General features: G+C 40.0%; 2 protein-coding genes across 2 annotated transcripts; both read right to left on the bottom strand.

Moving 5' to 3' along the window:
• Positions 1 to 32,215: 32,215 nt before the first annotated feature.
• Positions 32,216 to 36,461, bottom strand: LOC100376359 (UDP-glucuronosyltransferase 2C1-like). The gene is made up of 4 exons (XM_078008098.2): positions 35,742 to 36,461; positions 34,067 to 34,286; positions 33,214 to 33,436; positions 32,216 to 32,685 (listed from the first exon to the last, which is right to left on the bottom strand). The coding sequence occupies exons 1-4, from the start codon at positions 36,459 to 36,461 to the stop codon at positions 32,403 to 32,405; spliced, it is 1,446 nt and encodes a 481-aa protein (XP_077864224.2). The 3' UTR covers positions 32,216 to 32,402.
• An 8,878-nt stretch (positions 36,462 to 45,339) lies between these two features.
• Positions 45,340 to 46,983, bottom strand: LOC100366740 (uncharacterized). The gene has a single exon (XM_006812094.2). It carries the CDS (start codon positions 46,981 to 46,983, stop codon positions 45,340 to 45,342), a length of 1,644 nt encoding a protein of 547 aa, XP_006812157.2.
• Between the last annotated feature and the right edge of the window lie 24,755 nt (positions 46,984 to 71,738).

The raw sequence follows: 71,738 nt of genomic DNA, 5'->3' as shown, positions 1-71,738 counted from the left end.
GACGGCAAAGTAGTGGCAAAGTACGGAAAGGTAATGGCAAAGTACAGAAAAGTAGTGGCAATTTACGGCAAAGTACTGAAAAGTACGGCAAAGTAGTAGCAAAGTACAGCGAAGTAATGGCAAAGTACGGCAAATTAGTGGCAAAGTACGACAAAGTACTGAAAAGTACGGCAAAGTAGTGGCAAAGTACAGCAAAGTAGTGGCAAAGTACGGCAAAGTAGTGGAAAAGTACGGCAAAGTAGTGGCAAAGTACTGTAAAGTAGTGGCAAAGTACAGCAAGGAAGTGACAAAGTACGGCAAAGTAGTGGCAAAGGACGGCAAGTTAGTGACAAAGCAGGGCAAAGTAGTGCAAAGTAGTGGCAAAGTACGGCAATGTAGTGGCAAAGTACAGCAAAGTAGTGGCAAAGGACGGCAAAGTAGTGGCAAAGTACGGCAAAGTAGTGTCAAAGTACGGCAAAGTAATGGCAAATTACGGCAAAATACTGAAAAGTATGGCAAAGTACTGGCAATGTAAGGCAAAGTAGTGGCAAAGTACAGCAAAGTAGTGGCAAAGTAGTGGTAAGAACGGCAAAGTAGTGACAAAGTACGGAAAAGTAGTGGCAATGTACTGCAAAGTAGTGGCAAAGTGCAGCAAAGTACAGAAAAGTAGTGACAAACTATGGCAAATGTAGTTGCAAAGTACGGCAAAGTAGTGGCAAAGTACAGCAAAGTAGAGGCAAAGTACGGAAAAGCAGTGGCAAAGTAGTTGCAAAGTACGGCAAAGTTGTGGCAAAGTACGGCAAAGTAATGGAAAAGTACGGCAAAGTAGTGGCAAAGTACTGCAAAGTAGTGGCAAAGTACAGCAAGGTAGTGGCAAAGCACGGCAAAGTAGTGGCAAAGTACGGCAATGTAGTGGCAAAGTACAGCAAAGTAGTGGCAAAGGACGGCAAAGTAGTGGCAAAGTACGGCAATGTAGTGGCAAAGTACAGCAAAGTAGTTGCAAAGGACGGCAAAGTAGTGGCAAAGTACGGCAAAGTAGTGGTAACGTACGGCAACGTAGTGGCAAAGTACGGCAAAGTAGTGGCAAACTTGTGGTAAGTACATCAAATTAGTGTCAACGTACGGCAAAGTAGTGGCAAAGTTCGGCAAAGTACTGAAAAGTACGGCAAAGTAGTAGGAAAGTACGGCAAAGTAGTGGCAAAGTATGGCAAAGTACTGCAAAGTAGTGGCAAAGTACAGCAAGGAAGTGGCAAAGTACGGCAAAGTAGTGGCAAAGTACGGCAAGTTAGTGACAAAGCAGGGCAAAGTAGTGCAAAGTAGTGGCAAAGTACGGCAATGTAGTGGCAAAGTACAGCAAAGTAGTGGCAAAGGACGGCAAAGTAGTGGCAAAGTACGGCAAAGTAGTGTCAAAGTACGGCAAAGTAATGGCAAATTACGGCAAAATACTGAAAAGTATGGCAAAGTACAGGCAATGTAAGGCAAAGTAGTGGCAAAGTACAGCAAAGTAGTGGCAAAGTAGTGGTAAGAACGGCAAAGTAGTGACAAAGTACGGAAAAGTAGTGGCAATGTACTGCAAAGTAGTGGCAAAGTGCAGCAAAGTACGGAAAAGTAGTGACAAAGTACGGCAAATGTAGTTGCAAAGTACGGCAAAGTAGTGGCAAAGTACAGCAAAGTAGAGGCAAAGTACGGAAAAGCAGTGGCAAAGTAGTTGCAAAGTACGGCAAAGTTGTGGCAAAGTACGGCAAAGTAATGGAAAAGTACGGCAAAGTAGTGGCAAAGTACTGCAAAGTAGTGGCAAAGTACAGCAAGGTAGTGGCAAAGCACGGCAAAGTAGTGGCAAAGTACGGCAATGTAGTGGCAAAGTACAGCAAAGTAGTGGCAAAGGACGGCAAAGTAGTGGCAAAGTACGGCAATGTAGTGGCAAAGTACAGCAAAGTAGTTGCAAAGGACGGCAAAATAGTGGCAAAGTACGGCAAAGTAGTGGTAACGTACGGCAACGTAGTGGCAAAGTACGGCAAAGTAGTGGCAAAGTTGTGGTAAGTACATCAAATTAGTGTCAACGTACGGCAAAGTAGTGGCAAAGTTCGGCAAAGTACTGAAAAGTACGGCAAAGTAGTAGGAAAGTACGGCAAAGTAGTGGCAAAGTATGGCAAAGTACTGCAAAGTAGTGGCAAAGTACAGCAAGGAAGTGGCAAAGTACGGCAAAGTAGTGGCAAAGTACGGCAAATTAGTCGCAAAGTACGGCAAAGTAGTCGCAAAGTACTGCAAAGCAGTGGCAAAGGACGGCAAAGTAGTGGCAAAGTAGTTGCAAAGTACGACGAAGTACTGAAAAGTATGGCAAAGTAGTGGCAAAGTAGTGGCAAAGTACAGCAAAGTAGTGGCAAAGTACGGCAAAGTAGTGGAAAAGTACGGCAAAGTAGTGGCAAAGTACCACAAAGTAGTGGCAAAGTACAGCAAGGAAGTGGCAAAGTACGGCAAAGTAGTGGCAAAGTACGGCAAGTTAGTGGCAAAGCGCGGCAAAGTAGTGCAAAGTAGTGGCAAAGTACGGCAATGTAGTGGCAAAGTACAGCAAAGTAGTGGCAAAGGATGGCAAAGTAGTGGCAAAGTACGGCAAAGTAGTGACAAAGTACGGCAAAGTAATGGCAAATTACGGCAAAATACTGAAAAGTACGGCAAAGTACTGGCAATGTAAGGCAAAGTAGTGGCAAAGTAGTGGCAAAGTAGTTGCAAAGTAGTGGCAAAGTAGTTGCAAAGTACGGCAAAGTAGAAGCAAAGTACGGCAAAGTAATGGAAAAGTACGGCAAAGTAGTGGCAAAGTACTGCAAAGTAGTGGCAAAGTACAGCAAAGTACGGAAAAGTAGTGACAAAGTAGTTGCAAAGTACGGCAAAGTAGAAGCAAAGTACGGCAAAGTAATGGAAAAGTACGGCAAAGTAGTGGCAAAGTACTGCAAAGTAGTGGCAAAGTACAGCAAGGAAGTGGCAAAGTACGGCAAAGTAGTGGCAAAGTACGGCAAATAAGTGGCAAAGTACGGCAAAGTAGTCGCAAAGTACTGCAAAGCAGTGGCAAAGGACGGCAAAGTAGTGGCAAAGTACGGAAATGTATTGGCAAAGTACGGAAAAGTAGTGGCAATTTACGGCAAAGTAGTTGCAAAGTACAGCAAATTAATGGCAAAGTAGTGGTAAGAACGGCAAAGTAGTGACAAAGTACGGAAAAGTAGTGGCAATGTACTGCAAAGTAGTGGAAAAGTACAGCAAAGTAGCGGCAAAGTACGGAAAAGTAGTGACAAAGTACGGCAAATGTAGTTGCAAAGTACGGCAAAGTAGTGGCAAAGTACAGCAAAGTAGAGGCAGAGTACGGAAAAGTAGTGGCAAAGTAGTTGCAAAGTATGGCAAAGTAGTGGCAAAGTACGGCAAAGTAATGGAAAAGTACGGCAAAGTAGTGGCAAAGTACTGCAAAGTAGTGGCAAAGTACAGCAAAGTAGTGGCAAAGTAGTGGCAAAGTACGACAATGTAGTGGCAAAGTAGTTGCAAAGTACGGCAAAGTATGTCAAAGTAGTGGCAAAGTAGTGGCAAAGTACGGCAATGTAGTGGCAAAGTACAGCAAAGTAGTTGCAAAGGACGGCAAATTATTGGAAAAGTACGGCAAAGTAGTAGCAAAGTACTGCAAAGTAGTGGCAAAGTACGGCAAAGTAGTGGCAAAGTACGGCAAATTAGTGGCAAAGTACGGCAAAGTAGTCACAAAGTACTGCAAAGCAGTGGCAAAATACGGCAAAGTAGTGGCAAAGTACGGAAATGTAATGGCAAAGTACGGAAAAGTAGTGGCAATTTACGGCAAAGTAGTTGCAAAGTAGGGCAAAGTACTGAAAAGTACGGCAAAGTAGTAGCAAAGTACAGCGAAGTAATGGCAAAGTATGGCAAAGTAGTGGCAAAGTACGGCAATGTAGTGTCAAAGTACGGCAATGTAATGGAAAAGTACGGCAAAGTAGTGGCAAAGTACTGCAAAGTCGTGGCAAAGTACAGTAGGTAGTGGCAAAGCAGAGCAAAGTAGTGGCAAAGTACGGCAATGTAGTGGCAAAGTACAGCAAAGTAGTGGCAAAGGACGGCAAAGCAGTGGCAAAGTAGTGGCAAAGTACGGCAATGTAGTGGCAAAGTACAGCAAAGTCGTTGCAAAGGAGGGCAAAGTAGTGGCAACGTACGGCAAAGTAGTGGCAAAGTACGGCAAAGTAGTGGAAAAGTACGGCAAAGTAGTGGCAAAGTACTGCAAAGTAGTGGCAAAGTACAGCAAGGAAGTGGCAAAGTACGACAAAGTAGTGGCAAAGTACGGCAAATTAGTGGCAAATTACGGCAAAGTAGTCGCAAAGTACTGCAAAGCAGTGGCAAAGGACGGCAAAGTAGTGGCAAAGTACAGCAAATTAGTGGCAAAGTAGTGGTAAAAACGGCAAAGTACTGACAAAGTACGGAAAAGTAGTGGCAATGTACTGCAAAGTAGTGGAAAAGTACAGCAAAGTAGCGGCAAAGTACGGAAAAGTAGTGACAAAGTACGGCAAATGTAGTTGCAAAGTACGGCAAAGTAGTGGCAAAGTACAGCAAAGTAGAGGCAGAGTACGGAAAAGTAGTGGCAAAGTAGTTGCAAAGTACGGCAAAGTAATGGCAAAGTACGGCAAAGTAATGGAAAAGTACGGCAAAGTAGTGGCAAAGTACTGCAAAGTAGTGGCAAAGTACAGCAAGGTAGTGGCAAAGCACGGCAAAGTAGTGGCAAAGTATGGCAATGTAGTGGCAAAGTACAGCAAAGTAGTGGCAAAGGACGGCAAAGTAGTGGCAAAGTAGTGGCAAAGTACGGCAATGTAGTGGCAAAGTAGTTGCAAAGTACGGCAAAGTACGGCAAAGTAGTGGCAAAGTAGTGGCAAAGTACGGCAATGTAGTGGCAAAGTACAGCAAAGTAGTTGCAAAGGACGGCAAAGTAGTGGCAACGTACGGTAAAGTAGTGGCAAAGTACGGCAAAGTATTGGAAAAGTACGGCAAAGTAGTGGCAAAGTACTGCAAAGTAGTGGCAAAGTACAGCAAAGAAGTGGCAAAGTACGGCAAAGTAGTGGCAAAGTACGGCAAATTAGTGGCAAAGTACGGCAAAGTAGTCGCAAAGTACTGCAAAGCAGTGGCAAAATACGGCAAAGTAGTGGCAAAGTACGGAAATGTAATGGCAAAGTACGGAAAAGTAGTGGCAATTTACGGCAAAGTAGTTGCAAAGTAGGGCAAAGTACTGAAAAGTACGGCAAAGTAGTAGCAAAGTACAGCGAAGTAATGGCAAAGTACGGCAAAGTAGTGGCAAAGTACGGCAATGTAGTGTCAAAGTACGGCAAAGTAGTGGCAAAGTACAACAAAGTACTGAAAAGTACGGCAAAGTAGTGGCAAAGTACGGCAATGTAATGGAAAAGTACGGCAAAGTAGTGGCAAAGTACTGCAAAGTCGTGGCAAAGTACAGTAGGTAGTGGCAAAGCAGGGCAAAGTAGTGGCAAAGTACAGCAATGTAGTGGCAAAGTACAGCAAAGTAGTGGCAAAGGACGGCAAAGTAGTGGCAAAGTAGTGGCAAAGTACGGCAATGTAGTGGCAACGTACGGCAAAGTAGTGGCAAAGTACGGCAAAGTAGTGGAAAAGTACGGCAAAGTAGTGGCAAAGTACTGCAAAGTAGTGGCAAAGTACAGCAAGGAAGTGGCAAAGCACGACAAAGTAGTGGCAAATTACGGCAAATTAGTGGCAAAGTACGGCAAAGTAGTCGCAAAGTACTGCAAAGCAGTGGCAAAGGACGGCAAAGTAGTGGCAAAATACGGAAATGTAATGGCAAAGTACGGAAAAGTAGTAGCAATTTACGGCAAAGTAGATGCAAAGGAGGACAAAGTACTGAAAAGTACGGCAAAGTAGTAGCAAAGTACAGCGAAGTAAAGGCAAAGTACGACAAAGTACTGAAAAGTACGGTAAAGTAGTGGCAAAGTACTGCAAAGTCGTGGAAAGTACAGCAAGGTAGTGGCAAAGCAGGGCAAAGTAGTGGCAAAGTACGGCAATGTAGTGGCAAAGTAGAGCAAAGTAGTGGCAAAGGACGGCAAAGTAGTGGCAAAGTAGTGGAAAAGTACAGCGAAGTAGTTGCAAAGGACGGCAAAGTAGTGGCAATGTACGGCAAAGTAGTGGCAAAGTACGGCAAAGTAGTGGAAAAGTACGGCAAAGTAATGGCAAAGTACGAAAGGTAGTGGCAAATTACAGCAAAGTAGTGGCAAAGTACGGCAAAGTAATGGCAAAGTATGGCAAAGTACTGCAAAGTAGTGGCAAACTACAGCAACGTAGTGGCAAAGTACGGTAATGTAGTGGCAAAGTACAGCAATGTAGTGGCAAAGTACAGCAAGGAAGTGGCAAAGTTCGGCAAAGTAGTGGCAAAGTGCGGCAAATTAGTGGCAAAGTACGGCAAAGTAGTCGCAAAGTACTGCAAAGCAGTGGCAAAGGACGGCAAAGTAGTGGCAAAGGACGGAAATGTAATGGCAAAGTACGGAACAGTAGTGGCAATTTACGGCAAAGTAGTTGCAAAGTAGGGCACAGTACTGAAAAGTACGGCAAAGTAGTAGCAAAGTACAGCGAAGGAATGGCAAAGTACGGCAATGTAGTGTCAAAGTACAGCAAAGTAGTGGCAAAGTACGACAAAGTACTGAAAAGTACGGCAAAGTAGTGGCAAAGTACAGCAAAGTAGTGGCAAAGTACGGCAAAGTAGTGGAAAAGTACGGCAAAGTAGTGGCAAAGTACTGCAAAGTAGTGGCAAAGTACAGCAAGGAAGTGGCAAAGTATGGCAAAGTAGTGGCAAAGTACGGCAAGTTAGTGGCAAAGCACGGCAAAGTAGTGGCAAAGTACGGCAATGTAGTGGCAAAGTACAGCAATGTAGTGGCAAAGGACGGCAAAGTAGTGGCAAAGTACGGCAAAGTAGTGACAAAGTACGGCAAAGTAATGGCAAATTACGGCAAAATACTGAAAAGTACGGCAAAGTACTGGCAATGTAAGGCAAAGTACTGGCAAAGTACAGCAAAGTACGGAAAAGTAGTGACAAAGTACGGCAAATTTAGTTGCAAAGAACGGCAAAGTAGTGGCAAAGTACAGCAAAGTAGAGGCAAAGTACGGAAAAGTAGTTGCAAAGTAGTTGCAAAGTACGGCAAAGTAGAGGCAAAGTACGGCAAAGTAATGGAAAAGTACGGCAAAGTAGTGGCAAAGTACTGCAAAGTAGTGGCAAAGTACAGCAAGGTAGTGGCAAAGCACGGCAAAGTAGTGGCAAAGTACGGCAATGTAGTGGCAAAGTACAGCGAAGTAGTGGCAAAGGACGGCAAATTAGTGGCAAAGTACGGCAATGTAGTGGCAAAGAACAGCAAAGTAGTTGCAAAGGACGGCAAAGTAGTGGCAAAGTACGGCAAAGTAGTGGCAACGTACGGCAACGTAGTGGCAAGGTACGGCAAAGTGGTGGCAAAATTGTGGTAAGTACGACAAAGTAGTGTCAAAGTACGGCAAAGTAGTGGCAAAGTACGACAAAGTACTGAAAAGTACGGCAAAGTAGTGGCAAAGTAGTGGCAAAGTACAGCAAAGTAGTGGCAAAGTATGGCAAAGTAGTGGAAAAGTACGGCAAAGTAGTGGCAAAGTACTGCAAAGTAGTGGCAAAGTACAGCAACGTAGAGGCAAAGTACGGAAAAGTAGTGGCAAAGTACAGCAAAGTAGAGGCAAAGTACGGAAAAGTAGTGGCAATGTAGTTGTAAAGTACGGCAAAGTAGTGGCAAAGTACGGTAAAGTAATGGAAAAGTACGGCAAAGTAGTGGCAAAGTACTCCAAAGTAGTGGCAAAGTACAGCAAGGTAGTGGAAAAGCACGACAAAGTAGTGGCAAAGTACGGCAATGTAGTGGCAAAGTACAGCAAAGTAGTGGCAAAGGACGGCAAAGTAGTGGCAAAGTAGTGGCAAAGTACGGCAATGTAGTGGCAAAGTACAGCAAAGTAGTTGCAAAGGACGGCAAAGTACGGCAAAGTACTGAAAAGTACGGCAAAGTAGTGGCAACGTACGGCAAAGTAGTGGCAAAGTACGGCAAAGTAGTGGAAAAGTACGGCAAAGTAGTGGCAAAGTACCGCAAAGTAGTGGCAAAGTACAGCAAGGAAGTGGCAAAGTACGGCAAAGTAGTGGCAAAGTACGGCAAAGTAGTCGCAAAGTACGGCAAAGTAGTCGCAAAGTACTGCAAAGCAGTGGCAAAGGACGGCAAAGTAGTGGCAAAGTACGGAAAGGTAATGGCAAAGTACAGAAAAGTAGTGGCAATTTACGGCAAAGTACTGAAAAGTACGGCAAAGTAGTAGCAAAGTACAGCGAAGTAATGGCAAAGTACGGCAAATTAGTGGCAAAGTACGACAAAGTACTGAAAAGTACGGCAAAGTAGTGGCAAAGTACAGCAAAGTAGTGGCAAAGTACGGCAAAGTAGTGGAAAAGTACGGCAAAGTAGTGGCAAAGTACTGTAAAGTAGTGGCAAAGTACAGCAAGGAAGTGGCAAAGTACGGCAAAGTAGTGGCAAAGGACGGCAAGTTAGTGACAAAGCAGGGCAAAGTAGTGCAAAGTAGTGGCAAAGTACGGCAATGTAGTGGCAAAGTACAGCAAAGTAGTGGCAAAGGACGGCAAAGTAGTGGCAAAGTACGGCAAAGTAGTGTCAAAGTACGGCAAAGTAATGGCAAATTACGGCAAAATACTGAAAAGTATGGCAAAGTACTGGCAATGTAAGGCAAAGTAGTGGCAAAGTACAGCAAAGTAGTGGCAAAGTAGTGGTAAGAACGGCAAAGTAGTGACAAAGTACGGAAAAGTAGTGGCAATGTACTGCAAAGTAGTGGCAAAGTGCAGCAAAGTACGGAAAAGTAGTGACAAACTATGGCAAATGTAGTTGCAAAGTACGGCAAAGTAGTGGCAAAGTACAGCAAAGTAGAGGCAAAGTACGGAAAAGCAGTGGCAAAGTAGTTGCAAAGTACGGCAAAGTTGTGGCAAAGTACGGCAAAGTAATGGAAAAGTACGGCAAAGTAGTGGCAAAGTACTGCAAAGTAGTGGCAAAGTACAGCAAGGTAGTGGCAAAGCACGGCAAAGTAGTGGCAAAGTACGGCAATGTAGTGGCAAAGTACAGCAAAGTAGTGGCAAAGGACGGCAAAGTAGTGGCAAAGTACGGCAATGTAGTGGCAAAGTACAGCAAAGTAGTTGCAAAGGACGGCAAAGTAGTGGCAAAGTACGGCAAAGTAGTGGTAACGTACGGCAACGTAGTGGCAAAGTACGGCAAAGTAGTGGCAAACTTGTGGTAAGTACATCAAATTAGTGTCAACGTACGGCAAAGTAGTGGCAAAGTTCGGCAAAGTACTGAAAAGTACGGCAAAGTAGTAGGAAAGTACGGCAAAGTAGTGGCAAAGTATGGCAAAGTACTGCAAAGTAGTGGCAAAGTACAGCAAGGAAGTGGCAAAGTACGGCAAAGTAGTGGCAAAGTACGGCAAGTTAGTGACAAAGCAGGGCAAAGTAGTGCAAAGTAGTGGCAAAGTACGGCAATGTAGTGGCAAAGTACAGCAAAGTAGTGGCAAAGGACGGCAAAGTAGTGGCAAAGTACGGCAAAGTAGTGTCAAAGTACGGCAAAGTAATGGCAAATTACGGCAAAATACTGAAAAGTATGGCAAAGTACAGGCAATGTAAGGCAAAGTAGTGGCAAAGTACAGCAAAGTAGTGGCAAAGTAGTGGTAAGAACGGCAAAGTAGTGACAAAGTACGGAAAAGTAGTGGCAATGTACTGCAAAGTAGTGGCAAAGTGCAGCAAAGTACGGAAAAGTAGTGACAAAGTACGGCAAATGTAGTTGCAAAGTACGGCAAAGTAGTGGCAAAGTACAGCAAAGTAGAGGCAAAGTACGGAAAAGCAGTGGCAAAGTAGTTGCAAAGTACGGCAAAGTTGTGGCAAAGTACGGCAAAGTAATGGAAAAGTACGGCAAAGTAGTGGCAAAGTACTGCAAAGTAGTGGCAAAGTACAGCAAGGTAGTGGCAAAGCACGGCAAAGTAGTGGCAAAGTACGGCAATGTAGTGGCAAAGTACAGCAAAGTAGTGGCAAAGGACGGCAAAGTAGTGGCAAAGTACGGCAATGTAGTGGCAAAGTACAGCAAAGTAGTTGCAAAGGACGGCAAAATAGTGGCAAAGTACGGCAAAGTAGTGGTAACGTACGGCAACGTAGTGGCAAAGTACGGCAAAGTAGTGGCAAAGTTGTGGTAAGTACATCAAATTAGTGTCAACGTACGGCAAAGTAGTGGCAAAGTTCGGCAAAGTACTGAAAAGTAAGGCAAAGTAGTAGGAAAGTACGGCAAAGTAGTGGCAAAGTATGGCAAAGTACTGCAAAGTAGTGGCAAAGTACAGCAAGGAAGTGGCAAAGTACGGCAAAGTAGTGGCAAAGTACGGCAAATTAGTCGCAAAGTACGGCAAAGTAGTCGCAAAGTACTGCAAAGCAGTGGCAAAGGACGGCAAAGTAGTGGCAAAGTAGTTGCAAAGTACGACGAAGTACTGAAAAGTATGGCAAAGTAGTGGCAAAGTAGTGGCAAAGTACAGCAAAGTAGTGGCAAAGTACGGCAAAGTAGTGGAAAAGTACGGCAAAGTAGTGGCAAAGTACCACAAAGTAGTGGCAAAGTACAGCAAGGAAGTGGCAAAGTACGGCAAAGTAGTGGCAAAGTACGGCAAGTTAGTGGCAAAGCGCGGCAAAGTAGTGCAAAGTAGTGGCAAAGTACGGCAATGTAGTGGCAAAGTACAGCAAAGTAGTGGCAAAGGATGGCAAAGTAGTGGCAAAGTACGGCAAAGTAGTGACAAAGTACGGCAAAGTAATGGCAAATTACGGCAAAATACTGAAAAGTACGGCAAAGTACTGGCAATGTAAGGCAAAGTAGTGGCAAAGTAGTGGCAAAGTAGTTGCAAAGTAGTGGCAAAGTAGTTGCAAAGTACGGCAAAGTAGAAGCAAAGTACGGCAAAGTAATGGAAAAGTACGGCAAAGTAGTGGCAAAGTACTGCAAAGTAGTGGCAAAGTACAGCAAAGTACGGAAAAGTAGTGACAAAGTAGTTGCAAAGTACGGCAAAGTAGAAGCAAAGTACGGCAAAGTAATGGAAAAGTACGGCAAAGTAGTGGCAAAGTACTGCAAAGTAGTGGCAAAGTACAGCAAGGTAGTGGCAAAGCACGGTAAAGTAGTGGCAAAGTACGGCAATGTAGTGGCAAAGTACAGCAAAGTAGTGGCAAAGGACGGCAAAGTAGTGGCAAAGTACGGCAAAGTAGTGTCAAAGTACGGCAAAGTAATGGCAAATTACGGCAAAATACTGAAAAGTACGGCAAAGTACTGGCAATGTAAGGCAAAGTAGTGGCAAAGTACAGCAAAGTAGTGGCAAAGTCCGGCAAAGTAGTGGAAAAGTACGGCAAAGTAGTGGCAAAGTACCACAAAGTAGTGGCAAAGTACAGCAAGGAAGTGGCAAAGTACGGCAAAGTAGTGGCAAAGTACGGCAAGTTAGTGGCAAAGCGCGGCAAAGTAGTGCAAAGTAGTGGCAAAGTACGGCAATGTAGTGGCAAAGTACAGCAAAGTAGTGGCAAAGGACGGCAAAGTAGTGGCAAAGTACGGCAAAGTAGTGACAAAGTACGGCAAAGTAATGGCAAATTACGGCAAAATACTGAAAAGTAGGGCAAAGTAATGGCAATGTAAGGCAAAGTAGTGGCAAAGTAGTGGCAAAGTAGTGGCAAAGTACTTGCAAAGTACGGCAAAGTAGAAGCAAAGTACGGCAAAGTAATGGAAAAGTACGGCAAAGTAGTGGCAAAGTACTGCAAAGTAGTGGCAAAGTACAGCAAAGTACGGAAAAGTAGTGACAAAGTAGTTGCAAAGTACGGCAAAGTAGAAGCAAAGTACGGCAAAGTAATGGAAAAGTACGGCAAAGTAGTGGCAAAGTACTGCAAAGTAGTGGCAAAATACAGCAAGGTAGTGGCAAAGCACGGTAAAGTAGTGGCAAAGTACGGCAATGTAGTGGCAAAGTACAGCAAAGTAGTGGCAAAGGACGGCAAAGTAGTGGCAAAGTACGGCAAAGTAGTGGCAAAGTACGGCAAAGTAATGGCAAATTACGGCAAAATACTGAAAAGTACGGCAAAGTACTGGCAATGTAAGGCAAAGTAGTGGCAAAGTACAGCAAAGTAGTGGCAAAGTAGTGGTAAGAACGGCAAAGTAGTGACAAAGTACGGAAAAGTAGTGGCAATGTACTGCAAAGTAGTGGCAAAGTGCAGCAAAGTACGGAAAAGTAGTGACAAAGTATGGCAAATGTAGTTGCAAAGTACGGCAAAGTAGTGGCAAAGTACAGCAAAGTAGAGGCAAAGTACGGAAAAGCAGTGGCAAAGTAGTTGCAAAGTACGGCAAAGTTGTGGCAAAGTACGGCAAAGTAATGGAAAAGTACGGCAAAGTAGTGGCAAAGTACTGCAAAGTACTGGCAAAGTACAGCAAGGTAGTGGCAAAGCACGGCAGTGTAGTGGCAAAGTACGGCAATGTAGTGGCAAAGTACAGCAAAGTAGTTGCAAAGGACGGCAAAGTAGTGGCAAAGTACGGCAAAGTAGTTGCAAAGGACGGCAAAGTAGTGGCAAAGTACGGCAAAGTAGTGGCAACGTACGGCAACGTAGTGGCAAAGTACGGCAGTGTAGTGGCAAAGTTGTGGTAAGTACGGCAAAGTAGAGTCAACGTACGGCAAAGTAGTGGCAAAGTTCGGCAAAGTACTGAAAAGTACGGCAAAGTAGTAGCAAAGTAGTGGCAAAGTACGGCAAAGTAGTGGCAAAGTACGGCAATGTAGTGGCAAAGTACAGCAAAGTAGTGGCAAAGGACGGCAAAGTAGTGGCAAAGTAGTGGCAAAGTACGACAATGTAGTGGCAAAGTAGAGCAAAGTAGTTGCAAAGGACGCAAAGTACGGCAAAGTACTAAAAAGTACGGCAAAGTAGTGGCAACGTACGGCAAAGTAGTGGCAAAGTACGGCAAAGTAGTGGAAAAGTACGGCAAAGTAGTGGCAAAGTACTGCAAAGTAGTGGCAAAGTACAGCAAGGAAGTGGCAAAGTACGGCAAAGTAGTGGCAAAGTACGGCAAATTAGTCGCAAAGTACGGCAAAGTAGTCGCAAAGTACTGCAAAGCAGTGGCAAAGGACGGCAAAGTAGTCGCAAAGTAGTTGCAAAGTACGACGAAGTACTGAAAAGTATGGCAAAGTAGTGGCAAAGTAGTGGCAAAGTACAGCAAAGTAGTGGCAAAGTACGGCAATGTAGTGGAAAAGTACGGCAAAGTAGTGGCAAAGTACAGCAAGGTAGTGGCAAAGCACGGTAAAGTAGTGGCAAAGTACGGCAATGTAGTGGCAAAGTACAGCAAAGTAGTGGCAAAGGACGGCAAAGTAGTGGCAAAGTACGGCAAAGTAGTGGCAAAGTACGGCAAAGTAATGGCAAATTGCGGCAAAATACTGAAAAGTACGGCAAAGTACTGGCAATGTAAGGCAAAGTAGTGGCAAAGTACAGCAAAGTAGTGGCAAAGTAGTGGTAAGAACGGCAAAGTAGTGACAAAGTACGGAAAAGTAGTGGCAATGTACTGCAAAGTAGTGGCAAAGTGCAGCAAAGTACGGAAAAGTAGTGACAAAGTACGGCAAATGTAGTTGCAAAGTACGGCAAAGTAGTGGCAAAGTACAGCAAAGTAGAGGCAAAGTACGGAAAAGCAGTGGCAAAGTAGTTGCAAAGTACGGCAAAGTTGTGGCAAAGTACGGCAAAGTAATGGAAAAGTACGGCAAAGTAGTGGCAAAGTACTGCAAAGTACTGGCAAAGTACAGCAAGGTAGTGGCAAAGCACGGCAAAGTAGTGGCAAAGTACGGCAATGTAGTGGCAAAGTACAGCAAAGTAGTGGCAAAGGACGGCAAAGTAGTGGCAAAGTACGGCAATGTAGTGGTAAATTACAGCAAAGTAGTTGCAAAGGACGGCAAAGTAGTGGCAAAGTACGGCAAAGTAGTTGCAAAGGACGGCAAAGTAGTGGCAAAGTACGGCAAAGTAGTGGCAACGTACGGCAACGTAGTGGCAAAGTACGGCAGTGTAGTGGCAAAGTTGTGGTAAGTACGGCAAAGTAGAGTCAACGTACGGCAAAGTAGTGGCAAAGTTCGGCAAAGTACTGAAAATACGGCAAAGTAGTAGCAAAGTAGTGGCAAAGTACGGCAAAGTAGTGGCAAAGTACGGCAATGTAGTGGCAAAGTACAGCAAAGTAGTGGCAAAGGACGGCAAAGTAGTGGCAAAGTAGTGGCAAAGTACGACAATGTAGTGGCAAAGTAGAGCAAAGTAGTTGCAAAGGACGCAAAGTACGGCAAAGTACTAAAAAGTACGGCAAAGTAGTGGCAACGTACGGCAAATTAGTGGCAAAGTACGGCAAAGTAGTGGAAAAGTACGGCAAAGTAGTGGCAAAGTACTGCAAAGTAGTGGCAAAGTATAGCAAGGAAGTGGCAAAGTACGGCAAAGTAGTGGCAAAGTACGGCAAATTAGTCGCAAAGTACGGCAAAGTAGTCGCAAAGTACTGCAAAGCAGTGGCAAAGGACGGCAAAGTAGTGGCAAAGTAGTTGCAAAGTACGACGAAGTACTGAAAAGTATGGCAAAGTAGTGGCAAAGTAGTGGCAAAGTACAGCAAAGTAGTGGCAAAGTACGGCAATGTAGTGGAAAAGTACGGCAAAGTAGTGGCAAAGTACTGCAAAGTAGTGGCAAAGTACAGCAAGGAAGTGGCAAAGTACGGCAAAGTAGTGGCAAAGTACGGCAAGTTAGTGGCAAAGCGCGGCAAAGTAGTGCAAAGTAGTGGCAAAGTACGGCAATGTAGTGGCAAAGTACAGCAAAGTAGTGGCAAAGGACGGCAAAGTAGTGGCAAAGTACGGCAAAGTAGTGACAAAGTACGGCAAAGTAATGGCAAATTACGGCAAAATACTGAAAAGTACGGCAAAGTACTGGCAATGTAAGGCAAAGTAGTGGCAAAGTAGTGGCAAAGTAGTGGTAAGAACGGCAAAGTAGTGACAAAGTACGGAAAAGTAGTGGCAATGTACTGCAAAGTAGTGGCAAAGTACAGCAAAGTACGGAAAAGTAGTGACAAAGTAGTTGCAAAGTACGGCAAAGTAGAAGCAAAGTACGGCAAAGTAATGGAAAAGTACGGCAAAGTAGTGGCAAAGTACTGCAAAGTAGTGGCAAAGTACAGCAAGGTAGTGGCAAAGCACGGTAAAGTAGTGGCAAAGTACGGCAACGTAGTGGCAAAGTACAGCAAAGTAGTGGCAAAGGACGGCAAAGTAGTGGCAAAGTACGGCAATGTAGTGGCAAAGTACAGCAAAGTAGTTGCAAAGGACGGCAAAGTAGTGGCAAAGTACGGCAAAGTAGTGGCAACGTACGGCAACGTAGTGGCAAAGTACGGCAAAGTAGTGGCAAAGTTGTGGTAAGTACGGCAAAGTAGAGTCAACGTACGGCAAAGTAGTGGCAAAGTTCGGCAAAGTACTGAAAAGTACGGCAAAGTAGTAGCAAAGTAGTGGCAAAGTACGGCAAAGTAGTGGCAAAGTACGGCAATGTGGTGGCAAAGTACAGCAAAGTAGTGGCAAAGGACGGCAAAGTAGTGGCAAAGTAGTGGCAAAGTACGACAATGTAGTGTCAAAGTAGAGCAAAGTAGTTGCAAAGGACGCAAAGTACGGCAAAGTACTAAAAAGTACGGCAAAGTAGTGGCAACGTACGGCAAAGTAGTGGCAAAGTACGGCAAAGTAGTGGAAAAGTACGGCAAAGTAGTGGCAAAGTACTGCAAAGTAGTGGCAAAGTACAGCAAGGAAGTGGCAAAGTACGGCAAAGTAGTGGCAAAGTACGGCAAATTAGTCGCAAAGTACGGCAAAGTGGTCGCAAAGTACTGCAAAGCAGTGGCAAAGGACGGCAAAGTAGTGGCAAAGTAGTTGCAAAGTACGACGAAGTACTGAAAAGTATGGCAAAGTAGTGGCAAAGTAGTGGCAAAGTACAGCAAAGTAGTGGCAAAGTACGGCAAAGTAGTGGAAAAGTACGGCAAAGTAGTGGCAAAGTACTGCAAAGTAGTGGCAAAGTACAGCAAGGAAGTGGCAAAGGACGGTAAAGTAGTGGCAAAGTACTGCAAAGTAGTGTCAAAGTACGGCAAAGTAATGGCAAATTACGGCAAAATACTGAAAAGTACGGCAAAGTACTGGCAATGTAAGGCAAATTAGTGGCAAAGTACTGCAAAGTAGTGGCAAAGTAGTGGTAAGAACGGCAAAGTAGTGACAAAGTATGGAAAAGTAGTGGCAATGTACTGCAAAGTAGTGGCAAAGTACAGCAATGTAGTGGCAAAGTACAGCAAAGTAGTTGCAAAGGACGGCAAAGTACGGCAAAGTACTGAAAAGTACGGCAAAGTAGTGGCAACGTACGGCAAAGTAGTGGCAAAGTACGGCAATGTAGTGGAAAAGTACAGCAAAGTAGTTGCAAAGGACGGCAAAGTACGGCAAAGTACTGAAAAGTACGGCTAAGTAGTGGCAACGTACGGCAAAGTAGTGGCAAACTACGGCAAAGTAGTGGAAAAGTACGGCAAAGTAGTGACAAAGTACAGCAAGGAAGTGGCAAAGTACGGCAAAGTAGTGGCAAAGTACGGCAAATTAGTCGCAAAGTACGGCAAAGTAGTGGCAAAGTACGGAAATGTAATGGCAAAGTACGGAAAAGTAGTGGCAATTTACGGCAAAGTACTGTAAAGTACGGCAAAGTAGTAGCAAAGTACAGCGAAGTAATGGCAAAGTACAGCAAAGTAGTGGCAAAGTACGGCAATGTAGTGTCAAAGTACGGCAAAGTAGTGGCAAAGTACGGCAATGTAGTGTCAAAGTACGGCAAAGTAGTGGCAAAGTAGTGGCAAAGTACAGCAAAGTAGTGGCAAAGTACGGCAAAGTAGTGGAAAAGTACGGCAAAGTAGTGGCAAAGTACTGTAAAGTAGTGGCAAAGTACAGCAAGGACGTGGCAAAGTACGGCAAAGTAGTGGCAAAGTACGGCAAATTAGTGGCAAAGTACGGCAAAGTGGTCGCAAAGTACTGCAAAGCAGTGGCAAAGGACGGCAAAGTAGTGGCAAAGTACGGAAATGTAATGGCAAAGTAAGGAAAAGTAGTAGCAATTTACGGCAAAGTAGTTGCAAAGTAGGGCAAAGTACTGAAAAGTACGGCAAAGTAGTAGCAAAGTACAGCGAAGTAATGGCAAAGTACGGCAAAGTAGTGGCAAAGTACGGCAATGTAGTGTCAAAGTACGGCAAAGTAGTGGCAAAGTACGACAAAGTACTGAAAAGCACGGCAAAGTAGTGGCAAAGTAGTGGCAAAGTACAGCAAAGTAGTGGCAAAGTACGGCAAAGTAGTGGAAAAGTACGGCAAAGTAGTGGCAAAGTACTGCAAAGTAGTGGCAAAGTACAGCAAGGAAGTGGCAAAGTACGGCAAAGTAGTGGCTAAGTACGGCAAGTTAGTGGCAAAGCAAGGCAAAGTAGTGCAAAGTAGTGGCAAAGTACGGCAATGTAGTGGCAAAGTACAGCAAAGTAGTGGCAAAGGACGGCAAAGTAGTGGCAAAGTACGGCAAAGTTGTGTCAAAGTACGGCAAAGTAATGGCAAATTACGGCAAAATACTGAAAAGTACGGCAAAGTACTGGCAATGTAAGGCAAAGTAGTGGCAAAGTACAGCAAAGAAGTGGCAAAGTAGTGGTAAGAACGGCAAAGTAGTGACAAAGTACGGAAAAGTAGTGGCAATGTACTGCAAAGTAGTGGCAAAGTAGAGCAAAGTACGGAAAAGTAGTGACAAAGTACGGCAAATGTAGTTGCAAAGTACGGCAAAGTAGTGGCAAAGTACAGCAAGGTAGAGGCAAAGTACGGAAAAGTAGTGGCAAAGAACGGCAATGTAGTGGCAAAGTACAGCAAAGTAGTTGCAAAGGACGGCAAAGTAGTGGCAAAGTAGTGGCAACGTACGGCAACGTAGTGGCAAAGTACGGCAAAGTAGTGGCAAAGTTGTGGTAAGTACAGCAAAGTAGAGTCAACGTACGGCAAGTAGTGGCAAAGTTCGGCAAAGTACTGAAAAGTACGGCAAAGTAGTGGCAAAGTACAGCAAGGTAGAGGCAAAGTACGGAAAAGTAGTGGCAAAGTACGGCAAAGTAGTGGCAAAGTACAGCAAAGTAGAGGCAAAGTACGGAAAAGTAGTTGCAAAGTACGGCAAAGTAGTGGCAAAGTACGGTAAAGTAATGGAAAAGTACGGCAAAGTAGTGGCAAAGTATTGCAAAGTAGTGGCAAAGTACAGCAAGGTAGTGGCAAAGCATGGCAAAGTAGTGGCAAAGTACGGCAATGTCGTGGCAAAGTACAGCAAAGTAGTGGCAAAGTAGTGGTAAAGTACGGCAATGTAGTGGCAAAGTACAGCAAAGTAGTTGCAAAGGACGGCAAAGTACGGCAAAGTACTGAAAAGTACGGCAAAGTAGTGGCAACGTACGGCAAAGTAGTGGCAAAGTACGGTAAAGTAGTGGAAAAGTACGGCAAAGTAGTGGCAAAGTACTGCAAAGTAGTGGCAAAGTACAGCAAGGAAGTGGCAAAGTACGGCAAAGTAGTGGCAAAGTACGGCAAATTAGTCGCAAAGTACGGCAAAGTAGTCGCAAAGTACTGTAAAGCAGTGGCAAAGAACGGCAAAGTAGTGGCAAAGTTCGGAAATGTAATGGCAAAGTACGGAAAAGTAGTGACAATTTACGGCAAAGTAGTTGCAAAGTAGGGCAAAGTACTGAAAAGTACGGCAAACTAGTGGCAAAGTAGTGGCAAAGTAGTGGCAAAGTACAGCAAAGTAGTGGCAAAGTACGGCAAAGTAATGGAAAAGTACGGCAAAGTAGTGGCAAAGTACTGCAAAGTAGTGGCAAAGTACGGCAAATTAGTTGGAAGGTACGGTAAAGTACTGAAAAGTACGGCAAAGTAGTGGCAAAGTACGGCAAAGTCGTGGCAAAGTAGCACAAAGAAGTGACAAAGTAGTGGCAAAGTAGTGGCAAAGTACTGTAAAGTACTGAAAAGTACGGCCACGTAGTGGCAAAGTACGGCAAAATGGAGGCAAAGTACATCAAAGTAGTGGCAAATTACGGATAAGTAGTGGCAAAGTACAACAATGTAGTAGCAAAGGACGGCAAAGTAGTGGCAAAGTATGGCAAAGAAGTGCCAAAGTAGTGGTAAGTACGGCAAAATAGTGGCAAAGTACGGCAAAGTAGTGGCAAAGGACGGCAAAGTAGTGGCAAAATACGGAAAAGTAATGGCAAAGTACGGCAAAGTAGTGGCAATGTACGGCAAAGTAGTGGCAAAGTACAGCAAAGTACGGAAAAGTAGTGACAAAGTAGTTGCAAAGTACGGCAAATAGAAGCAAAGTACGGCAAAGTAATGGAAAAGTACGGCAAAGTAGTGGCAAAGTACTGCAAAGTAGTGGCAAAGTACTGCAAAGTAGTGGCAAAGTACAGCAAGGTAGTGGCAAAGCACGGTAAAGTAGTGGCAAAGTACGGCAATGTAGTGGCAAAGTACAGCAAAGTAGTGGCAAAGGACGGCAAAGTAGTGGCAAAGTACGGCAAAGTAGTGGCAACGTACGGCAACGTAGTGGCAAAGTACGGCAAAGTAGTGGCAAAGTTGTGGTAAGTACGGCAAAGTACAGTCAACGTACGGCAAAGTAGTGGCAAAGTTCGGCAAAGTACTGAAAAGTACGGCAAAGTAGTAGCAAAGTAGTGGCAAAGTACGGCAAAGTACGGCAATGTAGTGGCAAAGTACAGCAAAGTAGTGGCAAAGGACGGCAAAGTAGTGGCAAATTAGTGGCAAAGTACGACAATGTAGTGGCAAAGTAGAGCAAAGTAGTTGCAAAGGACGCAAAGTACGGCAAAGTACTAAAAAGTACGGCAAAGTAGTGGCAACGTACGGAAAAGTAGTGGCAAAGTACGGCAAAGTAGTGGAAAAGTACGGCAAAGTAGTAGCAAAGTACTGCAAAGTAGTGGCAAAGTACTGCAAGGAAGTGGCAAAGTACGGCAAAGTAGTGGCAAAGTACGGCAAATTAGTCGCAAAGTATGGCAAAGTGGTCGCAAAGTACTGCAAAGCAGTGGCAAAGGACGGCAAAGTAGTGGCAAAGTAGTTGCAAAGTACGACGAAGTACTGAAAAGTATGGCAAAGTAGTGGCAAAGTAGTGGCAAAGTACAGCAAAGTAGTGGCAAAGTACGGCAAAGTAGTGGAAAAGTACGGCAAAGTAGTGGCAAAGTACTGCAAAGTAGTGGCTAAGTAGCGCAAGGAAGTGGCAAAGGACGGCAAAGTAGTGGCAAAGTACTGCAAAGTAGTGTCAAAGTACGGCAAAGTAATGGCAAATTACGGCAAAATACTGAAAAGTACGGCAAAGTACTGACAATGTAAGGCAAAGTAGTGGCAAAGTACTGCAAAGTAGTGGCAAAGTAGTGGTAAGAACGGCAAAGTAGAGACAAAGTATGGAAAAGTAGTGGCAATGTACTGCAAAGTAGTGGCAAAGTACAGCAATGTAGTGGCAAAGTACAGCAAAGTAGTTGCAAAGGACGGCAAAGTACGGCAAAGTACTGAAAAGTACGGCAAAGTAGTGGCAACGTACGGCAAAGTAGTGGCAAAGTACGGCAATGTAGTGGCAAAGTACAGCAAAGTAGTTGCAAAGGACGGCAAAGTACGGCAAAGTACTGAAAAGTACGGCAAAGTAGTGGCAACGTACGGCAAAGTAATGGCAAAGTACGGCAAAGTAGTGGAAAAGTACGGCAAAGTAGTAGCAAAGTACTGCAAAGTAGTGGCAAAGTACTGCAAGGAAGTGGCAAAGTACGGCAAAGTAGTGGCAAAGTACGGCAAATTAGTCGCAAAGTACGGCAAAGTGGTCGCAAAGTACTGCAAAGCAGTGGCAAAGGACGGCAAAGTAGTGGCAAAGTAGTTGCAAAGTACGACGAAGTACTGAAAAGTATGGCAAAGTAGTGGCAAAGTAGTGGCAAAGTACAGCAAAGTAGTGGCAAAGTACGGCAAAGTAGTGGAAAAGTACGGCAAAGTAGTGGCAAAGTACTGCAAAGTAGTGGCTAAGTAGCGCAAGGAAGTGGCAAAGGACGGCAAAGTAGTGGCAAAGTACTGCAAAGTAGTGTCAAAGTACGGCAAAGTAATGGCAAATTACGGCAAAATACTGAAAAGTACGGCAAAGTACTGGCAATGTAAGGCAAAGTAGTGGCAAAGTACTGCAAAGTAGTGGCAAAGTAGTGGTAAGAACGGCAAAGTAGAGACAAAGTATGGAAAAGTAGTGGCAATGTACTGCAAAGTAGTGGCAAAGTACAGCAATGTAGTGGCAAAGTACAGCAAAGTAGTTGCAAAGGACGGCAAAGTACGGCAAAGTACTGAAAAGTACGGCAAAGTAGTGGCAACGTACGGCAAAGTAGTGGCAAAGTACGGCAATGTAGTGGCAAAGTACAGCAAAGTAGTTGCAAAGGACGGCAAAGTACGGCAAAGTACTGAAAAGTACGGCAAAGTAGTGGCAACGTACGGCAAAGTAATGGCAAAGTACGGCAAAGTAGTGGAAAAGTACGGCAAAGTAGTGACAAAGTACAGCAAGGAAGTGGCAAAGTACGGCAAAGTAGTGGCAAAGTACGGCAAATTAGTCGCAAAGTACGGCAAAGTAGTCGCAAAGTACTGCAAAGCAGTGGCAAGAGACGGCAAAGTAGTGGCAAAGTACGGAAATGTAATGGCAAAGTACGGAAAAGTAGTGGCAATTTACGGCAAAGTACTGTAAAGTACGGCAAAGTAGTAGCAAAGTACAGCGAAGTAATGGCAAAGTACAGCAAAGTAGTGGCAAAGTACGGCAATGTAGTGTCAAAGTACGGCAAAGTAGTGGCAAAGTACGGCAATGTAGTGTCAAAGTACGGCAAAGTAGTGGCAAAGTAGTGGCAAAGTACAGCAAAGTAGTGGCAAAGTACGGCAAAGTAGTGGAAAAGTACGGCAAAGTAGTGGCAAAGTACTGTAAAGTAGTGGCAAAGTACAGCAAGGACGTGGCAAAGTACGGCAAAGTAGTGGCAAAGGACGGCAAATTAGTGGCAAAGTACGGCAAAGTGGTCGCAAAGTACTGCAAAGCAGTGGCAAAGGACGGCAAAGTAGTGGCAAAGTACGGAAATGTAATGGCAAAGTAAGGAAAAGTAGTAGCAATTTACGGCAAAGTAGTTGCAAAGTAGGGCAAAGTACTGAAAAGTACGGCAAAGTAGTAGCAAAGTACAGCGAAGTAATGGCAAAGTACGGCAAAGTAGTGGCAAAGTACGGCAATGTAGTGTCAAAGTACGGCAAAGTAGTGGCAAAGTACGACAAAGTACTGAAAAGTACGGCAAAGTAGTGGCAAAGTAGTGGCAAAGTACAGCAAAGTAGTGGCAAAGTACGGCAAAGTAGTGGAAAAGTACGGCAATGTAGTGTCAAAGTACGGCAAAGTAGTGGCAAAGTACGACTAAGTACTGAAAAGTACGGCAAAGTAGTGGCAAAGTAGTGGCAAAGTACAGCAAAGTAGTGGCAAATTACGGCAAATTAGTCGCAAAGTACGGCAAAGTAGTCGCAAAGTACTGCAAAGCAGTGGCAAGAGACGGCAAAGTAGTGGCAAAGTACGGAAATGTAATGGCAAAGTACGGAAAAGTAGTGGCAATATACGGCAAAGTACTGTAAAGTACGGCAAAGTAGTAGCAAAGTACAGCGAGGTAATGGCAAAGTACAGCAAAGTAGTGGCAAAGTACGGCAATGTAGTGTCAAAGTACGGCAAAGTAGTGGCAAAGTACGGCAATGTAGTGTCAAAGTACGGCAAAGTAGTGGCAAAGTACGACAAAGTACTGAAAAGTACGGCAAAGTAGTGGCAAAGTAGTGGCAAAGTACAGCAAAGTAGTGGCAAAGTACGGCAAAGTACTGAAAAGTACGGCAAAGTAGTGGCAAAGTAGTGGCAAAGTACAGCAAAGTAGTGGCAAATTACGGCAAATTAGTCGCAAAGTACGGCAAAGTTGTCGCAAAGTACTGCAAAGCAGTGGCAAGAGACGGCAAAGTAGTGGCAAAGTACGGAAATGTAATGGCAAAGTACGGAAAAGTAGTGGCAATTTACGGCAAAGTACTGTAAAGTACGGCAAAGTAGTAGCAAAGTACAGCGAAGTAATGGCAAAGTACAGCAAAGTAGTGGCAAAGTACGGCAATGTAGTGTCAAAGTACGGCAAAGTAGTGGCAAAGTACGGCAATGTAGTGTCAAAGTACGGCAAAGTAGTGGCAAAGTAGTGGCAAAGTACAGCAAAGTAGTGGCAAAGTACGGCAAAGTAGTGGAAAAGTACGGCAAAGTAGTGGCAAAGTACTGTAAAGTAGTGGCAAAGTACAGCAAGGACGTGGCAAAGTACGGCAAAGTAGTGGCAAAGTACGGCAAATTAGTGGCAAAGTACGGCAAAGTGGTCGCAAAGTACTGCAAAGCAGTGGCAAAGGACGGCAAAGTAGTGGCAAAGTACGGAAATGTAATGGCAAAGTAAGGAAAAGTAGTAGCAATTTACGGCAAAGTAGTTGCAAAGTAGGGCAAAGTACTGAAAAGTACGGCAAAGTAGTAGCAAAGTACAGCGAAGTAATGGCAAAGTACGGCAAAGTAGTGGCAAAGTACGGCAATGTAGTGTCAAAGTACGGCAAAGTAGTGGCAAAGTACGACAAAATACTGAAAAGTACGGCAAAGTAGTGGCAAAGTACTGGCAAAGTACAGCAAAGTAGTGGCAAAGTACGGCAAAGTAGTGGAAAAGTACGGCAAAGTAGTGGCAAAGTACTGCAAAGTAGTGGCAAAGTACAACAAGGAAGTGGCAAAGTACGGCAAAGTAGTGGCAAAGTACGGCAAGTTAGTGGCAATGCAGGGCAAAGTAGTGCAAAGTAGTGGCAAAGTACGGCAATGTAGTGGCAAAGTACAGCAAAGTAGTGGCAAAGGACGGCAAAGTAGTGGCAAAGTACGGCAAAGTAGTGTCAAAGTACGGCAAAGTAATGGCAAATTACGGCAAAATACTGAAAAGTACGGCAAAGTACTGGCAATGTAAGGCAAAGTAGTGGCAAAGTACAGCAAAGAAGTGGCAAAGTAGTGGTAAGAACGGCAAAGTAGTGACAAAGTACGGAAAAGTAGTGGCAATGTACTGCAAAGTAGTGGCAAAGTAGAGCAAAGTACGGAAAAGTAGTGACAAAGTACGGCAAATGTAGTTGCAAAGTACGGCAAAGTAGTGGCAAAGTACAGCAAGGTAGAGGCAAAGTACGGAAAAGTAGTGGCAAAGAACGGCAATGTAGTGGCAAAGTACAGCAAAGTAGTTACAAAGGACGGCAAAGTAGTGGCAAAGTAGTGGCAACGTACGGCAACGTAGTGGCAAAGTACGGCAAAGTAGTGGCAAAGTTGTGGTAAGTACAGCAAAGTAGAGTCAACGTACGGCAAAGTAGTGGCAAAGTTCGGCAAAGTACTGAAAAGTACGGCAAAGTAGTGGCAAAGTACAGCAAGGTAGAGGCAAAGTACGGAAAAGTAGTGGCAAAGTACAGCAAAGTAATGGAAAAGTACGGCAAAAAAGTGGCAAAGTACTGCAAAGTAGTGGCAAAGTACGGCAAATTAGTTGGAAGGTACGGTAAAGTACTGAAAAGTACGGCAAAGTAGTGGCAAAGTACGGCAAAGTCGTGGCAAAGTAGCACAAAGAAGTGACAAAGTAGTGGCAAAGTAGTGGCAAAGTACGGCAAAGTAATGGCAAAGTACGGCAAATTAGTGGCAAAGTACGGCAAAGTAGTGGCAAAGTACTGTAAAGTACTGAAAAGTACGGCCACGTAGTGGCAAAGTACGGCAAAATGGAGGCAAAGTACATCAAAGTAGTGGCAAATTACGGATAAGTAGTGGCAAAGTACAACAATGTAGTAGCAAAGGACGGCAAAGTAGTGGCAAAGTACGGCAAAGAAGTGCCAAAGTAGTGGTAAGTACGGCAAAATAGTGGCAAAGTACGGCAAAGTAGTGGCAAAGGACGGCAAAGTAGTGGCAAAATACGGAAAAGTAATGGCAAAGTACGGCAAAGTAGTGGCAATGTACGGCAAAGTAGTGTCAAAGTATGGCAAAATAGCGGCAACGTGCGGCAAAGTACTGAAAAGTATGGCAAAGTAGTGGCAAAGTGCGGCAAAGTAGTGGCAAAGTAGTGGTAAGTACGGCAAAGTAGTGGCAAAGTACAAGAAAATAGTGGCAAAGTACGGCAAAGTAGTGGCAAATTACGGCAAAGTAGTGGCAAAGTACGGCAAAGTAGTGGCAAAGTACGTCAAAGTAGTGGCAAAGTACGGCAAAGTAGTCGCAAAGTACTGCAAAGTAGTGAAAAAGACGGCAAAGTAGTGGTAAAGTACTGCAAAGCAGTGGCAAAGGACGGCAAAGTAGTGGCAAAGTACGGAAATGTAATGGCAAAGTACGGAAAAGTAGTGGCAATTTACGGCTAAGTAGTTGCAAAGTAGTGCAAAGTACTGAAAAGTACGGCAAAGTAGTAGCAAAGTACAGCGAAGTAATGGCAAAGTACGGCAAAGTAGTGGCAAAGTACGGCAATGTAGTGTCAAAGTACGGCAAAGCAGTGGCAAAGTACGACAAAGTACTGAAAAGTACGGCAAAGTAGTGGCAAAGTAGTGGCAAAGTACAGCAAAGTAGTGGCAAAGTACGGCAAAGTAGTGGAAAAGTACAGCAAAGTACGGAAAAGTAGTGACAAAGTAGTTGCAAAGTACGGCAAAGTAGAAGCAAAGTACGGCAAAGTAATGGAAAAGTACGGCAAAGTAGTGGCAAAGTACTGCAAAGTAGTGGCAAAGTACAGCAAGGTAGTGGCAAAGCACGGTAAAGTAGTGGCAAAGTACGGCAATGTAGTGGCAAAGTACAGCAAAGTAGTGGCAAAGGACGGCAAAGTAGTGGCAAAGTACGGCAATGTAGTGGCAAAGTACAGCAAAGTAGTTGCAAAGGACGGCAAAGTAGTGGCAAAGTACGGCAAAGTAGTGGCAACGTACGGCAACGTAGTGGCAAAGTACGGCAAAGTAGTGGCAAAGTTGTGGTATGTACGGCAAAGTACAGTCAACGTACGGCAAAGTAGTGGCAAAGTTCGGCAAAGTACTGAAAAGTACGGCAAAGTAGTAGCAAAGTAGTGGCAAAGTACGGCAAAGTAGTGGCAAAGTACGGCAATGTAGTGGCAAAGTACAGCAAAGTAGTGGCAACGTACGGCAAAGTAGTGGCAAAGTACGGCAAAGTAGTGGCAAAGTACGGCAAATTAGTCGCAAAGTACGGCAAAGTAGTCGCAAAGTACTGCAAAGCAGTGGCAAGAGACGGCAAAGTAGTGGCAAAGTACGGAAATGTAATGGCAAAGTACGGAAAAGTAGTGGCAATTTACGGCAAAGTACTGTAAAGTACGGCAAAGTAGTAGCAAAGTACAGCGAAGTAATGGCAAAGTACAGCAAAGTAGTGGCAAAGTACGGCAATGTAGTGTCAAAGTACGGCAAAGTAGTGGCAAAGTACGGCAATGTAGTGTCAAAGTACGGCAAAGTAGTGGCAAAGTACAGCAAAGTACAGCAAAGTAGTGGCAAAGTACGGCAAAGTAGTGGAAAAGTACGGCAAAGTAGTGGCAAAGTACTGTAAAGTAGTGGCAAAGTACAGCAAGGACGTGGCAAAGTACGGCAAAGTAGTGGCAAAGTACGGCAAATTAGTGGCAAAGTACGGCAAAGTGGTCGCAAAGTACTGCAAAGCAGTGGCAAAGGACGGCAAAGTAGTGGCAAAGTACGGCAAGTTAGTGGCAAAGCACGGCAAAGTAGTGCAAAGTAGTGGCAAAGTACGGCAATGTAGTGGCAAAGTACAGCAAAGTAGTGGCAAAGGACGGCAAAGTAGTGGCAAAGTACGGCAAAGTAGTGTCAAAGTACGGCAAAGTAATGGCAAATTACGGCAAAATACTGAAAAGTACGGCAAAGTACTGGCAATGTAAGGCAAAGTAGTGGCAAAGTACAGCAAAGAAGTGGCAAAGTAGTGGTAAGAACGGCAAAGTAGTGACAAAGTACGGAAAAGTAGTGGCAATGTACTGCAAAGTAGTGGCAAAGTAGAGCAAAGTACGGAAAAGTAGTGACAAAGTACGGCAAATGTAGTTGCAAAGTACGGCAAAGTAGTGGCAAAGTACAGCAAGGTAGAGGCAAAGTACGGAAAAGTAGTGGCAAAGAACGGCAATGTAGTGGCAAAGTACAGCAAAGTAGTTGCAAAGGACGGCAAAGTAGTGGCAAAGTAGTGGCAACGTACGGCAACGTAGTGGCAAAGTACGGCAAAGTAGTGGCAAAGTTGTGGTAAGTACAGCAAAGTAGAGTCAACGTACGGCAAAGTAGTGGCAAAGTTCGGCAAAGTACTGAAAAGTACGGCAAAGTAGTGGCAAAGTACAGCAAGGTAGAGGCAAAGTACGGAAAAGTAGTGGCAAAGTACGGCAAAATAGTGGCAAAGTACAGCAAAGTAGAGGCAAAGTACGGAAAAGTAGTGGCAAAGTAGTTGCAAAGTACGGCAAAGTAGTGGCAAAGTACGGTAAAGTAATGGAAAAGTACGGCAAAGTAGTGGCAAAGTATTGCAAAGTAGTGGCAAAGTACAGCAAGGTAGTGGCAATGCATGGCAACGTAGTGGCAAAGTACGGCAATGTCGTGGCAAAGTACAGCAAAGTAGTGGCAAAGGACGGCAAAGTAGTGGCAAAGTAGTGGTAAAGTACGGCAATGTAGTGGCAAAGTACAGCAAAGTAGTTGCAAAGGACGGCAAAGTACGGCAAAGTACTGAAAAGTACGGCAAAGTAGTGGCAACGTACGGCAAAGTAGTGGCAAAGTACGGTAAAGTAGTGGAAAAGTACGGCAAAGTAGTGGCAAAGTACTGCAAAGTAGTGGCAAAGTACAGCAAGGAAGTGGCAAAGTACGGCAAAGTAGTGGCAAAGTACGGCAAATTAGTCGCAAAGTACGGCAAAGTAGTCGCAAAGTACTGCAAAGCAGTGGCAAAGAACGGCAAAGTAGTGGCAAAGTACGGAAATGTAATGGCAAAGTACGGAAAAGTAGTGACAATTTACGGCAAAGTAGTTGCAAAGTAGGGCAAAGTACTGAAAAGTACGGCAAACTAGTGGCAAAGTAGTGGCAAAGTAGTGGCAAAGTACAGCAAAGTAGTGGCAAAGTACGGCAAAGTAATGGAAAAGTACGGCAAAGTAGTGGCAAAGTACTGCAAAGTAGTGGCAAAGTACGCCAAATTAGTTGGAAGGTACGGTAAAGTACTGAAAAGTACGGCAAAGTAGTGGCAAAGTACGGCAAAGTCGTGGCAAAGTAGCACAAAGAAGTGACAAAGTAGTGGCAAAGTAGTGGCAAAGTACGGCAAAGTAATGGCAAAGTACGGCAAATTAGTGGCAAAGTACGGCAAAGTAGTGGCAAAGTACTGTAAAGTACTGAAAAGTACGGCCACGTAGTGGCAAAGTACGGCAAAATGGAGGCAAAGTACATCAAAGTAGTGGCAAATTACGGATAAGTAGTGGCAAAGTACAACAATGTAGTAGCAAAGGACGGCAAAGTAGTGGCAAAGTACGGCAAAGAAGTGCCAAAGTAGTGGTAAGTACGGCAAAATAGTGGCAAAGTACGGCAAAGTAGTGGCAAAGGACGGCAAAGTAGTGGCAAAATACGGAAAAGTAATGGCAAAGTACGGCAAAGTAGTGGCAATGTACGGCAAAGTAGTGTCAAAGTATGGCAAAATACCGGCAACGTGCGGCAAAGTAATGAAAAGTATGGCAAAGTAGTGGCAAAGTGCGGCAAAGTAGTGGCAAAGTAGTGGTAAGTACGGCAAAGTAGTGGCAAAGTACAACAAAATAGTGGCAAAGTACGGCAAAGTAGTGGCAAATTACGGCAAAGTAGTGGCAAAGTACGGCAAAGTAGTGGCAAAGTACGTCAAAGTAGTGGCAAAGTACGGCAAAGTAGTCGCAAAGTACAGCAAAGTAGTGAAAAAGACGGCAAAGTAGTGGCAAAGTACTGCAAAGCAGTGGCAAAGGACGGCAAAGTAGTGGCAAAGTACTGCAAAATAGTGGCAAAAGACGGCAAAGTAGTGGCAAAGTACGGCAAAGTCGTGGCATAGTAGTGCAAAGAAGTGACAAAGTAGTGGCAAAGTACGGCAAAGTAATGGCAAAGTACGGCAAATTAGTGGCAAAGTACGGCAAAGTAGTGGCAAAGTACTGTAAAGTACTGAAAAGTACGGCAAAGCAGTGGCAAATTACTGCAAAATAGTGGCAAAAGACGGCAAAGTAGTGGCAAAGTAGTGGCAAAGTACGGCAATGTAGTGGCAAAGTAGTGGTAAGTACGGCAAAATAGTGGCAAAGTACGGCAAAGTAGTTGCAAAGGACGGCAAAGTAGTGGCAAAGTACGGAAAAGTAATGGCAAAGTACGGCAAAGTAGTGGCAATGTACGGCAAAGTAGTGTCAAAGTATGGCAAAATAGCGGCAAAGTGCGGCAAAGTGCGGCAAAGTACTGAAAAGTATGGCAAAGTAGTGGCAAAGTGCGGCAATGTAGTGGCAAAGTAGTGGTAAGTACGGCAAAGTAGTGGCAAAGTACAACAAAATAGTGGCAAAGTACGGCAAAGTAGTGGCAAAGTACGGCAAAGTAATGGCAAAGTACGGCAAAGTAGAGGCAAAGTATTGCAAAGTAGTGGCAAAGTACAGCAAGGTAGTGGCAAAGTAAGGCAAAGTAGTGGCAAAGTACGGCAAAGTAGTCGCAAAGTACTGCAAAGTTGTGAAAAAGGCGGCAAAGTATGGAAAAGTAATGGCAAAGTACGAAAAGTAGTGGCAAATTACAGCAAAGTAGTGGCAAAGTACGGCAAAGTAATGGCAAAGTATGGCAAAGTACTGCAAAGTAGTGGCAAACTACAGCAACGTAGTGGCAAAGTACGGTAATGTAGTGGCAAAGTACAGCAAAGTAGTGGCAAAATTCGGAAAAGTAATGGCAAAGTACGGCAAAGTAGTGGCAAAGTACCGCAAAGTATTGTCAAGGTACGGCAAAATAGTGGCAAAGTACGGCAATATACTGAAAAGTACAGGAAAGTAGTGGCAAAGTAAGGGAAAGTAGTGGCAAAGGACGGCAAAGTAGTTGCAAAGTACGCAAAGTAATGGCAAAGTACGGCAAAGTACGGCAAAGTACGGCAAAGTAGTAGCAAAGTACGGCAAAGTAGTGGTAAGTTCGCTATATATGTTCACATGAGCTGACTTTAAATGTTAGAAAATAGTGTGCAAAGTTGGTAAAACGAAAGAAATATTGGCGGAGTTGCTATTATATTTAACCTAAGTCATTGTCATGACAACCCCGCAGTTAAACTTCAAAAATATTGAGTAAATGTTCCGAGAATGCCACATACATAAGCAGATTATCATAATAGATAACCGAACAATCGACAACAAACTGCTTACAAAGTTGTGAAAAGCGATTGCAAAGTTGGTAGTTTCATTCGTAATTGTTTCATGTGATATCATATTAACAAGTGCCATAGTTAAAAGTACAAAAATGTGAATAAATATTTCGTAAATTGCTGTTAAATTACCGTAGTGTTACTCAGAGTATGCAGAATTCATAGGTCAATTCTAGAAGGTACTTTTGCAAGCGGTGTCGATTTTAAAACATTCAAAAACATGAAATAGCCGCCAATTCTGCTTTATTTCAGATAATCCATGTCGCTGTGTGGTCAGGTGACCAACCAATGTTTAAAGTGAAGCACAATCGGGCGTGTTTAGTACTTGAATTCGAGACTCCCTGAGTAAACGAGCTGTGATTTTTTTTTTCATCACACACATGGAGAGGATATGAGGCAACGTTCCTGCATTCGTTCTTACTGTGATGTCAATCATTGATAGCGACAAATCGTGGAATTTTTGTAACTTTTTTAATTAACGAAGAGTTTTCAAATTCCTTCTAATTTTCAGAACAAGTTGTTGTTGCTGTCGGTACAAAGTGGGTTTCTAGCTGTTAGCACACTTTGCAAATTAATTCAAAGTGATTGCAAAGTTGTTAAAAGTTAGTGCAAAGTTGGTAGTGCGATAAACTATACTTATTATCGGTTTACAACTCAAGTAACACGCATAGATAAGTTTATTTAGTCAGAGATATGATAAAACACAACCTTTTCTGGTGTGTGGGTATTTATTATGTTTCATCTTATAAAGCCTCATGTGACGAGATTGTGCATAACACTGATTTGATGACTGACTTATGATATAAATGAAAGTTTTATAAACATCATTGAAAACGAAGTGCAATTAAGCAATATTTGCAAGCAAAACACAGTCATATGACACATTTGATCATGTTTCAAGGACAAAAATTCCTTTATTTCAGACAAAAGCTGGTCACGCCTGTCTAAATGAGAGTATCGAGGCCCAGATTTATTGTCCCCCTAGGCGTCCCGTCGAGCACCAGAAATACCGTCGTGTGGTGCAGCCAACTGGTGTCACTAAATGGACAGACATGCGTGTGACATAATTCTAGATTATTACAAGATTAGCCTAAAATACAGCATCCAGTGATACCAACAAACGAATTATAAAACATCGCCATCTCACTGCATATTTCACTATCTCTGTCTATTCTAAAGTTAGCATGTGGTAATACGAGTTACGTAGTTCATGAGATGGAAGGTCCGCCTTCAGCAAATGTATTGGTGACCGCGGCTGCTGCATACACGTCCCTGTGCACACTCAAACCGGGTTATATTTGTCAAATAAAATATATTGTATTACAAGGTGAGATGAGCAGTGTCACTGCGACACAGGCACTGAGAGGAAACTGGTCTGTTTTGTAGAATTTCCTACTACTATAACTTGTTATAGTTGAATACTAAAGATGGTTAGAAACTGACGAAATGAGAGTACCAGTGTAAACAATCACTGACATTTATAAAAGAAAATGAAAAATAATAAAAAGTGTTATAAAATATACTATTATACATCTGTCATCTTAACGCTATAAATTACGCGTCGGTCGATACTTCAGCTGTACTGTCTTCGTGCATACTTCGAGGTATCGTAATTACCTCATATTATAAGTAACAGATACTACTAGCGTTAGTGATAGTGTAATTTGTTGCGCTAGAATATTGGCAGTATAGTGCGTTTTTTCATTCGAAAAAGATCAAATCTAAAAGTTATTGGGTATTTTCTGACATGTTGGCCCAGTTCTTTCATTATGAAAGCTGGTTTAATAATATAAAAATATGTAGACGGGCTTTAATAAAACAAAAAAACCTTAACATTAAGGTGAAGAATGAATCGAAAACTGCGTACAACGTGTGAGTGTTACAATCATATTTAAATTTAAAAATCTACAGTCTGTCATTCGCTTTTTACTTTTTGGCTCAGGTCTTTTCGGCAGCACATTCCGTGGACCAGGTAACATATCTTCGTAATGACGTAACCTATCACCAAGACAACAACCAATAGGAAGGCAGCTATATCGAGTAAATAATATTGATACCACGTGAGGTTGGGTACTTGTGATATAAGGTGATCTGTACCATGTTTGAATACGTAGTTTATCCAGTATACAACGGATTCTTCGGCAGTCATCAGCTTATCATGGGAAATGGCTGATAACTTCTGAGCTCTTCTTTTGTAGCTGAAAAAAATAAAAACACATAAATAATTTATAACCAATTGTTTCAACAAATACCGACAACAGACTGAGCAAATATGTTACAACCTATAAGCGACAAAAGTAGACAACTCGGAATATCTACATGGCTATATGCCGTAACCTACTCGGCGTGGTATATGACGTAAAAATACTGACAACTAAACATATCTAGACAGCAACGACATAGAAAATAGGTAACTTGAGAGTCTCTGGTATGTGTGACTATTCGTTTAAAGCGGGGGATGGGTCGTCACAACACATACTAAAAACGCAAAGGCTCATGGGTAAACGATTGTTTGTAAACATGACACGCTATGGCCATCTGACGCATGCGCAGGTGACGACTTCCCCGCTTTGAGCGCGAACGTTACTATGTTCGAATATTATCATAACAGATATGTTGCCCATGTAATCGTGATTTGTGTTCTAGACACAACACAAATGAATCATCAAACAAATGGGTGAGAAACAAATCCGGAGAAACTCTTAATCCCTGATAGATCAACTCACCTCGTGTCTTCAATGACGTTATTCATTACGTTATATAAACTCTGTGATGTCATGCTACGGTGATCTGAGACTACCTTGCCTAGTTGTCTGCCTTCTACCTTTGCTGCATTATCAAACTGATCGCCTGCCAGTGGTATACACACCATGGGCACTCCATGGTATAACCCTTCCTTTATCCCATTTGTTCCACCATGGGTCACGAAAAGACGTGTTTTTGGATGTGCTGTGAAATGATCGCAAGATTCATGAAATAAACAACAAAAGATCACATACACATTATAAATAATCTCAATGGTAATCTCAATAATAAAAAACATAATTTAAATATTACACATCTAGCACCGAAAACAATAAAATTTACCGCGTCTGCAAAGTAAACTACACTAATTCAATCATTTCCCTCCAATCTCGTACAACTCTAAGCGGTTAGATACGCGCTACTTATCACCACTGCACAAGGCATATTTGCATACGACTCATTAGCATATTCGAATACATTCAAAACACAACTTCCTGTCGGTTAACATAGTTATTCGCCCAGTTAATAACATCTGCGTTTTTACGTCCTAAATCTAAATTTTCGGTATATTATGCTGTGGGCTCATGCATGATTGGGTGGATAACTGCTTAGTTGGGGTGCGGGTCTGGTTTGGATGTGTGAACGGCGTGGTGCGTCAATACACAATATTTCTGCCATGCGTTTTCTGTTTCTGACAAGGTCGCAATGATAAATGTGCCAATTCGGCTGAACACATGGATACAACGCCTTCCATTAAATGTAATCTCCTTTCACATATTACAATACGCCATTATATATTTTCATGTATACTTGATTCGTTCGCAATATGCTCACCCAACAAATCGTTTTGGGGCATCCACTTCAAAATTCTGGTGTTACTTCCCAAGTTGTCTGGAGTGGTTCCGCCATGTCCCCAAACAACCCTTTGTGGCAAACCAGACAATGCTTCTGCTATTATATGTGTAAGATTAGCTCCCATATCTTTATACTGTGATCCCATAGAAAATACTACAATGCCGTTGTCTCCAGAACCTTGGATCCACTCATCGAGCTCCTAGAGAGCAAATCATGACGTAAAGAGAAGTTGTTGGCGCGAATAGCCCAGACATTCAAACATTTTTCTGAGGTGCGGGCTACATAGGAGATTATATGCATCTTTTTCATACTTTTATTATGGGATATAGGAATTTTTTTCGAGAAAAAAAAAACCGAATTGTCATTGAAAATAGCAAATATATGCATCTTTGTACTGGTGTCCATGATGAAATTATTTCCACATATTTATGGCGCAGTAACATGCTCAGTAATGAAAATTTGACTAAAACTATCTTACGTTAGGACTTGTAAATAAATTGTGATCATACTAAGTTGATGTTTTGAAAAGTGAGAATGTGACATTATCACTGAGCCATCGTGAACTATAGCAAGATATCTCATTGTAGAGGTTAGGGAGGTACGCTGACTGAAATGTCATCAAATGCAATTCTATATTACTCTATTTGTACAAAGTTCATTAAACTCTTCAATACAAGGTCATAATATTAATGTTATAAACCTTCGTCGATAGTTGTGTTCACGTTACACGAAGTACGGGCTAAGATTTAAGCTGATTTAGGCTTATCTAGCATATTTGCATTTCGGCTAGACCCAATTGCGTCCACGCACAGGGAGGGCCAGTCGTTAGCACGGGCTAAGGGCTGCCATTAGTTGGTGACCTTTGGTAAGCCGCTATTTACGAACGAAAAATGGATGACACGCGCGAGGTTCTATTTCTGCTGCTGGCATGTTTCGTTCTAATTTTGAAGCGACGTGCACAGGAACGCGAGAGAAGACGGACCACTTATTTGGATGCACATAAACAGTATACAACGGGCATAACAGAATACAGCGTTTTATTAATGCATGTCGTAGAAAGCGAACCAAATTTATTTTGTCTACGATTGGAGCTGCTGTACGCTCTACTACAGTGACCCGATTAGTGTGGAAGTGAGCGCGGAGTAATGACTGGTGGAATAGTGTCGTTATACGAACATGGGACAATTTTCACACCCAAAGGTCGCCGCAGAGGGCGCTTAGCCCTGTGCTAAGCGTTCGCGCATACTTCGTTAACCCGTGCTAAGGTCTAGACCGCGTCTTAAATTCGGATCAGATTTAACCCGTACTTAGCATTCCTTAGCCCGTGCTAAGCGTTCACGCACGTTTTCTTAGCACGGGCTAAGGAATTTGACCTCTTAGCCCGTGCTAAGGAGCTGTGCGTGAACGCAACTTATATGATAGCATTATATGTCCTTCAAGTGTATTATTTATAAAACAGTTTCGTCTAAAAATAACACCCTAGCAAAAGTGAGGGTCGGTCTGCCATAACTGAAACTACAGGACTAACACTCGTCGTCTGTATAGTTGTGAGAGGTTAACCCCAATAATAATAAACTGCTATTGTAATAGTTATAGGTAACAAACAAGCTGTTTATGGACTGTGAATAATGCTTACAAGAGACGACACACATACCTTTGGCAATGGCTTGACTTTTTCCGCTGAAAATGCACCAATTGGGATCACATGCGGCATCAATGGTCGAGGGAACTCAAGAGAAAAATCAGCAGCCCATAACCAAAGTCTTGCTTTTGATTGGATATCTTGAATTTTCAATTTTGTGCTTATATCATGTTTTTGCTGAATTTCGCGATATGGTGCAAACATTATAAAGTCTCTCATGATATCACCGACCCAATAACTAACAATGTTTCTTAGACGTTGTGTGAACGACATGTTGTCAGTTAATCCTGCCATGCATAGAGGTACGTAAGATAGGGGCAGAGGGGCATGCCACTGGGTTTCCTCTGCATTGGTGAAAGCAAAACTAACATATGGAAGCTCAAAGTATTCGGTAAAAAGTAACCCACAATGCGAGTTGCTGCCGACAATAGCAAAGTCAAATTGTTGCATCCCTCGCAGGTCAGCCAGTGCGGCGTGATTATTGAACATATCGTCACAAACGTCTGCAAGAAGAGATCCCAGGATCTTAAACTTTCCCACAGAGAAACCTTCTTCGACGATAAGACTGGTAAAATTTCCGATTCTCGATCTAAAATCCGAAGAATTAATCGGTACACTGATAGACTTTATCTTATACAGCGTTGTAGGTGTGTCCGTGAACGGGTCGCTAGAAGGTAACAGCATAGTTACTCGGTGACCGTCTTTTGCTAATATCTCTGCTATTATACCCATGCCGACGCCATGGTTCTTGACAAACGCTGGTAGGATTAAAATTCTCGCTGCTGACGATACACGCGTTAACGAAATTAAGCACAAAAGGACAATTATTATGTAGATACATGTCCTTGTGCGTGTATCTATGGTGGCTGCCATGTTGCAAAGTGATAGGAGGTAACAGGTTCTGTACGGGTCACTGAATAAGCGGTGAACTATACTGCTCGTTAATATGCAACGAGGGGCTGGCCATTGTATGTCTGCTAGCGTTAATATTAACCATTATATTCACATTAAACTATAAGTTTGTGATTTCAAATGTGCATAATTTATTTAGTTTTACCTTAATTTAACAATTCCATTTTTATGAAAAGATATACTGGGTGAGTCCATTCTTAAATCACATATAATGACCATCGTTAAAGTTGTATCGCGTTAACAATCCACGTTAAGGCACGAATACTACGATGTATAGTAATATAATCTTAGTTATGTAATCTGTCGTGTTTGTTCACACATTGCGTGCATGTACGTACGTAATATCAGAGCGTACTCTGTACAACATGTGTATACAACTATGACCTTTAACATTTTCAAGTATATCATGAAAAAACAAACAAAAAATAGATAAAAATGAGTTTCAGAAAGAACTCTACTAGATGTCTGGGCAAAGATTGAAGAAAAGAAATAGGTATAGGTAACATTTAAAACTAATAATCATGATTATTAAATAAAATTAAGCTATACAATGGGTAGACCTCCTATACAAACAAGGTCTAGTATTATTTTGACCAAGTTAGTCGTATCTTACCAAATAAATTTCAAGACATAATTACTGAATTGTATGCAATGTTGTCATGTGACTTCAGGAACATATGACGAATATTTGCAAACATTGTTTGCAAAGTTGCACAAATTGCTTCAGAAATAAAACATTCACAAGACAGATGTAGCATTTGCGATAAAATAATAATCTGTGCTGATTCACTTACGTCATGCATAGTTTTGTAATTGAGAGGTAGTCGTCGCGCCACGCATGCGCGAGATATATGGGTCTCATATAAACAAAGATGGCCACTTTGACTGAGACATTACCAAGCTTTACTTATATATTTTTATAGGTGATTGGAAAGTATCGAAGGAGTCATCGGCGGTAATTAGTGCAAGTCGCGCCCAGGTCATACTTGTGATTTCCATTAGAAGAGCGCATTCGATTGTGGGAAAATCATTGTTTATTAACACAAATGTCGCACGTGCGCAGCGCGACGGCCACCGCCCTTTAAACTCTCTATTTGTGGGAATACGCAATCGTTTAATAGCCATACGTCCTGCCAGAATATCTTCCGTTTGGGTTATTATATTATTTATTAAATATTATCTATGCGTTTTCCGATCCAACAGTCTAATAATTTTGTCTCCACCTTACCTGCATGGACGACGTCATTTTTTGCTTTATTTTGTACATTTTAAAGTATTTTTCAATAATTTCATCGTTAAATGTTGAACCAAATAGACATAATTCCTACTGAATACAAGTCTTGATTATTTATTGGAAAATAAAGACTAGCGTTCAAAGAGTTAACCTTGGTATTAAACACATGTTTCCTTTGAGAAACACGTGACCTAAACAATCTGGGCTTATTGGCAATGGCAATTACAATATTGCAAATTTGTTTAATAGAACAGAGGAATGCCCCAGTTAATATTGCAATTTGTCTTCAATGTTGAAAAAAAAAATTGGCATGAACTTTCAGTATTTGTTTACGACATCTTGTAGCCGAAAAAAGTTGCATAGTGTATGCTGTCCTTAGTCAATGTTGTACGGGTATGGGTATGGGTAATTGTACCACTTTTAGTCACGTGACCCATTATTCTGGCACATTCGTGCAATTTACTCTGACATAACAGTGGGTTTATATCTTCAAACTTACATTTTCTCCTGGTGTTTCTAGTACTTGTACAATTGACATGTATGTTGTTTGCCAATGTTTTAGTGTTTTCTATAAAATTAACTATAGTGATGAGATACATGAAGACAAATTTAAAGCACAGTGTCAATCGTATGAATAAGGAACTAATAGAATCAAGTTGTCGGTGGATGTAGTGGTTGTGACGTCATACGCTGTTTAACTACCAATGTTATAAACCTTATTCAGTACAATATTTTAAACATTGGATACATTGGCGAAACAGGCAGTGAATTTAAAGCGGGTCGGGAGGGGGAGGTCGTCGCCTGCGCACGCGCGCGATGATAACAACGCACGCTAAACACGCAAAGGCTCATGAGTAAACGTTTGTTTGTAAACAATGACACACTATGGCCATCTGACGCATGCGCAGGTCCAGATTCCCCCGATTGAAGACCAGGTTGTTATAACACTGTTCATCTGTTCTTATTCAGAAACCCTATCTACCCACACCACTTCATCTCAATTTTGTAAATCATTCCATAACACACCTTAAAGTTATGAGACACTTGACACGCTGGCCCGTCATGGTTTGAATGGGAAATAAAAACATTTATTGTGACATTACCACTCCTACACTATAGTTCCTACGAACCACCGTTATGCACAGCTATTGTTATGCAGTTTCAACTAATGTCTATACCAGTACAAACTGTGCCACCCATGTAGCCACACACTGTGCCACCCATGTACACACACACTGTGCCACCCATGTACCCACACACTGTGCCACCCATGTACCCACACACTGTGCCACCCATGTAGCCACACACTGTGCCACCCATGTACACACACACTGTGCCACCCATGTACCCACACACTGTGCCACCCATGTACCCACACACTGTGCCACCCATGTACCCACACACTGTGCCACCCATGTACCCACACACTGTGCCACCCATGTACCCACACACTGTGCCACCCATGTACCCACACACTGTGCCACCCATGTACCCACACACTGTGCCACCCATGTACCCACACACTGTGCCACCCATGTACCCACACACTGTGCCACCCATGTACCCACACACTGTGCCACCCATGTACCCACACACTGTGCCACCCATGTACCCACACACTGTGCCACCCATGTACCCACACACTGTGCCACCCATGTAACCACACACTGTGCCACCCATGTACCCACACACTGTGCCACCCATGTACCCACACACTGTGCCACCCATGTACCCACACACTGTGCCACCCATGTACCCACACACTGTGCCACTCATGTACCCACACACTGTGCCACCCATGTACCCACACACTGTGCCACCCATGTACCCACACACTGTGCCACCCATGTACCCACACACTGTGCCACCCATGTACCCACACACTGTGCCACCCATGTACCCACACACTGTGCCACCCATGTACCCACACACTGTATTTGTTGCCTTTTCAGTTTTTGCTCTCTGGTACATATAGTTTGATTAATTAATATTTATATCAATATATTTGATAATGACGAACGTTATATTTTATCTTGTGAGTATATTTGACTGATATAATTTATTGCTAGATTTTATAAACGTTTCTACACTATATACACCGAAGCGTCACCTGAATAAAATCTATGGCCAGCAAGCCAATGTAATGAGTGTGATCTATTTCCAAAGTTATTGTATAACAATATGAGAGCTACTGTCAGAGCATTCATTCATCTAACATGTTGAAGAGAGATTTTAATCGTATTGTATACGCCATATTCGGGTGATTGCAGACTTCGTTATTTTCTTTAAAACTAGATGTCCTACTAAATGCATGCACTGAAAGGGTGCAGATAACGACATACAGTATATTAGTGCCATGAATATTTTATTCTAATTGGACGATATCTTGCTTTAATGTATGCAAGCCATTGTCCAATAGAGCATAATAATAATTAGATTATGGTTTACGAAGCCCTTGAATATGAATAGCAAATATTGAGACTAAAGTAGTATCTTCCGCAAATTGGCTTTTAATAGTTATTCTTATGATGGGAAAACGAAATAAAATGATGGACATTATGATAGACATTATAAGAAAAGGCCAGGGAAAGTAACTTTACCGAAAAAAAACTGACTGACGCCAGACTGTCGTCAATGGACTTAAAAGGATAATCTGTTAATATTGTATGGGTAATGTTGTCACATCAGACCTCGATCTAGTAATGATAAACGAGTTTCTTTTGTTATCAGTATCGCATGTTGATTGGAAATATAAGCGAATGGCGTGACAGTGCGACGGCTTATATACACCTAAATCTTGCATACACACACACCATCCACCATGTGCCCACATACACACACCATAAACCATATGCCAACATACACACACACCATCCACCAGGTGCCCACATACACACACCATGTACGCACATACACACACCATACACCATGTGTCAACATACACACACGCCATCCACCATGAGCCCACATACACACCATGTGCCCACAAACACCTACACCATGTGCCAACATACACACACCGGCCATACACCATGTGCCCACAAACACCCACACCTTGTGCCCACATACACCCACACCATACACCATGTGCCAACATACACACACACCATCCACCATGTGCCAACATACACACACACCACCCACCATGTGCCCACATACACACACCATGTGCCCACATACACACACCATACACCATGTGCCAACATACACACACACCATCCACCATGTGCCCACACACACCTAGACCATGTGTCAACATACACACACCGGCCATACACCATGTGCCCACATACACCCACACCTTGTGCCCACATACACACACACCATGCACCATGTGCCCACATACACCCACATCACACACCATGTGTCCACATACACCCACACCATGTGCCCACATACACACACCATGTGCCCACATACACACACCATGTGCCCACATGAACCCACACCATACACAATGTGCCCACATACACCCACACCATGTGCCAACATACACCCACACCATGTGTCCACATACACCCACACCATACGCCATGTGCCCACATACACCCACACCATGTTCCCACATACACCCACACCATGTGCTCATAAACACCCACACCATACGCCATGTGCCCACAAACACCCTCACCATGTGCCCACATACACACCCACACCATACACCATGTGCCCACATACACCCACATCACACACCATGTGCCCACATACACCCACACCATGTGCCCACATACACCCATTGAAAACTCTAACACTAACAAATTTAAAATGTTTTTCTAACATATTTGCAGGCAGGTTTAATCAATTTGTCAACAGAGGGCTCTGTGCAATGAGGAAATAAATGAAAATAAAAACCAATCGCTCACTGACGCAGATGTTCTCCATTTTTTCTTACACCACTGCTGTGTTGCTACATTAATTTAACTATTTGTGGTGTAGCTTAATGCATATTAAAATTGACTGACAGCCATTTCATTAATGATTCAACTTACAATATATGCACTACAATAGATTTACCGATCGATTATTTAGCGTTAGTTGTAAAGTATTGCATATATTTACTACCGGTAACACCTGGGGGCTCGACCGTGAACAAATGGGGTAAACACAGCGCCACATACCCGAATACTTCAGCAATTGGAGTACCCCGGGATCTCACAGTGAGAGGTACAAATAACATACAACATATCTAACATGAATAATGTAGAAGGTAACACTGACATCTTAATACTATCAACCGGAAAGTGACAGAAATGGCGGCACTTTCCAATTCAGCTGATAGGTATCAACTGATTTGAAATACTCACTGCCGAATTCAGTTACTGTTCGAAACTGCAGATTTACTACATATAAAACGAATCAATCGTTCCCTGTGGTGTTCAAATGCACTGTATAAATTATTTCAATAACTTACCAAATCGGCCTTATTTAGGAGCTGCAAACTTCAATGTAGCTGCAGTTCTGTAGCTCGTTTGGTTTCGCTGTCGGTTATTTTGTTCGTCGTGGTGTTAACGCGAAACCAGGGAGCTACAGTTCCATCTTATGCGAGTTACCCTATTTTACCGACCTGAAATCAGGTCGGGCCGTAACAGCCGTTTTTTTTCATTATTTTCGCCTCAAGTTTCTACTTTTCTACTGTCGATGGGTCCCAAAACTATTTCATCAATTATTTTGAGGGCGATGGTCCGAAATTGGTCGATTTCACGACGAAAACCGCGGAAAACTTCAGCGAAATCCCCTCGTTTGCCGCCATCTTGAATAAGTTTGTCCTGTTAGGATGGCTGAAACACGAGTCAATACTAGACAGATAACTGGACGAACAATATTTATTACAAATCGGGCGCCATATTACAAGTAACCAAACTGAGCATGCTCAAAGCAATGCCTTATGGGAAAACTATAGGGCTTACACCACATCTCCATTTCTTTATGTTTAGTCCACTGTTTGCATATGTATATGGCTTTCAAGTGTCCTAAAACAAGAATAAACGATTCTGCCAAACTAGAAAGTATAAAATTACATCGAACATGGAACTGTAACACAGGAAATATTTCGAACTAGATAACTGTTTAACATATTGGCTCATGCCAAAATAACAGATAGGGAATAACAATCCAACTATAGTTTCTACAATATGAATACATGCATGTTAAGTGTCAGTATACTTAGAATTGGGTTTGCATACTCTGCCCGAACGGGTTATATAGGGGTGTTTCATAACACTAGTATCAAATTTAATGGGCTCTGTTACACTATGTGATTTTACTGGAGAGTGTATTTTAGGGTTTCTAAGTTCAGTATTGTCCGTTGCAGAGTCTCGTGGAGTCTTCACACTTTCAGCTGGAAGTTTATTCAGTTGAACACGATTTCTGCGAAAACTACCAGTAGATGTTTTCACCAAGTATGATCTGTCATGTACTTGTGATTCTACTATTCCACTTTCATTTCGGTCTGGAATCCATACTTCACCTCCCGGTGGTAGTAGTGAAAGTTCTTTGACTTGATGACGACTGTCAAAGTTTGTCTTTGTACGAAGACGAATATGTTCTTCCTTAGATCTTAGCAAATTGCGATCAGGAACAACCGGCTCTAGATTTTCTGGCACGACTGGGAGTTTGGTTCTGAGTTTGCGATTCATAAGTAATTCTGCTGAACTGAATCTGCAAGCGAGAGGAGTACTCCGGTAGCACAAGAGAGCGGCATATGGATCTTTCGCTGGTATTAGCATTTTTTTGAGAGTTGCTACAGCTCTTTCCACTTCACCGTTGCCTGAGGAATGTCCGGGGCTCATGGTTATATGAATGAACCCATAGTCCTGTGCAAAGGTACTAAATTCTGTAGACATGTATTGTGTGCCATTGTCACTAACGACGGTCTCAGGGACACCATGTCTTGCAAAGATTGATTTCAAGTGATTGATTATTGTGTCACTTGTCAAATCAGAGAGTTTTGCCATTTCTATAAATCGAGAGAAATAGTCAACAACTAGTAGATACCAATTTTTCTTGTAGTAGAAAAGGTCTGTTGCTACTTTTTGCCATGGGCGAATCGGTAATATAGAAGGTTTCAGCGGTTCTATCGGGTTTCTGGAGATCTTACTGCAAATACGACATCCCCTCACGAGGTCTTCAATTTGACGAGATATCCCTGGCCACCAAATAGACTGTGAGACACGCTGTCGACATTTCACGATTCCTTGGTGACCTTCGTGTATACGATCTAACATGTCTATACGCAATGATGAAGGAATGAATATGCATGAGCGGTATAGTAGGAGACCATTTACTATAGTGAGATCAGCTTTATATTGCCAATATTGTTTCAAAAGTCCATATTTCAGCTGACTTCTGTCTGGCCAGCCCTTGTTGATATACACACATAATTGTTGAGTGAGTTCGTCTTCACGTTGGTGATCGAGAATTTGTTTCAATCGTACATCTGTTGCAGGGAATCCCTCCACTACTAGATTTACGTAAGCATCCATTTCATCATCATCAAATGGATCGCTTGTAATCAAAGACACGTTAGACATCGGAGCTCGTGATAGAGTATCTGCGATATACAGTTCCTTACCAGGGATGTAGTTAATTTGATAGTCAAATCGCATGAGACGCATTCGCATTCGTTGGATGCGCGGTGGCAGTTCATCAAGTGCCTTAGATCCCAATAGTGCGATCAAGGGTTTATAATCTGTCTCTAGGGTGAACTTTAGTCCTATCAGATACTGTTCGAAACGATTACATCCCCAGGTTGCAGCTAGAGATTCTTTCTCAATTTGCGCATAGCGAGTCTCGGCTGGAAGTAAAGATCTTGATGCGTATGCAACTGGCTTCCAAATATTATCATTATCCAGTTCTCTCAAAACTGCACCAAGCCCATATGAAGAGCTATCCGCTGATACACGGGTTTCGCGAGATGGATCAAACATCATCAGTGTTGGAGTTGTACAAATCAAATTCCTGATTGTTTCGAACGCTTTATCTTGAACATCTCCCCAATACCATGGTTGTTTGGTTGATAGTAACTGTCTGAGTGGCTCGGAGTGAGTTGCCAAATCTGGGAGAAATTTACCAAGATGATTAACCATCCCCATGAACCTACGAAGATCGGATATATTCTCAGGTTTAGGCATACGAGAGATCGCTTCCACTTTCGAAGGATCAGCCTGATACCATCTTCTCCAATCACGTGACCAGCAAAAATGATTTCTGGTACTCTGAATTCACATTTGCTACGATTTAGTGTCACACTTTGTTCAACAAGACGATTAAGTACTTTATCTAGTCTCGCATCATGTTCTGCTTCATTTGCGCCGAAGACAGCGATGTCATCCATCAGGTCTGCTACTCCTTCAAGACCACTTAACATACTGTGAATTTGTCGTTGATAGTGTTCAGGAGCGGAGTTAATACCGAAGGGTAGACGCTGATAGCAGTAACGACCAAATGGTGTAATGAAACATGTGGCTAATTGAGAGTGTTCATCTGCGAGTCGAACTGGTGGAAACCACGATTAGCGTCAAGCTTTGAAAATACTTTCGCACCAGCCATCTGACCCAGAACGTGATCTACGGTAGGAAGTTGATGTCGTTCGCGTTTCACTGATTCATTTAATTTAGTGAAATCACAACAAATCCGAACACTTCCATCTCTCTTTGGAACAATGACGATTGGAGCGCACCAGTCAGTCGGTTCGGTGACTTTACATATGACGTTGAGCGATTCTAGTCTCTCAAGTTCATCCTTGACTCTTGGCAAGAGTGGTATAGCAATACGGCGAGGTATTGGAACTGAGTACGGTTTCGCATTGTCCTTTAACTGGAGCTTATATGGATGGGGCATTTCACCTAAACCTTTAAACAGTTGGGGGTAATCCTCGATACTACCCACATTGAAGGATACAAGTTCGAGATTGCAACTGGTGTCTCGTCCCAGTAGTGATAACCCATTGCCAGCGATGACGCATACTTCGGCCTGTGTATGATTATTTTGACTTTCAATGTTTGCTTGAAATGACCCTAGTGTAGATAGTAGTTTCCTATCAGGCCCTCTAAGTACACGTTGTAGGGGTGTGAGGATTTTGTCTCTGAAATGTTTTTCATAAACATCGCTAGAAATAACATTAACGTCTGCACCTGTGTCAACACGAAATCTGAGAGTGGTACCGTCTACACTGAGATTCACATACCCATCACCTGACTGTCCACCTTGGCCAATAAACCCTAGAAATGCTTCAGGTTTGTCATCTTGTGTTATACCATGTACATTGGTAACTTTTGATTTGCTAGTCTGCGATGATCTACACACAGCAGCATAATGACCACGTGTTCCACACTTTCTACAGTCTGCATTTCGAGCTGGGCACATTTTACGGTCATGAGTCCCTCTACCACAATAGGAGCAAGCACTGTCACTGGATGTGTGACCTTTGACCCTGTTCTGAGTGCTCTGAAAAGTAGACTGTGTAGTGAAATTACGTTTCTGGTACTTTTTCTTAGCAGGGTTATTACTTTTATTAACAGAACCAACAACTGCATCTGTACCATGTGACATATCTTTATCCATAGACTGTAAACGAGCAGTAGTGATTTCATACGTGCGACAAATTTCAAGTGTCTTCTTGAGAGTTAGCTCCCGTTCATACAGTAGTTTTTTCCGAGTAGCTTGATCAGTAATACCAACTATTAGACGGTCTCTAATCAGAGAATCATGTAGATTGCCAAAATTACAATTTGAGGCAATTTTCAACACTGCTGCATAGAAATGGTCGAAATTCTCATCAGGTTTCTGGACACGCATATTAAATAGATAACGTTCGTAGGTCTCATTTGTCTGACCGACGCACAATACACGCATTTTGTCCATAACGATTTCGATATCTTGTTTGTCACCTTCACTGTCAAAACTGAGCGAGTTGAATGCTTGGAGTGCCGACTTAGAGAAACATGTGAGTAGAGTGGCAGTACGTAGTTTGTTGTCTTTTTCGAGAAGACCTGAAGATATTTCATAGTTTGTCCATACCTGTTCAAAAAGTTCCCAGTCAGCAGCGCGACTTCTATCATCAGAGAGGTCCAACTTGTCGGGAAACGGAACGTGAGAGCAAGATGCCATTTTTTTTCGTGATCCACTAGAGGTAGCGAGCGTATGGGGTACTGTAGTGTTACTTCAAATATTCAGGTCCACTTCTGACACCATGTCGTGTTAGGATGGCTGAAACACGAGTCAATACTAGACAGATAACTGGACGAACAATATTTATTACAAATCGGGCGCCATATTACAAGTAACCAAACTGAGCATGCTCAAAGCAATGCCTTATGGGAAAACTATAGGGCTTACACCACAAAGTTATCGTGACGTCACAAGGCGTCACAGTTTCCCCATTTCACGCAAGTTTCCATTTCCCCAATCGTAGAAATGCAGGTGAATCAGCTTGGGAGAGAATATCGTTCTGGTAAACCTGTCAGTGGAGACCTTGGATTTCTCCTAGTGAACGACATCAGTGAAAATAGGGGTGACAAGTCAAGTGGTTATATTCCTAGAGGAGTGGTACAGCGCACTGCCGATAAATTCAAGTTTTCCAGGTATAGTGTAAAACGAATTTGGAACCGTTTCGTCGAAAATGGTACATGTGAAGCAGCAATACGAGAAACGAAATGAAACAACAATTTGAACAGTTTTCACCAACTGTAGTGTCAAAGATGACGATATGTCGCGCAGTGAAGACTGCTTTCACAGGTGGAAAGTGGACGTACAAACGAACAACAAAATCTGCTGAGCAGAGATTTACATTGAGAAATTTACGGTGTACCCAGGCATACTTGGACACCATGCATAATATCGATCCATGGCGACTGAAATTTATGGACGAAAGCGGTTTTAGGGTTACCACTACTGCGAATCCTAATTATGGTTTGGTGGGACAGCGATGACCCCAATTTTAATATCACATTAAACTTGCTAATAAGATTGCAGGGGTGGCTCACATTGAAGTCCTTGATGGAGCTTAAAATTCGATGCACTTCGCAGACTTCATACGGCAGTGTGTAGAGATAGTAGACGAGTACGGTGTACCCGCCATTCAACCAGGTGACTTCCTAGTGCTCGACAACGCACCAATCCATCACAGTGAGATCGCACAAACGTTCAATATGTGGCTTAATACACAGGGAATAGAAGTCATTTTCACACCAACTTATTCGCCTGAATTTAATACAGCTGAATTTTGCTTCGGCAAAGTGAAAAAACACTGGAGCGACCCCCACTATCTACACTTCCATACCGCAACTTGGGCGTTGCGATTTATTCCGCTGTGGAAGAGGTGTCCGGTGCAGATGTACGCGGATTTTTTGAAGCAACCGGATATCTGTTTGTTCAGTGAAACCTTTGTTTATTTTAGGGGTTGGCAATTAGAGTTATTCCCTGAATTTGATACATCCTATAGTTTCTATCGAGACATTCTTGAATGTTGTGTTGAATAGTTTTCATGTGTGCAACATTATAAGCAGGGCTGATAATAACAAACATTTCGTAGAACATATTGTTATAGTATACACTCATCAAGTACGGCTGTAGTTACTTCACAAACATACTTTTCACTGGAAGCCGTTTTTTGTATGTGTTATGTTCACACAGTATGTTGTCAAGAAAACAAATTTGACAAATAAATGATCATATAATACTAACATGTTAAAACGTCGCATTATTAATGGAATGACTGTTTTTGCTGAATTGCCGATTGTTCCCTTCCGTGAAAACTGTTAATTGAAATTCATCGAGTCGATAATAATGTCCAAAGGTAGCCATATATAAAACTAAATGTAGCCCAGTGACAGCAATTATTGATGTCTTTATAATAATACAGTAATTAGATTAACAAAACTGATAGGTCGTACCTATTCCATGGCCTGTGAGAAAGAGGTGGAAAACTACCACTGAAAAAAATGTTAAAAAAAATGAATATAATAAATGATTTGAAGGAAAACCGCAAAAACACTTGCAGGAACAATGTGCGTTACCATATCGTCAACTTCAAGTTGAAGGTGTATTCTTTGATTTTAATGTTGCGCAAGGGTCTTTTAATAAAAAACAAAAACATTAATGCCTTCATTTAATTCAGTGTATTGTTCTAATCTAATCTATTCTAATAAAATATAACTTCAAAACAAAGCAAATTGACAACAGGTTGAACACAGTGAATCATGTACTAAGTATTGTAATAGTTAAAATAATGGGGTGTTCGTACAAAATAATGGTATGGTGGTACGGTATGATTTCATGTCCGAATTGTTAATGTTCATCTGGTGGTGTTGGTGGTGGCATTGGTAGCGGTGACGGTGGTCTAGCCGGAAGCGGAAGGGACACAGAAGGTTGAACTGTCGGCAATAGTGGTTGCACATACCGCCGTAGCTGTGGTTGAACTTGTAATGGTTGTGGTTGATCAGGAGATGGTACTGAATGACTATGTGATGGGTACACTCGGAGAGTACTACACACATGGATAATAGCCGTACATGTTTGCATTCATACCAGGCATATAAGGATACGAATATTGGTAGTACTGGTACCACGGAGAATAGACAATTTGTGGTGATGTCACCGCGGTGGGCATCAAATCTGTAGATTAAGACGAACTACTAAGTTGTAGAGCTTGTTGAATTTGTTTTGTTTTTCTTCCTCATAGCTGATTTGAGGATACAGTTCAGAATGAGTACTGCTAATTGTATTCTGATCCGTTTCAGTTTTCAGTAAATCATGGCCGGGAACTCCAAGCAAACGTTGACTAGGTGTTTTTTCAGGGAACCTTATTTTGTATACTGGATTATTTTCCAAACGTTCGCGAACTCTGTCTTTTGGTTTCACGGCTTTACCCTTTTGTAAGTGAACAAGTTCATATTCAGAAATGATACCAGGGAATCGACGATATTCCTGTTTTATTTGTTTTGGTACTTTGCCATGATAATGCTCGTTCAAAGTTCTGGCATGTTTGTTTATTAACCACTGCTTCAGTGTATCGCCGGTTACAGTTGCAACCAAGTACTTGGACGGGTTACTATTGATCAACCAACTTTCGATTTGCCGCTCGAATGTAGACAAAACCTTATTCTTCGTGTATATTTTCTGCTGAAGCTCGGGCTCTTTCTTCTTTATATTTTTCGAAAGATCGTCACGCTGTTTACCTAGGCTAATCAATGTAGTTTTCTCCGTGGCATGGTCGGGGTGGTTGATGTCCCCACAAATTTCTGCTGAACAACAGGATTCGTATGGACAATTTCGCCGAGTATGAGAGTCACGAAGATGACATTTTCCACAACGTTTTTTCGTTGAATATTCGGGTACACATTTGGCATATTTGTCATTTTGGTCACAGATCTGGGTTTGAACTGTTGTCAGTTCTACTTTCATATCATTCAATTCTCTTCCTTTCATTTTGATTGCTAGCTCGAGCGGTGATTGGTAAACAAAATGTTCGCGTTCATCAGGGTCACTTGATACTCGGCTGAAGCTAGCAGACACTCCCAGCAGACAGATTATGGTAGAACTGCTCTTTTTGCTAGCAGACACTAATTAAGTGACAAATTACAGTTAAAATATTGAGTGTGCACCTTAACCACTTATCTGGTATGAAACATACATGTATTGACTACAATTTTTGATAGGTGACATTTAATAATTAGCAGACAATTTTAAAATATGGAAATCATAATTGTGGTAGAACTGCCCTATCTATATGCTAGCAGACACTAATTAAGTCACTAATTACATTAAAAATATTGAGTGTGCACCTTAACCACTTATGTGGCATGAAACATACATGTATTGTCTACAATTTGTGATAGGTAACATTTAATAATTAGCAGACAATTTTAAAATATGGAAATCATAATTGTGGCAGAACTGCCCTATCTATTTGCTAGCAGACACTAATTAAGACACTAATTACAGTAAAAATATTGAGTGTGCACCTTAACCACTTATCTGGTATGAAATATACATGTATTGACTACAATTTTTGATAGGTGACATTTAATAATTAGCAGACAATTTCAAAATATGGAAATCATAATTGTGGTAGAACTGCCCTATCTATATGCTAGCAGACACTAATTAAGTCACTAATTACAGTAAAAATATTGAGTGTGCACCTTAACCACTTATGTGGCATGAAACATACATGTATTGTCTACAATTTGTGATAGGTGACATTTAATAATTAGCAGACAATTTTAAAATATGGAAATCATAATTGTGGTGGAACTGCTCTTTTTGCTAGCAGACACTAATTAAGTCACAAATTACAGTTAACATATTGAGTGTGCACCTTAACCACCTATGTGGTATGATGAAACATACATGTATTGACAACAATTTGTGATAGGTGACATTTAATAATTAGCAGACAATTTTAAAATATGGAAATCATAATTATGGTAGAACTGCTCTTTTTGCTAGCAGACACTAATTAAGTCACAAATTACAGTTAAAATATTGAGTGTGCACCTTAACCACTTATCTGGTATGAAACATACATGTGTTGACTACAATTTTTGATAGGTGACATTTAATAATTAGCAGACAATTTTAAAATATGGAAATCATAATTGTGGTAGAACTGCCCTATCTATATGCTAGCAGACACTAATTAAGTCACTAATTACAGTTAAAATATTGAGTGTGCACCTTAACCACCTATGTGGTATGAAACATACATGTATTGTCTACAATTTGTGATAGGTGACATTTAATAATTAGCAGACAATTTCAAAATATGGAAAACATAATTATGGTAGAACTGTCCTAAACTTTTAAGTGTTAAATCCTTAACTTGAAAGATTTTTTTTTTGCCAATTTATTATAAAGATGCAAAACAACTTTCCAGATTCAATGAGAAATAAATATACATAAAATGTACTAATAAAGACTATGGTTCGCCTCTAATTTTGTTTGTTTGTTTGTTCGAGCCAGTAAATTTAAATTTACTTGGAATTTGAAATATATATTTTCGGCACAATAAAAAGTATTACCAAAAGATAAGGTTCTTGCTGATAGTCTAAAAATAATGTATGTCCCCCTCACAATATCCTGATTTTGTACCATTGCTATCTTGTTTTGGCCAACCACCAAGAATGGCATTTATTATGGCATAATTTTTTATTACATACATGTATATACATATAAATTATATATATTATATGTATTAGCGTAGCATGCGCGTTAGCTCTCGTTGATGTACCGTCGTGACTGTGCTGCTATTGGTTGACTGATACAATTGGACTGGCAGACTTCCAACATGTTGATTTTGAATGAATGCTGATTTGCTTGATATTGCAACAATGTTGCAAGAACCTGAGTGGTTGCCATGAGAGTGGTCTTGAATTTACATATCACATACATTGGCATTTCAGCTAGCAATGTTATTAGCTGTTACTAGGTAAGTGTTTCAGTTTTTCTGCTTACAAGCAAGAACTTTCAAATCACCTGGTCCTTTTGATTCATACACTCTATGGCGAACATGATGAATGAAAACTGGTCAGTAGTAAAGCGTAGTAAGAGGAGCAAATGGAGTCGAGGTGTTAGTGGGAAGACGAATAGATCATGTTTCCCACCAGTAGCCGAGAAGAGCCTGGTGAGTTTTATTTTAAATTTTTAACAGATTATTGAAATAATCATAAACTCTAGTCAGTCACAAAAAGTATGGTTGCAGCTTCTATTAAGGAATTCAAATTCCAATACAGACTTCACGATATTTATGGAGAAATATGCAAATCGATGTTCATCAAAATTTAGTGCATTATCAGTAGTTAATTTATCAACATTTTATATCAAGTTTTGGAAAATCAGCTTTGACATTATTTATTTCATTGGCTATCAAATTTGTGCATTTGTACTAGACTGCTGTGAATGCATTAGTTATTCACTGGGTTTTAATTTTATTATTTTTTGCTGATAAGTGGATCCCGCTGAATTACTCTTACAAAAGTTTCCTATAGGGTTCCTATAGGACAAATTCCTGTAGAATGCCTATATTTTGACAAGGATTTTGTGTCAAAATATTATAGGAATCCTACAGGAATTTGCCCAATCGGATTTTGTGTCAAAATATTGTAAATACTGGCACGAGGGCTGGTGAGCAGACCCCCCCCCCCCCCATGCAAAATATTGTGCTGCAACCTCTGTTAAAATACAATGAAAAAAATGACAATTCTTGAATGACACAAATAATAATTCCCCTACTCTGGCACTTCAAAAGACTTGATTTCCTTTTATGAAAATTATTCTATATTAATTCAAAGAAGTAAACAATCTCTACCAGTATTTACAAATGTACAAACAAAATGATGTATATGTACAACATCCAGACAATCGAAAATAAATGTAGGGAAAGTTTAATAATTTAAACAAAATAATATGCATATTGTGTTTTTGAAAAACAAAACACAGATGCTTCAATTCAAATAACTGGGTCCCTAATATGTGAGAGAGACTTCATTTTTATTCATTTTACCATACAATTATTTTTATTTATTTCACATGGGCTACTAACTGAGTAAATATGGTGAAAATTTATAATTTCTATAATTGAGAAATCAAGTGAAATTATATTTAACAACAATTCTATTCGGTTACGGAATGAATTATCTACATTTGTACAAATTTAAAGGTACATTGTATGTTGTTGTTTTGTTTTTAATTTTAAAAGTTTACAAGTCAAACTGCTACGACATGTATTCCTTTTATTAAGTGCATTCTTCAAAAATTGGCTTTCACAAATTAAATAATTTAATATGAAAAATCAAAAATTAGGGTATAACGTTGAATTGTAATGACACTATAAGAGAATTTTACCCAGCATTGGATAACTATTATGCATAATTATATATTAAAACCACTAAAGTTGAAATATGAAAAATACCATCAATGTGTGATAAATAATCAGGATATATTTGTAATATTAAATGGTTATAAACATCTGCAAAAATATCATAATTGTCTTTAAACTTAAGGAGAAATGACATACTTTTGAAGTCAACAGTCAGCTTGTTAATTAATTCAGTGTTACTAATCCTTAAATACAGTCAAAGAAAACCAACTAGATGAGATTGAGGGATTCAAAAAAAATACGAGTCACAGGCAAAAATGCCTGTTGAGGGTGGCGGTCACCATAAATGATACATACACCACCACGTCCCGCCATGTTTCAAACTTCGGTCAACCAAAGTACCGCTGAATGTCAAATATCCAGATACAAGTAGTATGATGAGTCACAAACCCGGTTTATTTCACAAAATGGGAAAAATACGGGTCAAATTGTACAAAAACTGGAATGAAAACGTGGAAAATTTGTTGTTTTAATGATCCAAACTGTACATAAACTTGTATTTCAAAAGGCGTTGACACAGTCAGTAAAAGGTCAGAAAGGTCATCTGTTATGCTATTTTTTGTGTTTACGCTGCTCTATTTGGATATGTTTGTTTTCATGCGAAATAAAAATTAGTTTGTATTCAATTTGAATTGTGTTCCGGATGTAATTTTTGTATGCATTCAGCGTACAACTATATACTATTTTTATAAATATTCATGTTCAAGGGCCATAATCATGATCTTATAGTAGATGCAAGTAAACTTTTTTTTTACAAGTTTTATCAAATTGTCAATATACTGGTATAATATAATAGCAATAACCCCCTGCCGAAGTTGAGTATACCACTTGGTATTGCACAATTCACTCCATATATGCACTCGTCTGTGGCTTATGTATATTTGTCTTGAATTGTGCAATTATCTCGTGGTACACACGCCTTCGGCTGGGGGTTATTGCTTAATTATTAGTCTGCTGCAGACCATGCTCTATGGCACGATGTGATGCATGGTAAATTAAACAACAGACTTGATAGATGTTTTTCATCATGTTGTGTGTTCTGAGAATATTCAGTTTTAATTATTTTATTTGATTTAAGCCAACCATACAACACCCTCTATGACTGCAAAGTGGCTATGACAATCATGGCTAAATATATGCAATATTAGCCACGACTCATTATAAAAAGTGCAGACCAGTATCACAGGCATGATGGTATATGACATCCACATGACTATTTGAATTTTATTTTTCTGATTGCAAATCCCACTCTGTAATTGGTGCACACTTACAGCCGTTCTGAGAATTATTAATTCATTAATACCTGGGGTTACTCAAATTACGCTATGTCAGGTGGACTCAGATGGTTATAACAATTTAAAATAACACTTTGAATGCATATACAACATATAACCTGTTAATATATGGTAAGCAATGCGTGTCGTTTTTAACCAGCGTTTTACCCGCATCTTGCAAGATAATGGAATGATTCCAATTGTGGGCGTGCCAATACAACGACGCCATCAAGTCTAGATTGGAAAAGACCCAAGTGTTTTGCAAAGTTCTAACATATATTGCTAACTGACTGTCCGAATAATTCTCAGAACGGCTGTAACATTGTGATGTGACTTACAGTATGAGCTATTAAATTCAAATATTTTAATTATATTATATTGCACAAATTATAACAATAATATTTATTTTCTTTTTTAACAGTTTGTCATGCTATGTGGTGACTCGCTACTGAGGATGGCTGTGGAAGGTGACGTCACATTACCTTCCAAAAGTGGGCTAGCATTAGGAGTGAACTGCACTCCTGGTGGTCAATATCACCATATCAGCCAGGAAGTGACAGATTCTATGCCACCTCAACAGCCTAAGATAGTTTTGCTTTGTGCTGGAACTAATAACATCAATGTTTCCTTTGATAGAAGCCAAAGGGACTATCTTAAGCTGCTGAGAGTGGCTAAAGAGAAGTTCCCGATGAGTAAGGTAATGCATTTTTTATCTTCACAAAACAAAAACTGGTCAAAACAAAAACATATAAAATACAAATACAAGTTTGAAATTTTTATAAACTTAAGTCACAGGGTTGTTATCTATATGCTTCTATGGCTATAATATTGAGGTGGTGACAAACATGGAGAATGTGTGTCCTTGAAACAAATTCTAATTATGTTGAAATCCATATCATGAATGATTTTACTTCATTATTTTTAATTATATGTGTGAAAATCAATGTAATTTATAACTAAACAAGAATACGTTTTTAACCCGGCTTGACTACCTGGGAAGCTATGTAGAAGATTTTAATTTGAGATGCAAGGAAGTAGCACTCAGTCATGGTGTATCGTTTATTGGCCTATCAAGTCAATTTCCATCTAGTGCAGGTCATCTGTGGAGCCATGACGGATTACACCTGAGTAAGTATGGCCTGCGACAGCTTCTACGTTGTCTAGAAGCTGCTGCATTTAGGATGGTACAGACATCTGTACTACGTTTGATAGAGGCTAGATAATGTGCTAGTAGTTCCAGAATTACTAGTACTGATTACTGTTGGTAAAGCTGTTTTCCCTCCTGGTTCGTTCCCAGCTTTGTGCCAACCGACCTCTATCATTCCCCCATATGTTTCTAGAGTAAGACATGTGTCTTATTCTAGTGCTACGTTGCCTACCCTTACGGTAGGTACTCCAACTTGTGACAGCATTGCTGGATCTCGTCCATCCTATGCTGACATTGTGACTGTTAGACAGTATGTTTTACCATCTATCAGTTATTCCTCTCTGCTTCGTCCGAGCGTTGGAAGGTCAGTTGGAGCCTCCAACACTCGTTCCTACCCTCCGCCTTGTCCGAGTGCTAGAAGGTCAGTTAGACCCTCCAACACTCGTTTCTCCCCTCCGCCGTGTCCGAGTGCTAGAAGGTCTGCTAGACCCTCCAACACTCGTCCCTCCCCTCCGCCTTGTCTGAGTGCTAGAAGGTCTGATAGACCATCCAACATTCGTCCCTCCCCTCTGCCTTGTTCCCAGTGCTAGAAGGTCAGTTGGACCCTCCAACACTCGTCCCTCCCCTCCGCCTTGTCTGAGTGCTAGAAGGTCTGATAGACCTTCCAACACTCGTCCCTTCATGCCACATAATTGGTTAAGGTGCACAGACAATATTTTTACTGTAATTAATGTCTTAATTAGTCTCTGCTAGCAAAAAGAGCAGTTCCACCACAATTATGATTTCCATATTTTAAAATTGTCTGCTAATTATTAAATGTCACCTATCACAAATTGTAGACAATACATGTATGTTTCATGCCACATAAGTGGTTAAGGTGCACACTCAATATTTTTACTGTAATTAGTGACTTAATTAGTGTCTGCTAGCATATAGATAGGGCAGTTCTACCACAATTATGATTTCCATATTTTAAAATTGTCTGCTAATTATTAAATGTCACCTATCACAAATTGTAGTCCATACATGTATGTTTCATACCACATAAGTGGTTAAGGTGCACACTCAATATTTTTACTGTAATTAGTGACTTAATTAATTAGCTAGCTTCCACTCTCTGCTGGGAGTGTCTGCTAGCTTCAGCCGAGTTCACTTGATTCCTGTTCTTTGTTTTTCTCTGTATCATCTAATTTTCCATCACTTTCAAACCTCAACCGTTTCGGCACGTTAGTTTGCTCCCTGTAAACATGGGAACTGGTGCTGGGGCCGGTGAACACCCTTCAACGACAGACACCTTTATCCGCCTGTATTCAGCGCCGGCAACTGTCTTCGCACAGCGAAACAATTCCGTCATGTCCAGTTCATGATTGGAAAGTGTCATCGTGGTCCCTTCGTCATTTTGGTACTGGATCTGAAACTCTAAACACTGTAACGAAGGAACTTGTTCCTTGATATATTCGAGGAACTTACCATAGCTGAACGTTTCCCTGATGTAAATATGTCTTGATTTATTCCAATAATTTACTTGGACTTGATAAGACATGGTCAGAATTGAACTATGTTCTGAACGCCTCGATCTGAAATCTGATTCGGTTGATTATTGTAAATCACAGGAGGGGCACCCGCAACCCCATCACACACATTCTATGATATGGTAATGAAGCATAAACTATGTTATGCTACAACTGTTTATGTATATAATGCTAATTCCTTAATAATAATTAATTCCTATTTTAGTGCGATGTATGTAGATTTGACTACGTGTGCGATTTCTCAACTGAGACTGAACTAAATTTAACAGTCCCTTTACTTGAAAATGGACTCGCCCGTGACGTCTGGATCGCGTCCACTCTAAAAAAAATATTCTACCGGACCAAAGGCAAACATTGTAGTAGTCTGGTGGCAGAGACCGAAAAGCGTGCAATTCGGTCCATACAATGTTTTTTTGCTGTTTCTATACCTCTGAAGCGTGCTTTTTAAGAATGTGGATGATGCCACTCTGTCACGCTTGGGCAATTCGAATAATATGCAAATTAAGGTAGCCATTACAGAAAATTTGTCGGTGCCTATTCCCATGTTTTGAGGGGTAAAGAATCAGTTTAGGCCATTTCAGTAAAGTTTACAAAAATATTTTGTGCTGAATATGTATTCAATATGCAAATTGCGCGGTCATTATGGAAAATCTTGTTTGTGTCAAAATCCCATTAACTACACATAGAATCAAAACAATTTTGGTCTTTATCCCCGTGTTTGGGGAAGTAAAAAATTAGAATAAGCCATTCCTGTAAAGATCACAACATTCAATGTACATCATAACATATCATCATCTTTGATTATGATTGTTTATTGACTCAGTCCTCTAACATGTTGCTTTCACTTGTCACCCATCGGGTGTGCTCATTCTGGCAGTGTGTTTACCCACGACATCCACAAAATATTGTATATGACAAGTGAGCTACATAGCATCCACACATTGCTGTTGAACAGGGTGTATCCATTGCACAACCACGACTTATCATTTCCAGTACCTCCAGTGGAGCAACATTAACATTTGGTTGCAATATTACTGGGATCAAGCATTTGGTGCGTTCGTCACATTCCCATCCAAAAACGACAGGATTTAATACAGGAGGTTCTGCATTGAGAGCTGATTTCCAAATGGCAGTTTGAATGTGTGCCTGCTTCACGTTCTCTTTGAATGCCTCTTTAGAAGGTGGGAGTGTCACATTTTTTCTACCCATCCTTTGCGTCCACACTTCTCCACGGACTTCAAGCATGTTCGATGTCACCACGCTTTTGACTCCGTAGCAGGCAGCCATGAATACTGTGGCGTCATCAATGATGTCACCTATGTTCTCAGATAACACTCTAAATTTGTGCAGTTCTACACCACTCTTAAGGACTTTGATGATGGTGCTTTTTCCTACTCCGAAGCACTGAGCCACAGTGTCACACCCTGAGAGGGCATGAGCAGCTGGCAGCTGTGAAAGCAAGTGCCCATGCTCACTTGCAGTTGCCCAAATGTCTATAGAGGCTCGTTCATAACTTTGTCCTTCCATAGTGAGACGGCAAGTCAGCTGCAACTCCCTGTAGTAGTGCAGCATAAGGACAAACACATATGTGTCCTCACATACAACATTTATTCTTTGTTCTCCACTTTCAGCAGCCTTAACCATTTGATGTATGATTTTCACATCCGCTTCTTCGTGGCAAGTCCAAAGATCTTCTCTGTGGAAGATAATGTCATTCTGAATTGCAACTGGATAGGGTCAGTAGAGGTAATGACCAGACTGTGATTACTCAGCTCTTCCTGTGCTTTGTGGATCAAGTCCTGACATATCAGATCTATGACCTGTATTCCTTATTCAAGGTTACTGTAAGAACAACCTTCTGAGGGGGCAATGGAGTTTGTAACTGCAGTTTGTGTTGTCGGCTCGCTTCATCACCAGCTCGAGCTGCGCGCATTCCACTTTTAATGCTGAAGTCGAAGTAGCGATCAAAGATCAGCTATGTGTCCTGATTGGTCACCCTTTTCATCACATTCCTTGTGAAGTCGCTGACAAAATCTGCCACAGTTCCTTGATTAGGCCAGTTTATAACCCAAAGGTGAGCACAGCCATCCAGTGTTTCTACCTCTGATTTCTCAACCAAGCGATGTGACACAGGCACCTGCAGCTTCTTCTTCAGTGTTGATTTCGTAGTTGCAATTCTCATATTGCCCTCATCAAACATGGAGATAGGAACGAGTGACAGTTCATGTGCAAGGACAGTTTGACTCATTAAATTCGCCAGGCCAGCTCTTTTCAAATGACACAAGTTGACCATTCTCAATATCCACTGCTTCATGTACATTCACTGTTTCAGGTGCAATCTGTCCAGTAACAACATTGAATAAACCAGCAGGATGAGCAGTTGGATCCAGGGGATCGATGTAAGTCAGTTTGTCTCGTAGCTTGTCTCTGTCCTTGGCATCCAAAGTGATGCATAATGACTTCTCTTCTTTATGACTTGTCACCTCTTTCTCTCCGACATGTCTGCAATATCCTTAACGATCATGCTGCATGTGTGCATACTGTATGCCCATTGTTTCAGGGTTTCGGGCTTAAGTGTTATGTCTATGATTCTATTTGGACCATGCCCGTAATGCATAAAGGTTGTCTCTATTCACATGTCAGACCAGATCCCGTTCCAGAGTCCTGGCTTGTGACGCATGGTGTGTTCACCTCTCATGAAACACTGAAGTACTTCAGGTGGTAGGCGCTGCATTGTCCTCAAGTAGTACAACTCATATCTTGCGTAGTTGAAGTGAGCAGAGACAAAAAAAATATGGCATCATTTGTTCTATTGCCCAGAGGTGGAGTGGCCAGTCTGCCTCTCGTTCTACCTGCATGAAGACCATCATGATGAAGACAGGTTTTATCATGTTCTGAACTCGAATTGTGATGCTTCTTGAAGAGAGAATTTCAAGTGCTTAAAACATCTTCTCATGACTTTCACATCCTTCCAGATGCAACAGTTCTTCTGTCATTAACCGAAGGATTCTAAAGTTCTGTGGGAATTTCGTCCCTCACAGCATGTGTGCCACACCTCCAAAGCATGATTTCATGATATCCTCGAGTCCACTGTCTGCCATCAATACGCCAACACAGCCAATAAAACTTATGAGCATGTGCATGTCCCCGAGCCTTGGTATGAAATCCGAGAATCTCTCTTGGTAAACCCATTTCACATTGACTGCAACTCAGTAGAGCTGCTGATCATTTGTCATAATAGTAATGTCCTGGTCACATTCCTTTGTGAGACGCTGAGCCTCAGTCATGGCTGTGATCATGGAGTCCGGATGGGTTGGATTCATATCAATCAATGACAGATACATGGCCTTTGTCGCTGGTTTCACACTCTGCCCTTGTTGTGTTGAAGCCACCAAACTCGATTGGATTTGTGCTTGTAGCAACACACTTAGAGAACTCAAAGTCTAAACGGCGGGCCCTTTCTAAAGCAACGACTTGGTGCGCCATTACTTTAAGTGGTAAGACCGAATGATTTATTTCACTGGAAGGCATGTTTGGCTTTTTAGGACCATAGTATCTCAGGATAGGAATATCTTCGATAATCTGTTCTTCCATCTCATCCTTCCCTATGCGAATAAAGGTCTGCCTATTGGCATCAGCTCTACCATGCTTATCCACAAATGTTAGTAGCATTGCGAGAGAGTATGTGGATAGGTGACCATTCTGTGATGAAATCTGAGCATCGAAATTGTCAGAGACAAGTTGAACAAGACTGTCTTCAGCATGGACATGTCCTCTTAACGATGCATTGCTTACAGCTGCTGCTGCTGCTGCTGATGCACCTAAGAAACCTAAGAAATTCATCATAGTTGCAAGATACAGTTTTGAATGGCTTTTGGGCGGGAAATTCAAATTTATTAATTTGATTTGAAATTATTTTCATATCATGTGTAATACCCTGGGTATTTTACACAAGCATGATTTTCCGTAATGACCGCCTTAAAATATTTGTGTAAACTTCACTGAAATGGCATAATCTGATACTTTACCCCTCAAAACATAGGGATAGACACCAACATTATTTTGATACCATGTGTAGTTATTGAGATAATGACGAAAACAAGATTTTCCATAATGGCTACCTTAATTTGCATATTGTGCGGATTGCCCAAGGATGACAGAGTGGCATCATCCAGATTCTTAAAGAGCACACCTCAGAGGTATAGAAACAGCAAAAAAATTTGTATGGACCGCATTGCAAGGTTATCCAAAAAACTGGGGTTTGGCAACCGGACTATAGCAAAACTGTAAACATCACTCGGTGCTCACGGGGGAAACAATCATAATATTATTACTTTACACTCACTGTAAGCATCTTTGTTGACTGCGCTGAGTGTATCGCTCCGCTCAGGTGTTACCGGTAGTACTGAATATGTCATCTGTAGTGAAATTAATAACGTATTGCATGTACTGACTGAACATATTCCTTTTATTGCATGTACTGACTGAACATATTCCTTTTATTGCATGTACTGACTGAACATATTACTTTTATTACATGTATTGACTGAACAATATGCTTTTATTGCATGTACTGACTGGACATATTACTTTTATTGCATGTATTGACTGAACATATTACTTGTATTGCATGTACTGACTGAACATATTACTTTTATTATATGTTCCGACTGAACATATTACTTTTATTGCATGTACTGACTGAACATATTACTTTTATTACATGTATTGACTGAACATATTACTTTTATTGCATGTATTTACTGGACATATTACTTTTATTGCATGTACTGTCTGAACATAACACTTTTATTGCATGTACTGACTGAACATATTATTTTTATTGCATGTATTGACTGAACATATTACTTTTATTACATGTATTCACTGAACAAATTACTTTTATTGCATGTACTGACTGGACATATTATTTTTTATTGCATGTACCAACTGACCATATTACTTTTATTGCATGTACTGACTGAACATATTACTTTTATTGCATGTACTCTCTGAACATATCACTTTTATTGCATGTATTGACTGGACATATTACTTTTATTGCATGTACTGGCTGAACATATTACTTTTATTGCATGTACTGACTGAACATATTACTTTTATTATATGTTCCGACTGAACATATTACTTTTATTGCATGTACTGACTGAACATATTACTTTTATTACATGTATTGACTGAACATATTACTTTTATTGCATGTATTGACTGGACATATTACTTTTATTGCATGTATTTACTGGACATATTACTTTTATTGCATGTACTGTCTGAACATATCACTTTTATTGCATGTACTGACTGAACATATTACTTTTATTGCATGTATTGACTGAACATATTACTTTTATTACATGTATTGACTGAACAAATTACTTTGATTGCATGTATTGACTGAACATATCACTTTCATTGCATGTACTGACTGAACATATTACTTTCATTGCATGTACCAACTGAACATATTACTTTTATTGCATGTACTGACTGGATATATTACTTTTATTGCATGTACTGACTGGACATATTATTCGTATTGCATGTACTGACTGAATATATTACTTTTATGACATGTATTGACTGAGTATACTACTTTTATTGCATGTATTGACTGAGTATATTACTTTTATTGTATGTACTGACTGAACATATTATTTGTATTGCATGTACTGACTGAACATATTACTTTTATTGCATGTACTGACTGGACATATTACTTTTATTACACGTGACAGAACATATTACTTTTATTGCATGTGCTGACTGAACATATTACTTTTATTGCATGTACTCTCTGAACATATCACTTTTATTGCATGTATTGACTGAACATAACACTTTTATTGCATGTACTGTATGAACATATCATATTTATTCATGTATTTACGGGACATATTACTTTTATTGCATGTATTGACTGAACATATTACTTTTATTACATGTATTGACTGGACATATTACTTTTATTGCATGTATTTACTGGACATATTACTTTTATTGCATGTACTGTCTGAACATAACACTTTTATTGCATGTACTGACTGAACATATTACTTTTATTACATGTATTCACTGAACAAATTACTTTTATTGCATGTACTGACTGGACATATTATTTTTTATTGCATGTACCAACTGAACATATTATTTTTATTGCATGTACTGACTGAACATATTACTTTTATTGCATGTACTCTCTGAACATATCATATTTATTGCATGTATTGACTGGACATATTACTTTTATTGCATGTACGGACTGAACATATTACTTTTATTGCATGTACTGACTGAACATATTACTAGTATTGCATGTACTGTCTTAACATATCACTTTTATTGCATGTATTGACTGGACATATTACTTTTATTGCATGTACTGTCTGAACATATTTCTTTTATTGCATGTATTGACTGAACATATTACTTTTATTGCATGTATTGACTGAACATATTACTTTTATTGCATGTACTGACTGAATATATTACTTTTATTGCATGTACTGACTGAACGTATTACTTTTATTATATGTTCCGACTGAACATATTACTTTTATTGCATGTACTGACTGAACATATTACTTTTATTACATGTATTGACTGAACATATCACTTTCATTACATGTATTGACTGGACGTATTACTTTTATTGCATGAACTGTCTGAACAATATCATATTTATTGCATGTATTGACTGGACATATTACTTTCATTGCATGTACCAACTGAACATATTACTTTTATTGCATGTATTTACTGGAGATATTACTTTTATTGCATGTACTGTCTGAACATATCACTTTGATTGCATGTATTGAGTGAACATATTACTTTTATTGCATGTACTGACTGAACGTATTACTTTTATTGCATTACTGACTGAACATATTATTTTATTGCATGTATTGACTGGACATATTACTTTTATTGCATGTACTGACTGAACATATCACTTTTTTGCATGTATTGACTGAACATATTACTTTTATTGCATGTACTGACTGCACATATTACTTTTATTGCATGTACTGACTGAACATATTACTTTTATTACACGTGATAGAACATATTACTTTTATTGCATGTACTGACTGAACATATTACTTTTATTGCATGTACTCTCTGAACATATCACTTTTATTGCATGTATTGACTGAACATAATACTTTTATTGCATGTACTGTCTGAACATATCATATTTATTGCATGTATTTACGGGACATATTACTTTTATTGCATGTACTGTCTGAACATATCACTTTGATTGCATGTATTGACTGAACATATTACTTTTATTGCATGTACTGACTGAACATATTACTTTTATTACATGTACTGACTGAACATATCACTTTTTTGCATGTATTGACTGAACATATTACTTTTATTGCATGTACTGACTGCACATATTACTTTTATTGCATGTACTGACTGAACATATTACTTTTATTGCATGTACTGACTGAACATATTACTTTTATTGCATGTACCAACTGAACATGTTACTTTTATTGCATGTACTGTCTGAACATATCACTTTTATTGCATGTATTGACTGGACATATTACTTTTATTGCATGTACTGACTGAGCATATCACTTTTATTGCATGTACTGACTGAACATATTACTTTTATTGCATGTATTGACTGAACATATTACTTTTATTGCATGTACTGACTGAACATATTACTTTTATTGCATGTACTCTCTGAACATATCACTTTTATTGCATGTATTGACTGCACATATTACTTTTATTGCATGTACTCTCTGAACATATCATATTTATTGCATGTATTGACTGGACATATTACTTTTATTGCATGTACGGACTGAACATATTACTTTTATTGCATGTACTGACTGAACATATTACTTGTATTGCATGTACTGTCTTAACATATCACTTTTATTGCATGTATTGACTGGACATATTACTTTTATTGCATGTATTGTCTGAACATATTTCTTTTATTGCATGTATTGACTGAACATATTACTTTTATTGCATGTATTGACTGAACATATTACTTTTATTGCATGTACTGACTGAATATATTACTTTTATTGCATGTACTGACTGAACGTATTACTTTTATTATATGTTCCGACTGAACATATTACTTTTATTGCATGTACTGACTGAACATATTACTTTTATTACATGTATTGACTGGACATATTACTTTTATTGCATGTATTTACTGGACATATTACTTTTATTGCATGTACTGTCTGAACATAACACTTTTATTGCATGTACTGACTGAACATATTATTTTTATTGCATGTATTGACTGAACATATTACTTTTATTACATGTATTCACTGAACAAATTACTTTTATTGCATGTACTGACTGGACATATTATTTTTTATTGCATGTACCAACTGAACATATTACTTTTATTGCATGTACTGACTGAACATATTACTTTTATTACATGTACTGACTGAACATATCACTTTTTTGCATGTATTGACTGAACATATTACTTTTATTGCATGTACTGACTGCACATATTACTTTTATTGCATGTACTGACTGAACATATTACTTTTATTGCATATACTGACTGAACATATTACTTTTATTGCATGTACCAACTGAACATGTTACTTTTATTGCATGTACTGTCTGAACATATCACTTTTATTGCATGTATTGACTGAACATATTACTTTTATTGCATGTACTGACTGAGCATATCACTTTTATTGCATGTACTGACTGAACATATTACTTTTATTGCATGTATTGACTGAACATATTACTTTTATTGCATGTACTGACTGAACATATTACTTTTATTGCATGTACTCTCTGAACATATCACTTTTATTGCATGTATTGACTGCACATATTACTTTTATTGCATGTACTGTCTGAACATATCATATCTATTGCATGTATTGACTGGACATATTACTTTTATTGCATGTACGGACTGAACATATTACTTTTATTGCATGTACTGACTGAACATATTACTTGTATTGCATGTACTGTCTTAACATATCACTTTTATTGCATGTATTGACTGGACATATTACTTTTATTGCATGTATTGTCTGAACATATTTCTTTTATTGCATGTATTGACTGAACATATTACTTTTATTGCATGTATTGACTGAACATATTACTTTTATTGCATGTACTAAATGAATATATTACTTTTATTGCATGTACTGACTGAACGTATTACTTTTATTATATGTTCCGACTGAACATATTACTTTTATTGCATGTACTGTCTGAACATAACACTTTTATTGCATGTACTGACTGAACATATTATTTTTATTGCATGTATTGACTGAACATATTACTTTTATTACATGTATTCACTGAACAAATTACTTTTATTGCATGTACTGACTGGACATATTATTTTTTATTGCATGTACCAACTGAACATATTACTTTTATTGCATGTACTGACTGAACATATTACTTTTATTGCATGTACTCTCTGAACATATCACTTTTTTTTGCATGTATTGACTGGACATATTACTTTTATTGCATGTACTGGCTGAACATATTACTTTTATTGCATGTACTGACTGAACATATTACTTTTATTCTATGTTCCGACTGAACATATCACTTTTATTGCATGTATTGACTGAACATATTACTTTATTACATGTATTGACTGAACATATTACTTTTATTGCATGTATTGACTGGACATATTACTTTTATTGCATGTATTTACTGGACATATTACTTTTATTGCATGTACTGTCTGAACATATCACTTTTATTGCATGTACTGACTGAACATATTACTTTTATTGCATGTATTGACTGAACATATTACTTTTATTACATGTATTGACTGAACAAATTACTTTTATTGCATGTATTGACTGAACATATCACTTTCATTGCATGTACTGACTGAACATATTACTTTCATTGCATGTACCAACTGAACATATTACTTTTATTGCATGTACTGACTGGATATATTACTTTTATTGCATGTACTGACTAAACATATTATTTGTATTGCATGTACTGACTGAGTATATTACTTTTATGACATGTATTGACTGAGTATACTACTTTTATTGCATGTATTGACTGAGTATATTACTTTTATTGTATGTACTGACTGAACATATTATTTGTATTGCATGTACTGACTGAACATATTAATTTTATTGCATGTACTGACTGGACATTTTACTTTTATTACACGTGACAGAACATATTACTTTTATTGCATGTACTGACTGAACATATTACTTTTATTACATGTATTGACTGAACATATCACTTTCATTACATGTATTGACTGGACATATTACTTTTATTGCATGAACTGTCTGAACAATATCATATTTATTGCATGTATTGACTGGACATATTACTTTCATTGCATGTACCAACTGAACATATTACTTTTATTGCATGTATTTACTGGAGATATTACTTTTATTGCATGTACTGTCTGAACATATCACTTTGATTGCATGTATTGACTGAACATATTACTTTTATTGCATGTACTGACTGAACGTATTACTTTTATTGCATTACTGACTGAACATATTACTTTTATTGCATGTATTGACTGGACATATTACTTTTATTGCATGTACTGACTGAACATATCACTTTGATTGCATGTATTGACTGTACATATTACTTTTATTGCATGTACTGACTGAACATATCACTTTGATTGCATGTATTGACTGAACATATTACTTTTATTGCATGTACTGACTGAACGTATTACTTTTATTGCATGTACTGACTGAACATATCACTTTGATTGCATGTATTGACTGGACATATTACTTTTATTGCTTGTACTGACTGAACATATCATATTTATTGCATGTATTTACTGGACATATTACTTTTATTGCATGTACTGTCTGAACATATCACTTTGATTGCATGTATTGACTGAACATATTACTTTTATTGCATGTACTGACTGAACGTATTACTTTTATTGCATGTACTGACTGAACATATCACTTTTATTACATGTATTGACTGAACATATTACTGTTATTGCATGTACTGACTGAACATATCACTTTTATTGCATGTATTGACTGAACATATTACTTTCATTGCATGTACCAACTGAACATATTACTTTTATTGCATGTACTGACTGAACATAATACTTTTATTGCATGTACTGTCTTAACATATCACTTTTATTGCATGTATTGACTGGACATGTTACTTTTATTGCATGCACTGTCTGAACATATCATATTTATTGCATGTATTGACTGGACATATTACTTTTATTGCATGTACTGACTGAACATATTACTTTTATTGCATGTACTGACTGAACATATTACTTGTATTGCATGTACTGTCTTAACATATCACTTTATTGCATGTATTGACTGGACATATTACTTTTATTGCATGTACTGTCTGGACATATTTCTTTTATTGCATGTATTGACTGAACATATTACTTTTATTACATGTATTTACTGGACATATTACTTTTATTGCATGTACTGTCTGAACATAACACTTTTATTGCATGTACTGACTGAACATATTATTTTTATTGCATGTATTGACTGAACATATTACTTTTATTACATGTATTCACTGAACAAATTACTTTTATTGCATGTACTGACTGGACATATTATTTTTTATTGCATGTACCAACTGAACATATTACTTTTATTGCATGTACTGACTGAACATATTACTTTTATTGCATGTACTCTCTGAACATATCATATTTATTGCATGTATTGACTGGACATATTACTTTTATTGCATGTACGGACTGAACATATTACTTTTATTGCATGTACTGACTGAACATATTACTTGTATTGCATGTACTGTCTTAACATATCACTTTTATTGCATGTATTGACTGGACATATTACTTTTATTGCATGTACTGTCTGAACATATTTCTTTTATTGCATGTATTGACTGAACATATTACTTTTATTGCATGTATTGACTGAACATATTACTTTTATTGCATGTACTGACTGAATATATTACTTTTATTGCATGTACTGACTGAACGTATTACTTTTATTATATGTTCCGACTGAACATATTACTTTTATTGCATGTACTGACTGAACATATTACTTTTATTACATGTATTGACTGAACATATCACTTTCATTACATGTATTGACTGGACATATTACTTTTATTGCATGAACTGTCTGAACAATATCATATTTATTGCATGTATTGACTGGACATATTACTTTCATTGCATGTACCAACTGAACATATTACTTTTATTGCATGTATTTACTGGAGATATTACTTTTATTGCATGTACTGTCTGAACATATCACTTTGATTGCATGTATTGAGTGAACATATTACTTTTATTGCATGTACTGACTGAACGTATTACTTTTATTGCATTACTGACTGAACATATTACTTTTATTGCATGTATTGACTGGACATATTACTTTTATTGCATGTACTGACTGAACATATCACTTTGATTGCATGTATTGACTGAACATATTACTTTCATTGCATGTACTGACTGAACATATCACTTTGATTGCATGTATTGACTGAACATATTACTTTTATTGCATGTACTGACTGAACGTATTACTTTTATTGCATGTACTGACTGAACATATCACTTTGATTGCATGTATTGACTGGACATATTACTTTTATTGCATGTACTGACTGAACATATCATATTTATTGCATGTATTTACTGGACATATTACTTTTATTGCATGTACTGTCTGAACATATCACTTTGATTGCATGTATTGACTGAACATATTACTTTTATTGCATGTACTGACTGAACGTATTACTTTTATTGCATGTACTGACTGAACATATTATTTTTATTACATGTATTGACTGGACATATTACTTTTATTGCACGTACTGTCTGAACATATCATATTTATTGCATGTATTTACTGGACATATTACTTTTATTGCATGTACTGTCTGAACATATCACTTTGATTGCATGTATTGACTGAACATATTACTTTTATTGCATGTACTGACTGAACATATTACTTTTATTGCATGTACTGACTGAACATATCACTTTTATTGCATGTATTGACTGAACATATTACTTTTATTGCATGTACTGACTGAACATATCACTTTTATTGCATGTATTGACTGAACATATTACTTTCATTGCATGTACCAACTGAACATATTACTTTTATTGCATGTACTGACTGAACATAATACTTTTATTGCATGTACTGTCTTAACATATCACTTTTATTGCATGTATTGACTGGACATATTACTTTTATTGCATGTACTGTCTGAACATATCATATTTATTGCATGTATTGACTGGACATATTACTTTTATTGCATGTACTGACTGAACATATTACTTTTATTGCATGTACTGACTGAACATATTACTTGTATTGCATGTACTGTCTTAACATATCACTTTATTGCATGTATTGACTGGACATATTACTTTTATTGCATGTACTGTCTGGACATATTTCTTTTATTGCATGTATTGACTGAACATATTATTTTTATTGCATGTATTGACTGAACATATTACTTTTATTGCATGTACTGTCTGAACATATCACTTTGATTGCATGTATTGACTGAACATATTACTTTTATTGCATGTACTGACTGAACGTATTACTTTTATTGCATGTACTGACTGAACATATTACTTTTATTGCATGTATTGACTGGACATATTACTTTTATTGCATGTACTGTCTGAACATATCATATTTGTTGCATGTATTTACTGGACATATTACTTTTATTGCATGTACTGTCTGAACATATCACTTTGATTGCATGTATTGGCTGAACATATTACTTTTATTGCATGTACTGACTGAACATATTACTTTTATTGCATGTACTGACTGAACATATCACTTTCATTGCATGTATTGACTGAACATATTTCTTTTATTGCATGAACTGACTGAACATATCACTTTTATTGCATGTATTGACTGAACATATTA

Source organism: Saccoglossus kowalevskii, chromosome 1 (assembly GCF_978046115.1).
Source record: "Saccoglossus kowalevskii chromosome 1, keSacKowa6.1, whole genome shotgun sequence".
Taxonomy (NCBI): Eukaryota; Metazoa; Hemichordata; class Enteropneusta; family Harrimaniidae; genus Saccoglossus; species Saccoglossus kowalevskii.
Note: the sequence above shows the minus strand (reverse complement) of the source record. Positions and strands in the feature narration are given on the sequence as shown.

Excerpts from the sequence above, each read along its gene's own strand:
- LOC100376359 (XM_078008098.2), bottom strand. The coding sequence starts at position 36,461 with ATGGGTATAATAGCAGAGATATTAGCAAAAGACGGTCACCGAGTAACT. Across the intron at positions 34,287-35,741 it reads AAGTCAAGCCATTGCCAAAG|GAGCTCGATGAGTGGATCCA; the intron begins GTATGTGTGTCG and ends TTTGCTCTCTAG. Across the intron at positions 33,437-34,066 it reads GCCCCAAAACGATTTGTTGG|CACATCCAAAAACACGTCTT; the intron begins GTGAGCATATTG and ends ATCATTTCACAG.
- LOC100366740 (XM_006812094.2), bottom strand. The coding sequence starts at position 46,983 with ATGGCATCTTGCTCTCACGTTCCGTTTCCCGACAAGTTGGACCTCTCT.